At 34.9% G+C, this 72,089-nt stretch overlaps 1 protein-coding gene across 1 annotated transcript; it reads left to right on the top strand.

Moving 5' to 3' along the window:
* The first annotated feature begins 28,742 nt into the window (after positions 1-28,742).
* Positions 28,743-37,697, top strand: LOC148950945 (uncharacterized). Its single transcript, XM_089090963.1, has 3 exons — positions 28,743-28,799; positions 30,089-30,658; positions 37,677-37,697. Exons 1-3 carry the CDS (start codon positions 28,743-28,745, stop codon positions 37,695-37,697), a joined length of 648 nt encoding a protein of 215 aa, XP_088947089.1.
* The last annotated feature ends 34,392 nt before the right edge of the window (positions 37,698-72,089 follow it).

Raw genomic sequence — 72,089 nt, 5'->3', positions numbered from 1 at the left:
AGCACACACCTATGAAAGGCTAAGAAACCTAGCTGAGAAAAGTCAATAATAACAAATTAACCATCCCAAATCATAGGTTTCAGACAACACACACCTATGAAAGGCTAAGAAATTCTGCTCAGAAAATTATGGTAACAAGTTTTCTGTTTGAACTAGCAAGTTTTCTGCGAAAGATGCTAAATTTTTTCTTAGATGTAACAATTTTTTTTTATTGTGATAAAAATTTTCTGTCAGAAGTAGCAAACTATCCCTAATACTAACAAATCTTCGCGTTGAAGATCGTTCATTTTTAAAGAAAAATGCATTAATTTCACGGGAACCGTCTTTTAGCGTATTTTTGTCCATTAAAGCTTATACAAATTCCATATATTTTAAAGCTTTTAATTTTCATGTATAGATCGAGAACCAAAGATCACTGACTTCCACTATATCACTTGTGACGAATTTTACGAGGTGTGAAGACCAAGTGGAATATGTAACATCTATTGGATATTAAGACGTCAATTGAAACTCAGTGAATAGGAGGCATGAGAGGCATGGGTGCATGATCAGAAGAAGAAGAAGAATACGGAGGATTAATAGTTTTTTTGTTCACCATTATAGATGAATAAACTGATTTAGCCAATGGAATGAAGTACTATTCCTACAAGTTAAGTTAGAATAAAAGAATCAGGTAACAATCCCCCCCCATGTAACTGAACCCTTGCATAACTGAACCCCCGTGCTACTGAACCTTCGTGCTACTGAACCCCTCATGCAACTCGATCCCCATTTAACTAAACCTCCATGTAACTGTACCCCCCCTTTAACTGAACTCTCGTGCAACTCAACCTTCCATGCAGTCCATCTCCCTCGAAACACTTTTCAGTACTTTCGTGTTATTTATTTTATTTCTAAACTATTTTAAATTGTCAATGCACTCCAAAACATCACTTGTGTATTATACAGTACACTATCACCCCATCTCCTCCAAATCGCAAATCCCCCCCCCCGTTCAACTGAATCCCCCCATGTAACTGAACCCTGTATAACCAAACCCTGTATAACCGAACCCCCGTGCTACTGAAATTTCGTTTTAATGCGCCTTATAGCAACTCCACACAATTTAAATATCACCCCGGGGAACGAGAGATCATATTTAAAGTGTCAAGAATCTCCAAAACATCCATTGCGTATTTTACAGTGCACAACCGTCACATCTCTTCCAATTCGCACATCCCATTACCCCTTTTTTTGAAAATGTTAATCAAACATTTCTGATTCGTCGTAAGGCATTTTTCAAATTTATAACAAATTACCTGAGTTAACAACTCCTTCGGGCCTCCGAAATTGACTCCTCCCCTCCCTGCCCTCAAAAATGGGGGGGGCGAAGAGGACGTTAGATCCTATTTTAAATTGACAATACTTATCAAACATCATTTGTGTATTATACAGATCATATATCTCATTACCCCCTTTTTAAATGTTAATCAAATAATTCTGATTATAATGTCTGATTTTTTGTCTGCTTTTCAAAATGTTCGTATTTGGGAGTCTGTCAGTTAACACTAAGCTGTAAATTGGGATAACTCTCTCGCAATAACAATAGGCTTAGCAGTGATTAAATTTCATTGTCGGCGACAATTCAATCAGATCAGAGTTATTCAAATGGAATACCTTTTTGCAAATTGAGTTAGCTTCTATTTCATAGACAAAATATTTGAATTCCTTTTATTCAAATCACCTATCAAGTTATCAAAAAATATATGAAGTAGAAATCTGGTCTGTAAATTGTGTCAGAAAAACTTGTTTAAATTGACAATAGAAATCTGGTAAATTGCGTAAATCTCTTTGAAAAGGTGTAATGCCCTGTAGAAATGTTTACCTATAGGACCGGTAGAATGCTATACCTACCAGAAACCTGTTTGGTACAGGGGCGTTGGCAAATTCCATATTAGCATTCTACTTTTATCTTTTAATTTCAATAGTTACTTTAGTCACTTTTAGCATTTACAAAATTTAAATTGTAATTCCACAATTTTATTAAACCTGAAAGCGAATGTATTTCTTCTCAAACGTGACCCCCCCACCTTAATGCAGCTTAGAAAACTGTTATTAACAGTTATTAACAACAACAAAAAATCTTAAAGAAGTAGAGTTAAATTGAAACTTTAGACAAACATTTATAATTTCTCGTCAAATCGCAATTATGACATCTGTTAGCAGAACAATGCAAATGTTACAAAGTTGCAATATTTTAGCTTTTAGTTAAATTGCTGGCATATTCAAACCCAATTTAATTTTTAACCCAATCTAATATTGGGTGGTCGTCTATCCTTGGTGTAAACATGTTTGAGATATTCATTTTTGAATACATTTTTGAAAACATTTATCAATTAAAACAAAATTCTGAATGAAATAAAGAGCGACATTTAAACTTTAAACTAACATTCATAATTTCTATCCTCAGTGAAAAAATATATGAGAAAATCGCATTATTGCAACAGAATAACAGTTTTTCATTACGTCCAATTTATTACAATATTTAATTACAATTTAATAATCTTGATTTCTCTAATACAAAAATTCACAAATATGTATATAAGTTAGGGTATCACTGATTTATGTTTTTTTTTTATAAAAGAAAACAAGTTTTTTTTCAACTGAAAGTAAGGAGCAACATTAAAAATTAAAACGAACAGAAATTATTACGTATATGATGGGTATTGCCCTTCCTCAACGCCTTGCTCCTTCCGCTAAAGTTTTTTAGTACTTTAAAAAGAGCTTCTTATTCTTCTAATTAAGCTACTGTTGTGTTTCAGGAGTCGCTCTTACAGAATCGGAACAAAATTCAAACTTTAGCGTAAAGAGCGAGGTGTTGAAGAGGGATAATACCACTCAAATACGTAATAATTTCTGTTTGTTTTAATTTTTGATGTTGCTCCTTACTTTCAGTTGAAAAAACTTTCTTTTTTTTCTGATTGTTTTTCAAATAATACCCGGAAATAGAGCTCCACCTCCACGGAAAAATTCACCCTCCCCACGGAAATATCCTCTGAACAATTCCATCCTGGTGAAAATTTACCCTGTAAAATTAAGCTTAACACCTCCACGCGTAAAATTGAGTCAGTAAAGAGAAAGTAAGACATAAAGAAATTTCGTATATGAATTCTGGCAAATTTCCACTGAAAATTTCATCCTCTGCCAAATTCCTTCTCGATAGAAAATTCTCCCCGCGCTAAGTCCCGCCAGGAAAAAATTCGTTCTCCCCGCCTCACCCAAAAATGTATTCATACTTTACAAAAGAGTAATACTATACAAATATTATGCGTAAACAATGGGCTAATTTTATTACTTAAGGACCTTATCTTAGGGACTGTGGGGGGGGGGTCAAGTTATCTCCAAAAACATAATTATGAGGCCTTTCAACTATGCATCATTGGGAGAAGGTTCGTAACTCATGGGACTTATGGACAAACCAGTAGGCCATTTTGAGTGTACATTTAATGAGCCTTCTTCCTCCTCCACCTGTATTTATGACCCCGGTTGAGTGTCCCGGTTTCTATTGTGGACCCCTAGGGACAAGGTGTCCCCTGGTCTTTGCCTCCTATGAGGGGTGCACTATATATATGTAAGACAGTCCCCTATCGCCACCTGAGGACGCGCTGAATGGCCTGGGGGAGGCCATGAACATAGGTTAAGACAATAAAGTCAAAACTGTAAAATGAAAGCAGATTTCCAAAATGATGATAGAGCTTATGGTGCTTAGGCTACATGTTATACCAATTTCACGAAAGAACTGGAGTTAGTTCATTATGTGAATACAAAATTAATAGTCAACTAAGTGCACTGACAGTAAAATTTAATTATTCTGGGATACATCTATTACTAAAACATTGGACGTAGATGCTTTGGCTTTTAAATGGCTCGTATACCTTTTATACATACCTTTTATACAAAGATACCTTTTATACGATGGGGATCTACGGTCTCGTAAAAATTTAAGGTACTTGTGTTTTATATAATAATCATTCGAGAAGTGGTGAATGTTAATGGAAAAAAAACATAGAAGGTTCTTCTATACGTAAAATCTTACCCCCGAGATAATGTCCCAAGAGAATTTTATTCTTACTGCGAATTCTCCCAAGACGATTTCTTGCAGGTGATTCCACCTTGAAAAATACTCCTCAGCACATTTTCATTTGAGAAAAGACTTTTTTTATTATTTAATTTCAAATCATTTTTAAGGTCATGGCTGACTCTCCCCAGTGCAGAGTGTTTCCTGGACGGAAACATCCCCTCGCAACGGAAAGCTTCTCCTGCATAAAATTTCTCTTTGTGAGAAATTCTCCAAGGAAAATTTCTCCAAGGAGAAATACCCACCCTCCACGTAAAAATTTCCCAGAGAATTCCTACTCCACTGAAAATTTTCCACGGGAAATTTCACTGAAGCATCTCCACATGTAAAACGGGGTAAGGAAAGAAGGGACACTGCTATGAAGGGGGCACCGAATTCCCCAGCATTATTAAAAAATGATCAGAAATTAAATTTAAAATAACACGTTTTAAAATTGAAAGCAAGGAGCAACATCAAAACTCAAAACGAATAAAAACCATAGAGCATATGATTGGGTTTGCCCCCTATTCAATACCTCGCTCTTTGCGCTAAAGTTTTTTAATACTTTCGTAAGAGCTATTTATTCTAATTAATGGCATTTGTGATTAAGGGGTCGTTTTTAAAGAATTGGAAGAAAATTCGAAATCTAGCAGAAAGAGCTAGGGATTGACTAGGGGGGCAAACCTCCCGAATATACGTAATAAACATATACGAATATGGAAGTTTTTTACGTAACTGAATTCGTAAGTTACTAATACTTATTACTAATAAAAACATTCGTAAATAAAATTAGCCAACTTTCGAGAAACCCATTTAGCAAAAAAAAGTAAAATAAATATACAAATTTCATTTTAATTATACAGGTATTAATTTAAATTAAAAACATTATATTAAATAATTAAATAAATTCACAGTAATTATACATGTACTTTGAGCCAAAATCATTAATTTAAAAATGTTCAAAAATTAAATAAAATAAGAATTTTTAACTGAAACTAGGGAGCGACATTAAAACTTAAAAATAACAGAAATTATTCCGTATATGAAAGGGGCTATCCCCTCCTCAACACCTCGCTCTTTACGCTAAACTTTGACTCTTTCTCGCGACTCTATTATTTAAAACGATAAAAACTCTATCGTAAAGATTGAGGCATTGAGGAAGGGACAGCCCCTTTTATATACGGAATAATTTCTGTTCGTTTTAAGTTTTAATGTCACTTCTTACTCTCAGTTAAAAAAAACTTCTATTTTTTATTAAATGTCCAACAGAATCCATTGCTTGATGTAAAAAGAGAACAGTTCTATGGACAATTGGGACTTTGCAATATAGCAAAAAAGTATTTCTAACAATAGTAAATGATATTATTGGAAAACTCGAAGCGTTGATGTTGAAAATTGTTTATGCATTTGAGTTTAAACCTAAAATTTGCAAAAAAAATAATAAAACTTACAAATTTAGTAACTTTAGAAATAATTAAGGTTGACTGGCTTTCGTTTCAACTACACCTCAACCTACACCTCACCTGACAGCACTGTCAAAGGTTACAATGCAGACATAGTTCCTGAATAAAAAGCTATTCTACAAAATTAATTACCAAAGGCGCCAAATGCTGTTGAATATCTATATATTGTGCATATATGAACCATAACAAGTAAAAAACATATAGTAATAAAACTAGTTGAACCATATAAAACAATAAAAAAACTCACTAAAAATTAAAAGGAGTAAATTAGTTGGATGTTTTATTAACTTAGGTTTTTTCATTTTTATAATTTTTTTTCCGTAATTTAAGGAATAAAATCTCTTTCTTATAGAAGTCGATAACACACTTTGTTTCCAGAAAGGACTCACCTTGACTTTTTTGAGGTATGATGGTTTTTCTGTTGCTTTTTTGCATTTCTTCTACTTCCTCCGTCAAAAAAATTCGAACACGGGTGTTTCTTGATCGATTTGGATTCCTGAAGTAGTATAAAATGTCATCATCCCCGGTTTTTTTACTCACTATTTTGTGTTTTTCAGCGACGTCGCCTTTCATCAAGTTAGTATTTTCTGTCTGTGACGAACTAGCAACTCCATGCGTCATCTAGGAATGGGTTTGTGAACAACCAGATGGATTGCCTATTCTGCTTTAAAAAGTTGAATCATGGAATGATCATACGGCTGAAAGAGTTGATATAGTAGTTCTGCTGAAAATGACTGAAGTAACTCTATTACTACTTCTAACAACTCACCACAGCATCAAGCCACCTGTGGCCAACACAGGTACGCACGCTCCTCCTCCATCCCAATATATTCAAAGCCTCCCTTTTTACACCCGCCCACGAAGTTCTCATATTTCTCATATCTTCATCTACTTTTCTGAGCGCCCATGCTTCAGAGCCATATTTAACTACTGTGGTCGCTGTAGCTTCTAAGTTTCTAATCTTGGTTTGAAGACTTATCTTCCTATTTTTCTAAACTTATTTAAGTGTGAAAAAACACTCTGAGCCTTGGCTAATTTATTTTTAACATCTTCACTACTCTCACCATCTTTACTAATAATACTGCCTAGGTAAGTGAAGATGCCCACCTGATAAATCGTTTCATTGCCCAACGTCACCTTTTCATCTTCACTTATTCTTAGCCTTAGTAACTTAGTGTTCTTAACGTAGTACCCTGAACTCGCAAAACCTCTAAAAAATCATTCATTTTGCTCACACTTTCATCTAGGATGCTTAAATCATAAAAATAATATAAGTCCAGGAGACTTTTTCCTACCTATTTGATTCCGTGGTCTCTCATTGCCTTGCCTTACTTAGGCAGCGCAATCACGATGCCTAGGTAAAGAACGATGTTGGCACAATGTATTATTTTTTTTATCCATACCTGGGCACTTCGCATGGGCGCCCATATGGGGGGGGGCAGGGGGGGGGGGGGCCTCTTGCCCCCCCCTGGCTGAATGATGCTGCCTTATTTTTATATTTTTGTTATGAGATTTATATTAAATAGCATTAAAATTAGCAATTAGATGAAGTTTGCCCCCTCCCCTGGAATTCAGCTTATGGGCGTCCATGGCACTTCGTATCGGAGACGTTGTCCTAGAAACTTTGAAAAGGGCTCATTTGATTGGAAATTGGAGTGGCTAGTGCCTTTTTAATAGTTGAAAGGAATTGGAAGGCAACTAAAACCCCTTCAACGCCCACCATTTCCCCAAACACATTCAATCAAAATTTTGAGATAGCCATTTTGTTGATTTTCAGATCGAAAACATGTTTTTGAGGGGGGACGCTCTCCCACAACCCTCAAGGCAAGGGTTTCTATGTTATGCCCTGGGGGAAATAAGAACGATGTCAGGGGCTGTACAGTCAGCAACGTCCAGAATTAGGGACTTAGGGACCTTCCTAGAACCAAAATGGGGACCAATTAGGGACCAGATCGGGACGGTATTTTAGTAACCAGGATAGCAAACCAAAGAACAATACTGGTCGCGACCTTCCGGTTAACATTAAAGGAACCATAAGTCAACAAGCCGTGGAAGCTCATGGAAAAAGGTAAACACCGCTTTACAGACTAACTTGTTTAGTCAAGCAGCTGATAAAGACTGCCTTGTCACTGCTGTCCTAACAGTCTGCTGTAGTGTATTCCTTTTACCATAGCAGCTGCTCGAGCAGTCCCATTCTCTTTACCATAACAGCTTCTCGAGCAGTCCAATAGTGACCAAGTCTTTAAGCTTTTGAAAAATCTGGGTTTGGTGTTACCTGTAGTGGATACAGTTTCATGTATCTCTAAAGTAAATATCTATACCTGTAGTTCTGTTTCCCACAATTTACTACCCCTCTCACAATTTCAAACCCCCTGGTCGAATATTCAGATTCTCTTCTAATGGGGGTGGGGGGTTCAATAAAAAAGTTTTGTTGTTATCTTTTCAGTTGATTCCGTATATAGGAATTTTCAATTAATTGTTTCAATGGAGATTTTCAGTTAAACTCTTAGTTGACGGCTTGCAAGTAGCATACCTGAGTGGAGGCGGAACATTGTGTGTGGGGAGCTTAAATTAGAGGCTCAAATGGGAAGCGTTTAATAATGGCAATACTGAGTCGAAATCAGATTGAAGGGATTCAGGTTCCCTTGAGAGCGATCGGAGCCACAAGGACTAACTATCCTGTGAAATACCAACATAAAGAGAATAAAATAAGAAATTAATGCATTTATTTTTACTCACATGATCGGTACAGAGCTCGATTGGAATATCAAAAACACTTTGCAGTTAATGACATTAAAATAAAGTTGTTGGCTGGGGCAATACAAATAACATTCAACAAGACTGTTTCAAGATTCATATAAAATTCATAATAAACTCATAACAGGCTGACAATCGACTCCAAAAGCCTTTCGCAAGACTGGCGCAAAAATGGCTAGGTCCTAACTATCTACTCTCTCCCATTTCGCCAGAGGTTACGTTTAGGCGTTACTAAAAAGTGTGTTACATTGATCCTATTGGTTCGTGGTATCTCCTGTATCACTATTGGACAGGGATACACCAATTAGCTATTTTAAATTTAACGAGATTAATAGTTGTAAGATTGATACATCAGAATTTTTCCTGTCATACAAAGTTTTTGTTGCACATTATTAATGTTCTACTTTGTATACTTCTAATTGAAATAATCATGCTAAAAGTGCATTGTCTTTTGAATAATAGGAATTGTTCAAAATGAACAATAGAAGATTTCGTGACCAATACAATTTTTCCTGTCAACTAAGCATAACTCACATTTCAATAAATTGCTAAAAGATTCAATTCTCTTTGTCGGCACTGAGAGGAATGCACGAATTCTTTCTTTGATTATAAAGAAACATGAAACTTTTTGATAACAATGTAATATTTAGTTTCATTAATAAGCTGATAAGCGACATTTCGAAGATTCAATTCTCTTTATCGGCACTGATAAGAATTCACGAATTCTTTCTTTCATTGTGAAGAAACATGCAACTTTTTGATAACTATGTAATACTTAGTTTCATTAATAAATTGATAAGTGACAGCTCAAAGAATCAATTCTCTTTGTCGGTAGTGAAAGAAGTCACGACTTCCTTTGATTTCTTATTGAAACTAATCTTGTTAAAAAGTATTGTCTATTTGAACAATAGGAATTGTTTAAGATGAACAATAGAAAATTTCGTGACACATTGGTCACGATTCCCGTGTTGTCCTTAATTGTCTCATAGCTGTAAAGATCCGAGATTTAATTTTGTTTGAAATACAATGAATATTTCCTTAGCCAGAAGGAAAGGGGGTTTGAATTTTTATTACGTTACATATTACCCTTCCCATTGTTAACGATGCGTTCATCATTGTGTTTACTACTTCTTCTTTTTTTTGAATTTTGATCGTGTTTTATTATTGCTTAGAAAATTATTGTTTTTTTAAATTGTGCCTTATTATTTGAAATAGCCTATATTTAATAAGAAATAATTTTTTTTTCATATTCCTGATTTCTTTATGTAAATACTTATATGAAAACATTACTTAAAAGTCCCTCACCTATTCACTCTATTTGGCGAAAGGTCCAAAGAGTTTCTACTGACTAACACATTTGGGTATATGATTATGTATACAATTATTACTTTCCTCCACCTGATACTAAAATTACCTTCACCTGACATGATAATAATTTTACATGTTCTTAATTAATTAAGTTCTGCCTTTGCAATTATTCTACTACCTGATATGGTACACGTTCAATACTTCTAATACTAGATTATACTTCCACCTGAAGCTATACTGATACGATAAGTAACTGAATTCTAAGAGTATCCTATTACATCTAAATTTTAACACACTGATACGTATGCATAAAAATAATTTTGCAAGAAAAAGGAAATTTGACACATTTATAGTTTTCAAGTTAATATTTGATTTCAACACTGGGATAATGTAGCTTGCACTTGTTTTCATCTGTTTCATGAAAAGTTTCTCAATATTCATAAAAGTTACAAGTTAGATACATAAGATTTTCACACTTACTTCATCATTCTACGTGTCTATAATACTCACATACGCCATTCTTACTTTGGGCTTCCATTCAATTAATTACTGGGTTGGCTAATTGTTTGTGGTTTGTTTTCGTGGTGTTTCGCTTTTTGACACTTGTTCCTTGGGATAAGCGTTTATGTTGTTCATACATATGACTTTTTTTGCAAAAAATTTTCCGTGCGTGTTTTTTCACATCATATACGAGGGGTTGATGTTATAGAGTCGTTGATACGTTTATTAGGTATATATCCCTTGGGGAATTAATCAAGAAATGGGTATCTTGATCGTTGGGCTGGGTATCTCATCTTGGGCACTTGTATCCTCGGGACAATCTAATGCTCGTACAGTCTGTGATTCCCGTAAATTGTTCACGTTTAGTCCTTCTTTTATGTTATTCCATGTAAGGGTAACTATGGTTAGATCAGAACTATATCTCAGGTTCTATGTTTGACCCATTGTCTTTGATTCTTGTTTTAATTATACACAATCATTGAGGGCTTAGACATTGGGATTTTGGCTAAGATAACATGGTTTGTCCTCTTCTCTAACACCTTATTTTGGGAAAGTTTGCGCGTACAGTTTATATTTCCCGCAAAATTGATTATGATGGGTTCTTCTTCTCATGGAGGATAGTTTGGTTTCGTGACATCTAATAATGATTGGATAGGGTCAAACTTAAGCTTGGGATCTTGGTTCAACATATTGTCTCTGATTTGGGGCTTAAGATATATAATCTTTGAGGGATTGACTCCAGGGTTATTCTTGGTCCTTAGGATTTAATGTTTGGGACCTTGCCGTCTAAGGATAGTCATCGACGGATTTTATGCAGTTTTGCGACATGCTTAGGTCGGGGTGGTTCTCTAGGTAGTCATTAATTCAGGTATATACCTATGTATGGGGTTCTTGGTTTCTCGATATTGTTTGGGGGTAGTGGTACCTGGTACTAGGCTTGGGTGACTTGGATTGTCATCAGGTTGTTGTCTTCAGGGGTTCCCTTGGTGAGTACTTGTCGGTGGTTGACGAATGATGAGAGTAGATGCTACTGGGTTGTATTCGTATTGCGTGCTGGTACACCAATAATTAATTTGCATTGATTACTCTGTTTCCTGGAATATAAATATCTAGGCAGAATCATATGCTCCTTATAATTACGTAAGTTAAAACACATACGGCAATAATACACAATTTATACAATATTATACGGGGACTATAGTTTGAAATAATAGTCGTGATTAGTCGTACTAATAATATCAATTTAATATGGGTACCGTTAAACTCAAAGATAAAACAAATAAGAGCAATTTTCATGCTTTTACATGCATATTGCAGCAACACTAGATTACTATGAAATAAGCTAGGCAATCACAAGAAAAATGATTGTGTCTACGAAAAATAACACAATATGTGATTTTCAAGATTTGGTGATTATATATATACTTATATATATGTGCATTTGGCACATGTTTAATATTCAATACATTTTTAAATGTTATTCAACACTCATCTACTTTAGCATTTACCTTTCTATTATATAACTACATGCGATGTAGGTTACATGGTTTTATGAGAGGTCTCAATTTACTATAAATTTTCAAGTCTTTACTGTTTACACACGTCCATGCCGCTTAAGAAATACATCTTTGCGGTTGCATGGGTTTACATAACAATAAGTAGAGATTTGGGACGGGACATGGCACGAATGAGGACCTCTACTCCCATTCGCTCGATCATGTCCTCCCTTATTTTTTTTGCTTAAGGGTTATCAGGGAGTTCCGGGTTTAGGTTTTGCATCATGCTCGACTCGATGTGATCTGACCTTGCCCTTTTTCTACGTGTTATCATAATTCTTCTGTAATTCAGGGTCAATAGCATTCTTATAGTCAGAGAGATCATGAATACAAATCCTACCGTCAGGAGGATACTCCACCAAAAATTTGTTGAGAATAGTCGGTATCTACTTTCTACATACGTCAATCTTTGTATCTTTGTCTTCATCAGTAAATAGGGGAATCTGGGAGTCTAAGGCTTCTCTTATTTTTGTTAATGGTAAGGTTCCTTTGACGTTCTCTATTTTTGACCATATTTTGGCTTTTATTTCTTCGTTTTCAATATTAGGAATTGTATGCAATAAATTGACTGGTTTGAAATTGGTCACCTTGGGGCTTATTATATTCGTGCTTGTAGTTATCACTGGTGTTTGCACCGTGGCTTCTTTGGTTACTAATCGACACCCTTGTTTTATGGTTATTGTTCCCACGTCTTGTAATAGTAGTTCAGTTCTGTAGCTTGGGTCGATTCTTTCTGTGTTATTACAACAAGACTGTCCCGACAGTTTCTTTTGGAACAGAAAATATCCACAGATCATTTCTGAGATGAATAAATATTTCCCGTTTTGTACTACCTACTAGCGCTTCGCATGAATTGGGAATTTCTTCTTGTTGAGTCTATTTTAAAAATATATCTAACATACAGGATCCAGGTTTTACGTTATATATAGGCAGGGTTTGTTGACATACTCGGTTTTTGAATGCTACACATTCCTTAAGGTCCTGTGGATTTGCTAATGCGTTTTTCCTCCTATCTTGATCAACTAGCAAGTATTGCGCTTTGGGGGAGATAGTCATGAACGAATTAGTTTTACCTATATTGGCTGGAAACGAAGAAATTTTACACAAGTCATATATGGATTGTTGATTTATTAATGGAATTGTTACTACTGCAAATAGTTGTTTGTTTATTTCCGTGATGTGAATCTTTAGCTTGGTGTAATAGTGGAATAGGTTTGCTACCTCTGGTTCTGTTGGTAGGTGTAGACCGAACGTTAGTTGTGTTTTTATTTCATCTAGGATACTTTGTAGGTTCGAAGGGTCCACCAGTTCATATGACAGGGTTCCTCCAGTAAGGGCGAATAATGCACATTCGAATTTACTCACGACGGTTGCCAAGTTAAGTACTCACATTGTAACTATGTCTGGTGATACCATGGTGAGACTTGAATTAAAAATCACACGATCTACTTCATTCTTTAAATAATTCATTATACTTACTGTCTTTGATATTTTCTTTGAAATTGCCTCAATTTTGCCTCTCTGATAATTGGCTATACTGGCTTAAATTTTTTGGACGTGTAAGGTAACGTTCATGGTGTTATTTAGTTTTCTTACGTTTTTCCTTAGGATATTCAGGCCTTCTTCAGTCGATAGCCCAAATAAGCGTGAAGCTAATTCTTCTACGATTGGTATTAGACTAGCTGATCTGCGGTATTTGCTTTTTCGAAAGAATACTTCGAAGATTCTTGTGGTACTTTGCTTTAACTTTCGTTTTTCTGTATTGAATAATTCAAATAGTGCTTGCAGTCTCTATCTATACAATATTGAGAAGGATTGGTGATTAAGAAGGGCATTTTTCTCATTTAGCTCATGTAACGATTCGACGTAGTTTTTGGCTGGTTCGTCGGCCATGGCCAGTCTGGCACATGTATATTTGCCGTCAATTGTCCAGCATTTTTCGGGTACATATTTTTCTTTCTTTTAACTTTCAGTAAATTTCCTTTTTTTATCCGAACGGTATCCTTGAACTAATACAGTTTGGGTTTCGGTATGCAATACTGGGAGTCTTGCCCTTAATTTTATATACATGTTGCCGAAGGAGTTGGTCTTTGTAAATGTTGGTCCTGTGGACCGTGACCATTTTGTGAACGTCGTTGGTTTCAAATGCGGTATCGTAATTAATTTTTCTTGGGACAGTTAATGGGGTTTGATTAACTCTGGGCTTGCATTGGTTGTGACATCCGTTAGTGAGGGCTGTATTTCCTCTGTTCTCGTCTTGAGTTTGGGCGTGATTGTCCTGGTATTTTTCTTTCTTTGTGGCATGTCTATATTTTTCTTTATTTCTTTTGGTGATACTTTCTTAGTAACGTTGCTCGCAGTATGGTCTTGCCATAGTTGTTTGAGGTATGTCCATATGCTTGGTAATTCATTTAGCATGGCGTAATTTCCATCATAGATTTTATTTTTCTCGGAAGTTGTCAAAAAGGAACTTGTGGTATATTTTGTCGTAGTATGTTCGCTTTGGAACCGTTCATATTACTTAATGCTCTTTTCCTTCTGTTTTCTCTGTTGTTGTTTCCAAGAGCTTTAACAATCTCTGCCATTTTCTTGTCAAAATCATCTATTAGGAATTTCGATTTTAGTTTAGGAATAATGGGGGGTAGATCTCCTGTATTTTCTTTGTTGTCAAAGTCATCTATTAGGAATTTCGATTTTAGTTTAGGAATAATGGGGGGTAGATCTCCTTTATTTTCCTTGTGGTGCATGTGTTTTGTTGTCTGCAGGCTCTTGTCCGATTTTAAGAATTGGAATATAGAGTCTTTCAATTCATTACTATTCTTTTCTAGTCTGATGAATTGCTGAAATAGGGTTTCAAACAGTTTGGGATCCAGTTTCATAAATATCTTCCAGGCATTGTGACTAGCAAGTAACGAATTCTCATGTTTGAAGATTATTCTATGCTTTACGATATCTTGGGCTATAGTTTGGGCAACGAAGATTATCATGGAATTGGTTAGCCACATCCTTTTTTTGCTGTTTCCGGAATTAATATTTCATTAAACATAATATAGGAAGATTTCTTATGATTGATAAACGAATGAGAATTTTGATTCCTATTATATGGGATTTTCTTTTCTTTTTTTTTGCGGGGAAGGAAACAAGGTGAGATTAAAATTCGTGGTAATAGAATTCGTTGATTGCTTATGGTAGACATACGGCTCATTCTTAGGCTGGGGGGATGGTTATTTTAATTGATTTCATTCAAGAATTTCTCTTTTAACGTAGGGGGTGCGTGGGTTGTCTTTGATTTACGTCATACCAATTTATTTCAATAGAGACGGTTTTCTTGATTTTTTGGTTGCTTTTGATTTTGATTCATAAGTTTTTATTCTTTTAAATATAATTTCTTTTCTTTTCTCTCTATATATTACGCTTTTTGGATTATATAGATATTGTTTGTAGTATTTTATTTCTTGGAGGGGGTCATGTTGACCTTGGTATTTTACGCAGTTTGAATTTCCCTCAATTTTATAAACTAATTTTTGTTTTCTACATTTGTCAAGAAGCAATGAATTTGTCTGACATGGTCCTTTAACGTACCAGTACCGAACTTTATATTGTTTTTGCAATTTTCTTATCTCATGTTGAATATAATGGAGGTACTTGGCCTTTACTCCCAATTTCCCTCTCGCGGGTCGATATTTGGGTGTGTTTGCTAAACCTAGACCAAATTTATAGGTTTCAACGTCATATTTCCTTAAGTCATACTTGACGTTCCATTTTTTCGCGAAGACTTCTTCCCCTGATTTACTCACAATGATCATTGCCGCTGAGTATATGACATTTTCTTTTGCGTGCTTTATAGTTTTGAACTCTGTATCGATAATTGCTTTGGCCATTGTTCTGAAATGAAAGGTAGTTTCTATTGACTTTTGTCCAGTTAACTTTTCAAGATTAGTTATAATCATGGTACACTCTAGGTTGAGGTCAAACTACCTTTTCACCGGTATTTCCTCATACATTGGGTACTTATTCGTTCGACGTAATTCGAGTCATCTAAAGCTCCATATTAACCAATAATGAATGTATACTTTGAATGTAAAACAAGGTAACTTCAGGTTGAAGTTGAACTACTTTTTCACCGGTGCCACTTTGCACCTAGCTATTTGTGTATTCGGACGTAATTTGATTCCCTAAAGTTCCTTACTCTAGTTTAACGAGTTTGCGCTCGATTTATAATGAGTTCCATATAGGCTTAAAGTGTTGAGATTTTCGAGAAACTACCTTTTTTGTCAATATACTAACAATGTATTTAGACCCCGTGATATTCACTCTAATTCATAGTTTTATAAATATTAATACACTACTGGTTTATTCATATAACGCACTTTTTTTTAAATAACAATAATAATCTACACAGACATAACACTTCAGGTAAAATTAGAAGGTTCTTTTATTATTCGTTTCAACGAGATTATTTATATATACAGTTTCTTCCACTAACATTGGGTTTTAATTTCAATATAGGTGCATCATCCGGCAGTGCCGCCTTTGAACTTGGAGATGCAAGCATATCGAGATGTCGATAGTTTTCCCATGACGAAACATTTGAGCTGAGAAACCTGAGTTCAAATATTATATTATTTTTTGCCCTTTCAGGTTTATTTAAGTACATTAAATACACTAATAACTGGTTTGGGAGGTGCAAGCCCTCCAGTGTGGCCATTATGTCATTCCTTCGCATATTTTGTCGAATGACTTTCCGGCACAGCTGAGATAAAGACAATTGGTCATTTATTATTTTTACTACGGAAAAACTTAAGTTTACGTGTGATTGGCAACAGCATAGTTTCTCACGCACGATTACGTCAAACCAGGGAATATTTTTCTTCCAAAATTTTCGTCTTCTGGAAGAAATTCAAGATTATTTTCTTTATGTCTTTATAGTCTCTTGGGGTAACTTGAAAAATAGCGGATCCCATTGAAGGGTTTATTGGGTTTAGATACGTGTTATTTACACAGTTGACGCATAAGGTCTTAAGAAAGCTTTCACCTTTTAAATTATGTCCTTGGTCTATTAGTATGGAGACAAATTTAATGGGACAAATTGTAGTTATATTGTTATCATCTTGATCGTACCAAATATTGTCGGCGATAAAATCCGACAATATGCTATATTTTGTTGTTGGGACTCTTTGTGTTAAAATTCGGAAACCCAGATTGGAACTTAGTCTGGTGTGTTCGAGTTTTCTCGTCATTGCACGCGCACTAAAGTTATAATGAACCAATCTTGCCATTAATCTTAGGATCATCTTATGTTCCAAGATTGTCCTTCGAGATCTTAGAAGATAATGTAGTGTTGGACAGTCAAGATTTTCTACTGTTCTAATAAGCTCCCATTCTTTTAATGAATCATCAATAAGTCCCCATTCTTTTAATAATCATTAATGTTATCTGCACTATGTCTTTTCTCAAGTTTCCATGAGGTTACGTTTTCTAGTCTACGATTACTTAATTGTTGCTGGCTTGGGTATCTTATCATGTTCCCTTTTTTTCTTAGTGATTTGCAGGGTTTCTTTAAATAATTGAATTTATTTCAAGCCTCAAAAGAACCTTTTTATTTCGCTGATAAAAGATGGCTTTCTTTTGATAATTTAATCTTCACATCATCACACATCTTACATGCGGATTAAATATCCACTGTCACCAAGAAAAAGATACGATTTTACTTATAACTACTTTCAATTAGTGAATTTTTGCCAAAATCTTCAGTTCATATTTGACTTGAATGTTTTGGAACAGATTTTTTTTTCTTTTAGTAGGCTTACATGGACAATTTTGAGAGATTAGTCAGGCCTGCATCTGTTATTTAGATTGACAGAAACCCTATATTTATTATTTGGTTGATTATTATATCCCTACATGCAGGCAAATCATGTCTCACATCTTTACTACCCTTATATATATATATATATATATATATATATATATATATATATATATATATATATATATATATATATATATATATATATATATATATATATATATATATATATATATATATATATATATATATATATATATATATATATATATATATATATATATATATATATATATATATATATATATATATATATATATATATATATATATATATATATATATATATATATATATATATATATATATATATATATATATATATATATATATATATATATATATATATATATATATATATATATATATATATATATATATATATATATATATATATATATATATATATATATATATATATATATATATATATATATATATATATATATATATATATTAATGCTTGATCCTTACATTACCGCCAATTACCCAACTGAGAAACCTTGGTTATAATTAATGCAATAACAACTCGCACATATTTTTTGCCGAATGAATGTTTTAGGTTGTCTAGTATTTTGTAAATTTTAGAGAAAGTTAGGGTGGTGGTTATTTCCGGTCATCTTTTCTTGTGATTAACTTCGGACTACTTTAGTATAATTTTTGAAAGAATATTATTTTTGTTGATCTTAGGGTTAAAGTTTTTTGTTGTTGAGTTCTGCTGTGAGAAGCAGTTATTAAGTATTTAAGTAGCAAATACTGCGTTTTATATGTTTTCTATCGTGCTAATAATAATTATAATATAATATTTCTAGAATAGGGTTATACTTTGACCTATCGTCTACACGTGTAATCAAGATTTCTAATGCCGTATTATTAAAGATACCAAATATGTCTTATGATGGAGGTAAATCTCATCATTGTTATGATAAACCTCCATCATACAACACAGTTAGTACATTCTGGAATTCCGTGTTTGACTATGTTGTTGGCATGACGTTTTTTGAATAAAATATCCCATAAAATTGATTTCAGAAGAGGTAAAATCTATCCTGAAGGAACTCTCAGTTTATCAAACATCCAAATAATCAAGCCTTCCGAGGTTCAATACATCGAAAGCTCCTCAGATCGGCATTTGAATTCTCCATTAAGATTAAAAGTAAGTTTTGAATTATCGTGGTTTGGGGTTATGCATTGATACACGATTGAACTTTGCATATGGAGGTGATCCTCATGCTTGTCTACTCCGGGGGCTGCCCGGGACAGACGAAGTTAGGAGGGCTGTCTACCTCACTTTCTCCTTATGACTGAATTTGTAATATGTATATATTTTTTATAATTAGGGAAATACTATATTCTGGCTAGCAGGAATATAGTTAGTCTAGTTTAACGAGTTTGCGCTCGATTTATTAGTTTTTTCGTTATATCTTATCGCTAAACGCTATATCAAACAGTTCGTGGTAACGAACTGTAAGTAGGGAGCGACCCGGCTCAATGGTAACCGAAACTCTAAAAAACGGGATTTTAATACCAATAGATACATCAAAAGAATCAAATTTTAATTCTGATTTCAAATATATAAGTTTCATCAAGTTTAATTTTACCCATCAAAAGTTACGTGCCTGAGAAAATTTGGCTGATTTTCGAAAAAAGGGGAAAAGACCCCCTAAAAGTTATAGAACCTTAATGAAAATCACACCATCATATTCAGCGTATCAGAGAACCCTACTGTAGAGGTTTCAAGAAACAAAAAACACTTAATGGTTTATTCAGTATGAAGAAAAATTATGTGCCAGTATTTTCTGGTAAAAAATAAAAAACTCACCCGTTTTAAATACAATTAAATGAAGTAATATGCAGACTGAAGTAGCTTCAGGAAGATGTTGAGATTTTCATCCTAGTTCGTCGCTTTTAATCCAAGCAAAATGTTAGGACACTTAGTATCAGTTATTAAGTTTAAGCTTTGATTTCCAAATGCTCACAAAAATTACCAAATTTAAGAAAGTCGCAACAATAAGTCACCCTCTTCCGATTTTGAATAATAGTTATCCCACTGCTCTCAATATAGTTGCAGATGTTGGGTGTGTAGAATGTGTAGGGTAGACCAAGAGGATCAAAATATTCAATAGTCTTCATTGTTTGAAAGCTGCACAGCCAATGACCCGTCAACACAGTCGACGGACTGCTATTAACAATAATCAAGGTATTGTTGACGCTTTGGATTTTTCAAAGAAAGTCCGAGGGTAGACAATAGAATTTGCACTGGGACGTATAGGGATTCATATTAAATACATTGATTATTAGAATGGTGTTCATGGCGCCAAGTCTAATAGAACACTGCCTTCAGGAGTGATTTCCCAATAGGTTTCATATTGATTTAGTGAGATTAGTGCAATACTCTCAGCCAATGGGTCGGCAAATGTACACTCTAAACGCACACTCTCCGTACGCACTATACTCATATCCTGTGTGCCAGACAAATTCAGAACGATGATACCATGTGTTTTAGAAAACATATCTTCGGTTATACCATTTTCAAATAGTTGCGAATCATGATCTAGGGTTTGCATGGTCAACTCATACAATGTTCTATAGGATTTATCTAAAGATAGATTGTAGAGTGGGATGCCGTTTACTTTGCACGCAAGATATGAAAGTTCAAACATCTCGAATTTATGTGGGCATCCAGTCCATGATCCTATTGCACTAGCGCTTTTTACAAATGCTAAAGCGAGTTTTGACGGAATTTCAACCATTTATAAAGGATGAACCGGTGAAGGTGCGTGACCCCATGGCAATATGACGTTGATTGGTGATTGTATGAGGAACAAGTAGTTTAATATTATTTCCATTGGCTCTCAGTTTTTCCACTGCCACCAAAGCAACAGAACTCATAACCTGTTGTTTGTGTACATGAAGTATTGCCGAGGTGAGGGAGAGACTTACATCACGATTGGCAGCAAGTTCTTTTCTCAATATTAAATTGGAGGGTGCAAGCGTCAGTTTTATATCCACTTTAACATTGGGCGGCAGCCATTGGGGTATATTAAATATTTCATGATATATTTTTCCAACTAGATGTAATTCACTAGTTATAGCATTTTTAAGTGCATCTGTACTATCAGTATTAGTAAAATATTCATATCCATTGGAGGTGCCTCTCAATTCCTTGCATGACTTGGGTGTCATCAGCATGAATTGCATATAGCTTGTATAATTTGAGAGATTGTTGCTTGTGCTCACCAGCGTGCCATTGATGAAGACACTAATTTGACGAAATAAATTATGCAATATACAATTTTCATAGGATATTCCATAGGCCCGAATTGGCATTGTATTATCGGATTTCCGGACTTTCATTTGTAAATCTATAAATGTTGAAGACATGTCCATAAAGTAGTCTTCATTGGAATAAATTTGAAAGTGGATATTATCAGAGAGGGGTTGATGAGGATAAAATTGTGTATAGTATCCATGCTTGACACTCACATCAAAATTTTCAGCATTGAATAGAGTCAATGAAGAGTTGATTGATAGTAGATAATTCTTATGCGGTAAGTAGGACATCTTAGGAAATGGAAACTAGTTTCGATCTAACAATTCTCTTCTTGGGGCTTCTTCTTCTGTTTACACTACGTTTCGGCTTTTTCCTTCTTTTCTTTGACAAGAGTGGAGATGTCTTTCGTTTCCGACCTGAGTAGAGACTGATGAGTGATGCATTGTTTCTCGACCTTTTTAAACCTTTACCATTTTGTTTTAATCACTTGCCAAGGGTTCGCGCACTGGACCTAAGGTTTTCCGTAGCACTTTTTTTAAAATCCTTGCAAGAGCCCCAATCGTATAGTGTAGAGGAGGCAAAATCTGTCGCAGCCAGTACAAGATATTTTGTAGCCAGTGGTAGTGAAGAGCGAAACAGCTTAGCAAACCAACTGCCAAGACCATAGCCAGACATTAACTAGCGACCCTTGTAATATTCCATGCCATTGCCCTGTTGTCTTGGTACAAGAGTATTAACATAACAGTCAATATAAGAACAAGTGAATACCACTTTTTTATCAGACATCTTGTTGAACGGTGGGACGAAAATGGCATGTAATCACTTCCAAACCCTTTGAAATTGCTATGGAATCACCCAATTCAGTTCTTAGTGTTAACTAACAGAGTTCCAAATAGGAAGTGTTTACGGGAATATACTGAAGATGCTTTATATTGTAGTGGTGAATATGCTCTTGATTGGTTTTTCATTCAAGGACACGTAGAAGGGGAACATTTGAATTACCGAATCAATATGTTTCCAAAAAGGAAGCGTATAGAAATATGCAGGTGATTGTGGAGAATGCAGGAGGGTAGTCAGCGAAAATGAAATTATCGTTTTTCGCACTTTTACCGTTGATTATATTGAGCTTAAAGCCAAGAACATCCTTTAGGTTATCATTGATAATAAACTTCTCGCTGGCAATAGGTGAACTAATGTAGATCTTGTCCTCTTCCTTTGAATAATTGAAATGAAAAGCTCATTTTTTACGAGCAGAAAGTTCTTTTATTAATAGAACGACGTAAATAATTCATACAGGTGAGTTACTCGTAGGGTACTTCAATATATGGATAATTCATCCAATTGATTTTTATAATTTGTTCTTGATCACCTGAGGATATTGGTGGCCAATCATAGGGCCTAATTTTTATTTCATATTTACAATCTTTTCTCTGGATGTCGTAGGTATTTTTGAGAATACAGTCGACAAGAGCCACTTCATACTTTCCATTGTCGTCGAATTTGATGGTGGGGGAGAGTTTCGTCCAAAAATCACTTGTTCTATTCAGATCATTGTAGAGAGAATCAGAAACATTGGACATGAAAGTCACATAGAAATCATTGGGTATTGTTAATATCTTCAGCAGTGACCCAAGAATCAAAATCTGACGACTTTCGAGCTGAAAATATCCTCTCAGACCTATACAGTATTGATTTCAGTGCCCTAAGAGTAAAGTGCTTAAAAAATGTTTGTGAATTTGTTTATTAATAAAATACATATATATATATAACAATGTCTTTAAGTCTTCACTTTAGATTTTTTCTTCTTCGGTGTATAGGCAACTGTCGTGAACCACTAATGCTGGTAAATCATTTGGATTCACTGCATATTCATCTTGATTGACTGCAAAGTCAGGGTCATATTTTCTACAGTATAATGTAACTTCACTAATGTCATATCTCTTTGTATAGTCAATGATACTATTTGCATTCATATTATGAAATTTACGAGTTTCAATCTGTCTATTTGAAGCAATATCGCATACAGTGTTTCAAATGGTGAATCACATTCGGTAACTGCGAAATAAAAATTACTTGGTTTATAGTCATAGTAGTTAGTGTCATCACAACAATGACGTAGAAACCAAATTGTCTTGTTACCCTAACAGTTGAATCGTAGACCTGACTCCTCCTCCCAGAATAATTTAAATCCACGACGATACCCATCTCGTAGAGATAAACTAAAATCACGTGTGGGATTCTTTCCAATCATAGCGGGGTAAGTATTCTCCCACTGATCACATTTATCATAGTGACAATTGGAGCACATGTGCCCTCTAGGGTGAGAGTCACAGATCTCCTCAAGACATGAACTACATCCTTTAATTTGTACTGCATAGTCTCTATGTAATTTACAATAATTACACAATTTACACTTTTCACTATAGTCATCAATAATTGTGCAATTCTCACATTGAGTCCAACTGCCAAGAGTGTACATGCATAGTGCACATGTATAGAACATTTTTTGGTTTCCGATGTCAACTCTCTCACAGCTAAAACGAAACTGATCCTCGTTCGATAAACTCAGTGAGGGGAATGGGGAGAGGAGTAACTGTGACGTTACCTCTTTCGAATGGTGGAGCCATCTACACTGAATCCATTGGCAATGTTTTCAAAAGTATATCCACGGTATTATTCTGCTTTGTTCAAATTAATATATAAATAAAATGAGTATAAGCATTTGAATCACATCTTAAAAGTTTCATACAATAGTCCAATGGGAGAGAATCAGTTTTCATTATATTGTCAAGTGTTCCTCGAGAGAATATCCTATGTTTAAGAGATAACTCGAGAAAATTGTCATCCAAAATCAAATGTTTTTCCATAAACACCAGATTTGATCTATTTCTCTCTTTCTCAAATTTATTCATTTTTCAATCCTTTCACTCTGACTGATGACTGTAGACTTACCCTGATTCGTTAGCCCTAACCTAACCTAACCAGAAAAGAAAGGGAACATTTCCGATTTCAAAACAATTTTATGGAATAATTACAACAACAATAATACTAAGCATGTACAATTAGCGATACAGTTTATTGCCTTCGATATGTTTCACTAATGCACTTAAAGCACATTGAAGTCTATTCTCATGTGCTATATCAACTTTTGCAGCGAAACATAATTGATCCTCCAGTTTAAATTTGCTCAAGGATATCACATATCTTGCATATACTTCATCCCATTCCAGACAAAGCCGTGATTTTCTCGTGATTTCCACCGCAATGTTTGGTGCTCTTGTATTATTGCCATCAACTCCACTATCAACTTCTAATAGGGTAAACATTCCACTCGCCATCAACACACAAATGACCCCAACGCCACCGGTTTTCCTTCATCGGCCCGGCGTCAGGGTCTATGTAATTCACACCGGAAGCAAATGATAGCCCACTTATATCCCGCTACACTTATATGATTTACAAATAATTTGCACAAACCCTATTGAGTAACTTTAGACCTAGGGGCGGATCCAGCATTTTTTTAGGGGGGGGGGCAAAAGAGGGGGACCCGTGCGATTAACTTGCTTTAGGAGAAAATTTAATTAACGCAGGCTTGAGTTAATTAAGTAAATTACACTACTTTAGACTAAGCTAGAGCGGCACGCTTCCTGGATCCGCCACTGTTCAGACCACAAAGGAAGAGATAAAGAAAAGTCACGAGGCATCAGCATTTTTTCAACTATGAGCAATAAGGTCTAATAATGACAATAGTAAAAAATACTGAATTTTAGAGTAAATGTACTGACTTGCTGACTTAAAGAAAAAGTTTCACTGATACATATACGTCAGAGAAAAAATGTACTGAATCTTTCACTATTATGCAACCCAACTATCACAACACTGCATGATGGTAAAACGACCCAAGTTATAGATTATGTTATGGTAAGTAGAAGACTTGCAGAACCGATACAATATACCAGAATATATAGGAGTGCTGTTACTGATGTTTAAGTACAGGGTTAGCCTGAAACTGATATCTAGCAGGGTAAATTCATTCCGAGAAGTTATGACGTTGGTATACTCCAGAATAAGGGCTTGTGAGGAACCTTCCTCGAACAGTTGAATATTAAACCAAGAGTCTAAAATTAGACTGTGTACAAGATAGATAGAATTATTTTAGGAAAATAGTTGGTAATGTAGCAGATGTAGTCTCGGGGAGAAAAGTTAGAAGCACAGCTAGCAGTATTAGTTATACCGTATTACAAACAGTAAGCTGTAAGAAAAATGTGGTTTTATCTCACTATCTAGGCCTACAATGAGAGTAAGGCTGAGATAGTTAGGACACGTTCTGCAGACGAAAGATGACATATTTCCAAAGATTCTCCTTTTTGGCCAACCATGAAAAGGGGTGATAAGGAAGTTTTCATAGAAATTTAAACTTCTTAAGAGGTCTTAAAAAGGGAGGATTTCAGCAGAATAAATAAACTTGAGTTAGGATGGAGAAGCAGCGTGCATAGCTATGTTCGTCTTGAGCATTTCCACGCTGCAATGAGTTACTACTAGTAGTAATAGTAGCTATATTTTTTTATTTAATAGTTTTAAGGTATAGTCATTCGGGGATCCAAAAATATGGTATTACCGAGACACTGATAGTTCTTCTAACACACTGATAAAAACTTTCTTCAAGATATGGAGCTGCCCATTATAATGTTTTTTGATTCGCATCTTTTCAATTCAACTTACGAGGATTCCTCCAGATATTCATTCTGAGCAGGATAGACTCCTGTTAAGCTCACGGAGTTATTTCACTTACCCCCAACCATCAATATCTGTGGTACTGTTAAAATCTACATATAATTCTTGTCTGGTATTAAAAAGTTGATTTCGTTAGGATATGAGGGACCAAGTGAGTAGATTAGTTATAAGGATTCTACAGAGCCAGAACATTCAGGCTCAGCAGGCACAGCTTCTGCTTTTGGCTTCTCTGAGTCTTTATTGTTGGTCGAAGGAGATTTAGAGTAATCTTACATTAGTTTTTTTATTGCAGGTTTAAATAAAATGAAATAAAGTTATTAATTGAAGTGAGAGCTTATAGTTTACTACTGGGTCAAAAATACAGTTTATTGGGAGGAAAAGGTCAAAGGAGTGCCCGTATTTTATCATGTGGATGGAGACTTGAATGAAATTGTTTATCACTTTACCTGAGAATCGAATAATTCGTGATAATGAACTTCAAGTAAGGAGCGACCCGGCTTAATAGTGACCGAAACTCTAAAAACTAAATTTTGATTCCAATAGATATATCAAAAGAATTGGCTTATGTTGCTAAGAAAATTTGCCTGATTTTTCAAAAAAAGGGGGAAACACCCCCTATAAGTTATATAATCTTAATGAATCTTAATGGGTATTGCTCCTTCTCAACATCTCCATTATTATGATTAAATTTTAATTGTTTTCAAATTCTTTAAGAACGACTCTTGAAACAAAAGGTTCGTTTAATTAGAATAATAAGAACCTTTATTTAAAAGTATTAAGAACATTAGCGTAAAGAGCGAAGTTTTGAGAAGGAGCAACCCCCCTCATACACAAAATATTTTCTGTTGGTTTTAAGTTTTAATGTTGCTCATTAATTTCAGTTGAAAAAAACTTCTTTGTTTTTTTTTTATTTAATATGAAGAACAGAACGATCGGAGAATACAAGAATAGTGTACGGAGGGTTTTGATTTTGAGTGTGTGCGGAAGTAGTAATTACATATTGAATTTGCCCACTTTACGTTCCCTGGCAGTACGCCCCCGTACAAACAGGTTTTTTCTAGTAGTTACAGGTCAACACACTCTTTGCCAGGGGAATGACGCGATTTCAAAGTTCACTGCCTTTTTGGTGATAAGCCCAGCGATTTCAAAGTTCACTGCCTTTTTGGTGATAAGCCCAAAAAACCAGCACGTCTTGTTTCATAGTTATGCAATTATTTTTGTATATAATCAGGTTCCATATTTGATTCTCCATCAGTTTCGAGTCGTTTATATTAGAGATAGCATTTTTTGTAATTACATAGAAAAAATGGATAATTCTAAACTTTTTCTGGTGAGTAAAAAATATTCGCATTATTAAAAAGAAATTGTCATTAAGTTAAGGAAGAAATTCTTTCCTTACACTAGAACTAAGGGATACTTATACACTTAGAAGCCTGTTGTTTTTAGGAGGTGAAAAAAACCTCTAATTCTCTTATAGGTTGAAATTTACGGTGTGATTTTTTTATCGGGATCAATGGGTCTTTTAGATGTTTTTTTGAAAAAAAAAGTGATTATCTTTTAGATCGGTAATTTGTGATTATAATAAAATGTTGATTTTTTAATTTTTACAAAAGTTTCCTTTTTATAAATATAAGTGGTTTTTTTTTTCTATTTATTTTTTTTAAAATTATTACTGGCAATTATGCATTTTAGGTGTGATTTTTTTTTTTTATAGTTATAAATTTTTCTTTTTGATGTTTTTTTGAAAAAAAGTTATTATATTTTAGATAGGTAATTTTAGATTATAATAAAATTTTTATTTTTTATTTTATTAATTTTTAAAAAATATTCCTTTTTTATCAATATCAGTGGCTTTTTTTATAAATATAAGTGTTTTTTTTTTAGTGATGTTTTTTAAAATAATTACATGCCAGTCTGCATTTATGGTGTGATTTTTTATCAATATAATTAGCCTTTTTAAGGATGTTTTTGAAAAAAAGTGCTTAGCTTTCGATCGGTAAATTGGGATTAGAATAAAATGTTGATTCTTTTAATGTATTAATTGTTACAAAAGCTTCCTTTTTATTACAGTGTGATTTTTTTTATCGTGATCAATGGGTCTTTTAGATGTTTTTTTGAAAAAAAGTGCTTAGATTTTCGATCGGTAATTTGGGATTAGAATAAAATGTTGATTTTTTAATGTATTAATTGTTACAAAAGCTTCCTTTTTTATCAAGATCAGTGGCTTTTTTTTTATAACTATAAGTGTTTTTTTAGGGATGTTTTTGAAAATACTTACAGGCCAGTCTGCATTTATTGTGTGATTTTTTATAATGATAAGTGACCTTTTTAAGGATGTTTTTGAAAAAAAAGTGCTTAGCTTTCGATCGGTAATTTGGGATTAGAATAAAATGTTGATTCTTTTAATGTATTAATTGTTAAAAAAGCTTAATTTTTTTTAAAGTGTGATTTTTTTTTATCACGATCAGTGGTTTTTTTTAGGGATGTTTTTTTTTTAAAATATTTCCTGGACATTCTGCGTTGAATAATCTCTTCCTGAAATTTAATGAGTTCACAACCCTCACCCCCCCAGTTCCTCAAAAATAAAATTTGTTACCTTATAACCCTATTTAATAAATAACATTGTTAGATATCCTTTTTATTTAACGGACCTAATTATCTAAAAAGAGGGATTGACTGAGCCGTGCTAATTAACTTTTCCACTTCTTAAATTTATATTTATGTCTACATTTGATTGAAATCTGATAGTTTTACTTGACTGTCATATGCAATTCTTCTCCATATTGTTTAATAAGGAACGCAAATACTGCTTTTTAAGTTTGAATTTACAAATACAGTCACGGAAGCATGGACATAGGAGGGGGCCGGAGCAGTTTATAAAATGGCCTCCATCTCAAAAAAAAAACCACTTATTTTTAAAAAAATATTTAAAAAAAAAAAAAAATTATTTTCAAAAAACCCGAAATTCATTTTTTATAAATGCTAAATTTTTTTTTTTTTTTTTTTTTAAGGTCTTATTTAATTTAAAAAGAACTAAAGCCTATAAGAAAGAAAAAAATGGAGAACATGCATGAAAAAAGCCCCAAAGAGCAGATGTTATAAAATTCGATGGAAAAGTTACTCGCGATCATGCATCGAGCACTCAGCTTATAGCGACAGAACCCTCTGACTCCTGCGTTGGCTCCATGGCAACTGGAAGGAAGTTGAAAAGGAGTTCAGATATAGAAGACCAGTTAGAATTTGTAAGCATATACATAATTTTTTTTCTATTACTATTTTCAAAAAATAATAAAAAATTTTCTCAGGCGCATAGCTTTTTAAAAACTTAAAATTTGTTTCTAAGCTATTTAATTTTCTTTCATTAACCAAATTAATTATATTTATGTACTGCTTATATTGAATTTCTATAACAAAAAAAAACCTTAAAGCTTAAATTAAAAATAATATGCGTTATAATGAAATATTACTTTTAGACAAAAAAAAAACTAAATATTTGAAAAAAAAACGAAAAGCGAAAAAACAATTGTCACTATAAATTTAACGCACGCTGTGAGACTAATATTTTCGTCCCTAATGCATCTGAATAAATCTGCTTTACTTATCGGATCTATCATCGCTTTTAATCTGATTTTGAATTCTAAGTAGAGTCGCATGCAAATCGGACTTTAAATAGCAAGATGTATATCTTCAATAAGCAATTTACACAGGGAAAAAGGTTTTTTGATAATTTCCAAAATATGTCTTCGCGGCAATTTTAAGAAACATTATTTGGATGAAAGCCGTTTTTGGCCATTTCATTGAAACACTTAGGTGTTTTCAAGAAAAAAATTTGAGACTATTTGAACAGTGTTGTGAAATCCGATACCCCTCCAACTCGGAAAGGGTATCGATCCACCTACCTCGACGGAAGCCCCCGGTTCCCAAGGGTTCCCCCGGGGAGGGGTTTGGGGGGGGGGGGCCATCCAACATTTTAATTGTTGATATGGATGGAGAAAAAAGTTCTTCTCTCTTACCAGTATTTATTTAGCCCAGGTCGAAAAAAGACAGAGGAAGATACGGATTATTGAGAAAGTAACAACAACACCACCGAGCTCCGACATATGGAGTTCGTTTCCTTTAACTGAAGCCGAGGAGCAACTGCTCGTACAACATACTGCATCAGTCGAACAATGGTCAAATTTCATTAACAGTTACAATGAAGAGGCTCAAAGAATTGAATTGGACTCATATTTTGCGTTTTTATTTTAAAAAAAAATTTGGAATAAAACCATTAATTTTTTCTATCATTCTCTTGTTCGAACTTACCCTTCTAATAAGACTACATTTTCCCGACAAAAAAAAAAATATTTTTTTTTTAACATGTTCAGTTGACATTATGAAAGACATAAGGCAATGTAACTTTTTTTTTCTTCTTCTTTTAATTGTTCAGGTGGTGGTGGGACAATGACTATGAGAAATTGACAAAGTTTATTAACTATAAAAAAAATAATGATTATTTTACATAAAAATAAAAAACTTTTTTTTTCTACAGATTAAAAATATAGCACCCCCAGCGGCAGCACCATTGAGTGATGATGCAAGTATATTTACAGAACCAATTCTGTCACCACCAGCAGAGTTCAGGGATGAACCTACACTGGTTCTAGAGAACATGGAGTGGCATGAGGGGTTCCTTAATGATGTTTTTGGGGAAATGGCCAGCCTGGAGGACTTAACTTGTGATATTGACATGGTTGAGGACCCAGAGTGGGCAGATAGTTTCATGCGCGAATATTTAGATGATGATGCTACAAGTAAATCTGAACTGGGTCCTCATAATGAAGTTCCATCAGAGGACAATACAGGCTGGCTTGACCAATTGTCCCAAAACACCTTAGAATATGTACTAGGGGACCTCATGTCACATCCATCCAATGTGATTGAACAAACAGGGTCAGGACATGAAAACAGTACTACGTCCCCGGAATTGCCTGATTTTTATCTGTTAGAATCTGCTCTAAGCCATTTGCAAACGTACAGGGTAGATTTTAGCCTTCACGATGAAAACGCTGGCAATATTTTAACTGACCCCTTGAAAAATCTACATAGCTTTATCGACAAAGTTCGATATCTTATTGATATTCAGATCCAGAAATGGGGGGGTCAGGGGGGACTTAAAGCATCGGTGAACCAAAAAGTTTTTTTACAAAGGGGACATCTGGGGACATTTTTTATTTTCATTTTTCGACAGGCAACCAGACTTTCTACCCAGGTCTAAACGAATTTGAAGACTACTTTTTCAACTGGGTGAATAAAGTCATTTCAACTTTGGATACATTTAATGAGAGGAAGAGTGGGTCCACCATTTTATACATTGAACGAATGGATCTGAATCTCAGTAGATTTAAAAAAAACTTTATTTTAAGGGGAGCAGGAAATCTAACAAATAAAATGCCACCCGGATTTTTCAGCTACAGGAGGGGTTCAGAGTTTCAATTTTGACTCTGGACTGCAATGCTTTAAGTATGCATTTTTAGCGGCGGCTCATAAGACATTAAAAAATGAGTCAACAATGAAAAATCTTTACAAACTTGCACGTAACGGTGGGAAGAATTTCCCTAAAGTAAATTTTGATTGTTTAGAGGGAAAATCGCCGTTGTACTTTAAATACAGAATCCGAGTCGAGACCTCTACTTTACAGCTTGGGGTGGGGGTATTGCGTATCCAGTCTTAAACATCATGGGGAGCGGGCGTGGCCAACATAAATTACCCAGTGGTTTTGTACTCCGTGAGGATGTCGAGGGTGGACCATCGAAGACACTTGGTCTGGGTTATTTACCAACCTCCCACAGATATAAATTCTTCTGGCCATTTTTTTAATGTTACGGCGATAAGTCGACTCCTATGTCAAGGCAAGACCACAGGAGGAGAATGTTTTTATTGCCCCATGTGCCTTTCCCCATTTAGATCTGAGCGAACTTTTTCAGATCACATGGGACATTGCAAAATTCACGGACATCAAAGAATTGAACTGTCGGTAGAAGGCAAAGACATTTTACAATTTAAAAATTTTCAAAATTCTCTTTTACAATCTGATAAAATGTTTTTGGATTGTGAAACAAGACTGGTTGAGGTATCAGACCCATCAAGGCCAAATATAGTCAAGGAACACAAACTAGTTGCGTGTTCCTACGCACATGCCCGTCGCGACGCCAACAATAAAATGCTATTGGAAGAATTTTTTTGACTATGGACGAGGAGGGTAGTATGGAAAAGCTTTTGGTTTCCTTAATCAGAACGGCAAACAGAGCAATTTCACGATTACGTCATGCTACTTATCCGATGATATTGTTGGATAAAGAGCGACTGGCGTTTGAAAAGGAACCAATTTGCTGGGTGCGTAGGGATGCCCTTGTCCCACAAGACATGGTGCAGGACCACGATCACCTTATTGACCCCAATTCAGTGGGGAAAAGTAACTTTCGGGGGTGGGCTCACAATTCGTGTAATTTAAAAATTAAACAACAACTTTTTCTTCCGGTTTTTATACATAACTCTAACTATGATCTGAAGTTTGTGCTACCTGCATTGGCACATCTTTAAAGAAATTGAACAGTGGATGATGATGCATGGGTGATAGACAGCTTTACGTACAAAATCATACCTAAGTCATCGGAAAAGTTGCTTGTTTTGGAATTTATGTGGAAATTTGTTGAAGCCGGTGTTGAGTACACGAATAAAATTCGCTTTTTAGATTCCTACAGTTTTTGTCCCAAATCATTGAGAGAATTAATTCAAGTGCAGAAAAACGATGACGTCAGAAACGATTTCACCCTTCTCAAGCAACAATTTCCAAATGATTTATATGATTTGTTAACGGTCAAGGGCGTATATCCTTATGAATTTTATTGTACAATGTCGAGATTTGTCGAGGAGGCTCTTCCTACACTTGAAACGTTTTACGACAGTCTTCACGATCGTAAGTGCATCCCCGAGGAAAACAGTTTTGCTAAAAAAGTTTGGGCAGCGGGAGGGTGTAAAAATGGATTTGACTACTGCAAGCTGTATTTTTCGAGTGACGTGTTAACTTTTTTAGATATTATGTGTAAAAATACGGATAAAATCTATGAGGAGTTTAATCTTGATTTGGGATATTATTTTTCTTCGCCTCATCTAGTGATGGACCTCATCCTGAAAATTAGTGGGGAAAAAATCGGGCTGATCACTGACATTGATCAGCACCTGTTCATCGAGAGGTCAATGAGGGGGGTTTTGTTTTTCACGGAGACCGTATCTTGGAAACTGCTCCAACGGGGGAGAAGACGGGGACAAAATCAAATTCAGTTTTCCTCGATATGAAGTCTCTCTACCCCTCGGCCATGTCCCATTATGCACTACCTTGCGGCGACTATAAATGGCTCAGTGACCCTCAAGCTCACCAATTCCCCAACATTGGCGACAACAGTGTGGAGGAGACTGGACCGGGTGGATGGTTTTTTGAAATTGAAGGAGAGATACAAGTCGAGCTTCACGATTCAGTTAAGGATTTTGTTTTCCCGTGCATCAATATACCTGTGACTAAAGACTCTTTGAGCCCTCTCAATAGTCGTTTAGTCGAGGTGGACGGACTGCAGTGGGTGCTTTCAAAACAAAAACTTATTGCTGACCTACTGCCGAAAAAAAACATAGTTGTACATAAAGTATAGTTCAAATTTATGTTTAACAACGGTTTCAACGTCACAAAGGTTCACCGAGCGCTCGAATTTAGTCAAAAGCCCTATTTGAAAACGTTTGCTGACACTTTTGTCAGCAAACGTTCTGCAGCAAAGACGAAAACCCAACAATAAATTTATAAACTCAGTTTGAATTCGGTTTTCGGTAAAATGTATGAGAGTGTTCATAATAGGAATCGTTGCGACATTGTGACCGATCCAGAACAATATGCTCGAATTATTGCCGATCCCAATTACACTTCCTTTACAATCATTCATCCGGACATGGTACTTTTGAATAGGAAAAAAAGACGCATTGTCCTAAATAAAAATATTGCTGCAGGCAGTGCTCTCTTGGGGATCTAAAAAAAGCTCATGTTGGAGTTCTACTACAATGTGGCTTGGGTACAGTGGCCGGACAAGGGGCAAGTAAGGGTCTGCTACGGTGACACGGATTCTCTACTGCTCAAAGTAAAAACATCAACTCTAATTGATGATTTGGCGCACGGTGAAATTATCAGCTCACGGATGGACTACACCAATTGGAGTGTTGGTCTTTACCCTGAGCTAGTAAAACGTCGGGCGCCCAATCAACTTTTATTTTTAAAATCTGAAACGGGTAGCGACTTGATTTCCCGTGGTATGTTTGTAGGTCCGAAGGCGTACTTTATACAGACACACGACGAGGAAATCAAGAAACGTTGCAAAGGAGTACCCACGCGCTATGTGGACAAGAATTTCAATATGGACATTTATATGAATTGTATTACTCAAAATACAATTCCACGAGCCAAATTGTTGGCAATTCGTTCGTTGAAGTACAAGAACTATACTGTAAATGTAGAAAAAATAGCCATGAGTACCATTTCCGACAAGGTCTATGTTTGTCAAGATGGTGTGACCACCCTCCCCCTTGGTCACTATTTAACTTCAGACCGGACCGAATGTATTGCCCACCGGGAAAGTCTCGGTTTAAATAAAGTCCTGTAACTAATTTCCTAAAAACCTTTGGGGGGGGGGGGGCCTCGCGGCCCGGGGGGGGGGGGGCCTCGCGGCCCGGGGGGGGGGGGGGCGGCCGCCGCCAGCGCGGGAGGCGCACCGACACCAAAGTTATCTTTTTTTTTTTTGGACTTGGAGCAGATTTTTTTTTCAAGTGTCATCTCTAATTTAATGTTTTATTTTCTCTGTAAAAAAAAAAAAAATGTTTTTCTCTCTCTATGTGCATCCAATGTAAATGTTTTTGTTGTATTTTTATTATAAATAAATTAAAAAAAAAAATTTATTTTTTCAAGTTCTCTCTCTCTAATTTAACGTTTTTTTTTTCTCTGTAAACAAAGTGTTTTTTTATCTGTGTGTACCTATGTAAATGTTGTTGTTGTTGTTGTATTTTTTTTTTATGAATAAATTTAAAAAAAAAAGTGTATTTTTTCAATGTATTTTTACATTTTTATCTGCATATAATAAAAGAAAAAAATATGATTCTTTGTCTTTGGTCTTATGGAATAACAGAGTAGTAGGGAAAAAAAAATTATTTAGTCATTAGACAATTGGGGTCTACAGTTAGTTGTTGTTAAGGTTAACTGTTGAAAGGAACATGTATCAATTTAAAACACCGGTTAGATAGTTTCTGTGTGGTCCTCCACTGTCAGGCAAAACAACGCTCTTAACTAAAATAATTAAAAATTGTGATAAAATGTTTGCAGAAAAGCCGAAAAAAATATACTATTGCTATAGTATTTGGCAGGAGTCGTACAATAAAATAAAAGCAATTGCTGCCATGGGATCGATGATGCAAATACAGTTCATACAGGGACTTGATGTTTTCAACATTATTGAACAAAACTCTTGGCTGATCATTGACGATCTGGCTGAATCTATTGAACAATGGTCCCAGCAAATGTTGCAATTGTTCACTGTTCGCTCTCATCATGAACAGATTTCCGTTACTCTGGTTCTACATAATCTCTTTCATCAGAGCAAATGTATGCGAACACTTGCTTTGAACTCTACCTACTAGATCATCTACAGAGTTGTTCGCGATTCTATCTCGCTAATAACTCTCAATATACAAATCTATCCAGGTGCCCCTAAAGTCCTGCTCTCAGCATACAATCAGTCAACTAAAAAAACCCACTGTTATATCCTGCTGGATCTTAATCAAAATACACCCGAGGATCTGCGTGTAGTCACAGATATTTTCGACAATGAAATTACAGTATATCTCCCGGTGAACACTAAAAAGACCTATTAGTCGCTATCATGACACTGAAGAAACTACATGAAAATAGGCATTTGTTTTCAGTTCTAAGCACCTCAAAACCTCAGCTTAGAAAAGCAATACTCAAACATGGTATTGACAATGATTTCATTAATCTAATATCTGAACTTTGTTTAAATTTTACCGAGGGTAATGTTCAACTACCAGAAGTAGTTAAGCAACAGGCAAAGCAACATCGTTCCATTGTACGTACATGGGCCTCTAAAAACAAAGGAAATAATTTTAAAAAGACGCAACTGCTTTAGATAGGTAGTAGCTTTTTCAAACTGTGGAAGCCAATAATTGCAGGACTGGTAAATAGTTTTCTCTAGTGAAACTGATACAAACCTCTAAATTAACTCTAAAAGACCTCACTCTCTCCCCCGTGGAACACTTTGAGGACAATCTGAGTAAATTCCTCGACAATGAAACTATTGATGATGATAAAAAACTGATTTTACTTCAAGATGCACTTCGCCGAGTGGACAAACACTATCGATCAAAGCCCACTGCTGCTGATCCTAAAAAAGAATCATCTTCTCAAGAGTCTCCTGCTGCTGCTGCTGGGAAGAATTTAAAGAAGTTGTAATTGTATAAATTTTTTTTTAAATTTGTAATTCTGTGCCCCATAAATTTTGTTGAAAAAATAACACGACTCCTAATCTATCTCTGGGAAAGAGGTAAAATTCAAGTTGAGATCAATGGGGAAAGGATTATAATTCAGGGCAAGAGCTATAATCTAATTGATTTAATCTATGACATGGTTACACATCGTAAAGGACTATTATCATTTGACACTCTTCTATACAAATTTCTAAATACATTAAACTTCACCATGAGTCTTATTGGCAATAGACAAATTCTAAAAAAATTAAATTAACGTGCATCATCATCATCATCAACATTAAAAGATGAACTTGAAGAAGATTTTAAATCAATTTTGGAAAATACTAGCACAACACTGATAGCTAGACAAAAGCGAAGACGTATCATGTCAATGTCTCCGCCACCAGCAGCAGTCCGTATACAAAAGGGTAGCGGACATTACACAACGTGTTTACGTTCGAAATGGCTGAAGTTCTGAAAGGTGTTTATGAAAATATTGGCGAGGCGGGGAGTTTAAGTTCCCCCACAACTCTTTCCAAAGTCACGGGTGTTCGCACTAAAAGAGTACAAGACTATCTACAAAATGAACCAAGTTACACTCTGCATAGAAATCATAGACTTCGTGCCAATCAATATCGAAAAACTAAAGCCTTTTACCCATTGGATATAATTCAAGCAGATCTTCTGACTCTAGATGAGCTTCAAAGACGTTACAATACACCGTACAAGTACATTCTACTTGCAATCAGTGTTTTTAGTCGCTATGCATATGCAATTCCATTGCGATCAAAGAGAGGTGTTGAAGTTGCTCAGGCCATTGAAAGTATTCTCGAAAAGGATTCATATAAAAAAATTCAAACGGATCGCGGTAGTGAATCTGTTAATCCCCATGTTGCAAAAGTACTAGTGAAATATAGTACACTGCTCTATCATCGTCATAGTCCTATAAAGGCTGCGTTGGCCAAACGATTGATAAGAACTATTCGACTTTTAATTTCAAGATATTGTACATTGAAAAATACACCGGCTTTTATTCATGATTTAGATAAAATCATGTTGATTTATAATCAACGATCTCATCGCTCATTGTCCAACTCTACACCAATGGAAGTTCATCATTCTGATCATGATACAATTGACATCTTTATTGAACAATGTTCAACTTAATAAACGTTCAAGAAGAAGAAGAAAAATAAATTACCGTTTTTCAATAATTTTCGTTTGGAGCGAAATCCTACTGATATTGAATAGAGAAACAACTTGTGGTCCGCCGGACTTCATTAATGGGCGAAAATCCTCGAAACTACACCCATAACTTCTCGTCTTCGTGATATCAAGTATTTGAAGATACTCGGTATTCCCTATAACAAATACCTAAAAAAAGTATAATTTGCTCTTGTAATATACCAAAGTGACAATTTAATCTCTAGACGCAGCCGCAGGGGGATGACTCAGATTGGAATATCGTGCCGATTATAAAGCTATGATTGTTATTCTTGTAGCAGTGTTGAAGATATTGACACTTATAACTTATATTTATGTAAATGTTATTTCCATCGTTTCAGGCCATCTTTACAACGACTTGAATAGTACAAGGGATTTTTGGACAAAACTCTCACCCGCCATCAAATTTGACGGTGCATATGAAGTGGCCCTTGTCGACTGTCTCCTCAAAAATACCTATGACATCCTGAGAAAGGATCGCGTGTATGATATAAAAGTTATACCATTCGATTGGACTATGAATGGGTTGGGCTATGTCGACTATGAATTGGTTGAAGCACTTAAATCTAGTGACTATCCACATGTCAGATTGAAATATATTGAATATGATAATATGGGGGATTTGTGTCGTACAATCAATAGAAAAATCTCATATAGTCGGAATGGTACATTACATTTTAATTATTCAATGGAACATGATAGGATTTAAATTAGCTCACCTTTTGACACTGAAACAATTATTCTCAATGACAATTTGAGAGATGTTCTTGGCTTTAAACAGAATATGATCCATGGGAAAAATGCTGGCGCTGTTTACGGGATGGATCAAGTTATTTTTGCTGATTATCCACCTGTTTTTGCCTCGGACTCTTGCATATTTCTCTACGAATCCTTTGTGGAAACGTCGAGAGTCGGTAATTCAAATGTACCTCTCATACGTGTTCTTGAAATAAAAACAACTCATGAACTTGTTCATCACTATAATATAAAGCATCTTCAGTATGTTCCTGTAAACACTTCATATTTGGAACTCTGTCAGTTAACTCTAAGAAGTGAATTGGGTGATCCTCTAGCAATAACAAAAGGCTGAGAAGTGATTAAATCTCATTTCCGAAACAATGTCAACGACGACGGTACATTCACCTAAAAAAATGAACAATAGAAGAATTCCATTTGTTTGTCCCGATATCGATTGTTATCTCGGTGCTTTGAGTCCACGTCAAATAGGCAATGGATTGGACTACTACAAGGGGCGTACTACAATGTCTGGCTATGGTCTTGGTAGCTGGTTTGCTAGGATATTTCGTTCTGCACTACCACTTGCCAGAAAATATCTTGTACCTGCTGCATCAAATTTTGCAGCCTCGACACTACAGGACTGGGGGTCGGGCAAGAATTTCAAGGAGAGTGTTAAAGAAAATATTAGATCTTCAGCAAGAGCCGTTGGCGAACAATTAAAATCGCGACAAAATGGGGAGGGATTGCAAAGGATGCGTTCGCGTCATTCACTCATCAGTCTCCACCCAGGCAGGAAGCAAAGGACATCAACAAGGACTTTGAGAAATAAAACGACAAAGACCAATAAGCAACAGAAGAAGAAAAAGAAGAAGAGTGTTAGATCAAAGAAGGATTTCTTCTCTTAAGATGACTTATCTCCCTCACAAGGAATCATATCCATCAATCAGTTCCTCATTGAATCTATTCAATGCTGAAAATATTGATGTCAGTGTCAAGTATGGCTACTATGAACAATTTCATCCCCAACAACCCCTCTCGGAAAATATACACTTTCAGATATTTTCCAATGAAGATTATTTCATTGATTTGTCATCAACATTTATTGATTTAAATGTTGTGGTGAAGAAAAAGTCAGATAATACAATTCCAAATGCCGGCGAGGGTCTCTCCTATGAGAACTGTATTCTACACAAACTATTCAAACAAATTAATGTATTTATTAATGGAACATTGGTGAGCACTAGCAATAATTTATCCAACTATGCAAGCTACATACAATTTATGATGATGACGCCGAAGGTGTACAAGGAGATGAGAGGACAATCATTGGGCTTTGAATATCGAACAGGTGTTGATACTGACGGTGAGTTGACTACTGCAGTGACCCGGGAGTATTATCTAGTTGGAAAATTAAATCATGAGATAGTCAATATATCCCAATGGCTACCCCCCAATGTTAAGATTGACATAAAGTTACAGATGGCACCATCGACTTTCATTCTGAGAAAAACACTTCCTGCAGCATCCGATGCAAATGTTATTATCACATCGGCAATTCTCCATGTCCGAAAACAACAAGTTATGAGCTCTGTTGCATTGGCAGTGGAAAAGCTAAGAGCCAATGGTAACAACATTAAACTTCTTGTCCCCCATACAATCACCAATCAACGTCATATTGCCACTGGTTCTCGTAGCTATCGCGATTCATCGTTTATCAATGGAGAAATCCCTTCAAAATTAGCTTTGGCCGTTGTGAAGAGTGGCAGCGCCGTTGGATCCTGGACTGAATCCCCCCATGATTTTAATTTTTTCGGTCTATCTAGTCTTGTGTGTAAAGTGAATGGTATTCCACTGTACACTCTATCATTTGATAAAAAATCCTATAGAACTCTGTATGAGTTGACTATGCAATCCCTAGATCATGGCTCTCAACTATTTGAAAATGGAATAACTGATTCAATGTTTTCAAAAAATCATGGCGTTATTGTTTTGGACCTGTCAGGCACACAGGATATGAGCATAGTGCGAACTGGGAATGTACGTTTAGAGTGTAAATTTGCCGATGCTCTGACTGAGAGTATCACGCTAATATCACTGAGTCAATTTGAAACCTATTGGGAAATCACACCTGACGGCGGTGTTCTACTAGACCTTGCACAATGAACACAAATCAAATAATCACTGTATTCAGTATGGATCCATACGTGTCACAGTACAATCACTATTGCAAACCTTCGGACTTCATTCAAAAAATTACAAGTTTTAACAATGCCCTAATCCTTGTTTATCGATGTCCATCTACTTTGAAAATTGTTCATTGGCGATGAATCTTTCTAACTTTGAAGACCATTGAGTTTTTTGATAATCTTGGCATATTATATAAATTCTATGTTCCATACATCAGCAACTTTATTGAAAGCAGTGGGAAAACCATTATTCAAAATCAACGAAGAGTACAGGATTTAACAACTAAGACATGTGGCTTTCATGCACTACTCTTTTTCATGTTCAGATGTCGTGGCTACACCTACAAGCAGTTTCTCAACATCTACATTGACTTACCTCAATTGAGCGACTTTCTAGTGGAGAATATACTTACAAGTGTATTTAATATTGATTTTAGTGCCCTAATAATAAAATGTTCTAAAGATGTATGTGAAATTGTTTATTAATAAAAAAAAAATTATATACATGATAAAACGACTTTTCTACTCTTTAGATTTCATCCACTACTAGGTATTTGTCAACAACAACTAGTGCAGGTAGATTATTTGAATTCACAGTGTACTGATTCTGATGTACTGAAATGTCAGGGTCACATTTTATACAGTAGAGTGTGACTTCACTCTTGTCATATCTCTTTGTATAGTCAATGATACTATTCGCATTCATTCTATAGAATTCACGTGTTTCAATTTGCCTATTTGAAGCAATTTCATAAACAGTGTCCTCAAGTGTCGAATCATATTCCGTCACAGCCAAATAAAAATCAGTGGGCTTATAATCAAAACACCCATTGTCTTCACAACAATGACGTAGAAACCATCTTCTCTTGTTGTTCCAACAGTTGAATCGTTGACCTGGTTCCTCCTCCCAGAACAATCTAAGACCACGACGATACCAATCTCGTAGCAATAAACTAAAATCCCGGTTAGGATTCTTTCCAATCATACCGTGATATGTACTCTCCCACTGCTTGCATTTATCATAATGACAATTGGAGCATAGGTGACATCTAGGATGAGAGTCACACACCTCGTCAAGACAGGAATTACAACCTTGAATTTGTACAGCTGATCCTCTATGAAATTGACCCGGTGTGCATAATCTACTCTTGTCATCAGTCTCCTCACTCAGCGTGCAAGTTTCGCATGATGACCAACTACCTAGTGAGTACATACAAAGTGGGAATGTATGAAACATTTTGTCTAGTGTTGACACTCTCACTACCACAATGAAACTGAGCTAGCAACATCAAACAATTGCCTGAGATAGAGAGAGAGAGAGAGGAGTAAATCATCCTTGAGCACCATCTTTCTTATGAAAAAAAGTCCTAAATTTCTAAAAACTAATGTTTAAAAGCATATTCACAATATCCTTTTGCTGCGTCGTGATCAATATATCAATAAATTGTGTAAATGCATTTGGACCACGATGTAGAAGTTTCATAAACTAGTATACGTATAGAGAATCATATGCAAGTATATTAACAATCAGCTACCTATAACACATCTTCCTTTGAATAGAAAACTAGCTAATATAAACATCGAGACTTACTCGCAGTTCAAGAAGACCAGGTTTACTAATGATTCTTTCGGTCCAAAACAGCGCCATTTTTTATGTTCCTCACTCTCTCACAAAAACCTTAAGACACCAAAGAATCTCTTTTTTGTACTCAAAATATACGCTAGTCTACTATAGAAAAAAAGAAAAAATACCATTGATTTAGAAACATTTTTATTGAACATAATTACAATAATAATATTAACTGATGAAGTTTGTTATCATCAATATATTTCTATAGGACATCTAATGCTGACAGAAGTTTATTTATATTGAGAATATTTACTTTTCCAGCAAAACACAGCTGCTCCTCCTGCTTTAATTTGCTTAATGATATCACATATCTAGCATACTTAATGTCCCATTCAAGACACAGTATCCAACCAGCGTTTATGTACACAGCTCCATTATGCACTATGCTATCTGTGCTACTGCTGCTGTCATGTCCCTCGTTAATCTAAAATAATTTAAATTCAACACTCTTTTTCTATCCACTAATATACTTTCAAATAAAAACTATTATCTTTGAATCCAATTCTATTAATAATATGAATTGTAGTGAAAATTGTTCCTTTTATTCAAATCCTAATCACCAATCAAGTTATACACGTTCCTCTTGGCAAAGAGCGTGTTGCCCTGCAACTACTAGAAAAACCTGTTTGTACGCGGGCCTTCTGCCAGGGAACGTAAAGTGGGCAAATTCAATATGTAATTACTACGTGCGGATGAATATTTTATGAATGCAAGAAATTTGGCATGACTTGCCCGTCTCCTAATGAATCCTAGAGCTACGTTTCTGTAGGTCTATTTTGGATTTTTGTAATTTCAGTGTAATTGCTACTTGTTTTAGATATTTTGCCATAGCCTATGGGCTTAAGTACAAATCAATTCATTCATTCGTTCTATTTGCCCTACGAGATGTTACGCCATGACTTGATTATATACAATAGCCTTGCTTTATTCAGGGGTAACTCTAACAGTAATGGGGTATTGCCTATTTTTTATGTTCTAGTTTACAGCAGCATTCGGTAACTTAATAAAAAGACTAGAGTTACAATCCACTGACTCACTTAAATCATTGTTTTTGTCGGTAAATGAGAATTAAACTTTTTATTTGGGTAAATCTCCCGATTAACCTACTAATGAGACGGCTAAAAAAATAAATATACATTTAGAGCTAGAATTTCATCCTGAAATTCTAGAATCCATAGAGCTAGAATCCATCAGAGATAAGTTTTACCCCTCTCCCCTCCATTGTGAATATACATACCCTGAGTTGTATATTTACACTGAATTTGCTGTGTGTCACTTTTTTCTTTATTTCTATATTCGTCTCCCATTTATTCAATAAATGAAGAAAAATACTATCCACACATGCCAGCCAGCCATTGCCAACACTGCCATGCCAGCCACTAAAATCGCATTCTTAGTTGGTAAACATGAAAATTCTACCGACTCATTTTCTAAGTTAAGTAAATAAGATGAAATAAAATAAACGAAATGATCGATTAAAAATTTGCAAATACTAACAGAATATCTACTACTATTGTCATAATGTTTATAGGGGTTTTGGCATATGATTTTTGTGTAATTCCAAATAGCCTTGAACTGTGTTACTACTAATTCAATATTACTAAAAATAAAATTGACATTGGGTCAAGTTTTGATTACGGACATTAAATTACTGTAATTGAGAAAAAATGTGTCCGAAAATTTGCAAATAGAACATGGTCTGGCAAAAAAAAAGCATGAAAAGTTTCTCCTCTAATGAATAAACAAGTGGGTTAATCATAAATCTAAAATTTTGAAGTAATAATTTTTGTATCTCATGAACGTTTATTTATTTATTTATTAATACCGACAGCGGTAAGCTATACAAAAAGCTTGTTGCACTAAGTAATAACATAATAAGGCAACGATAGATCTTACTTTAAAAAATATACACACAATAGAAATTCCATATAAATATAAATTAAAACACATTTAAAATGGATCTTGAAAGGACCGACTGTGAAAATTCGTAGAAGCTAGTTTTGTTTTGAAAGTGTGGATTGTGAGAGTATCAACGGTCTCTGACGGAAGTGCATCCCAAGGTGTGCACACACGGCTGGACAGTGAGTTCTGACTTAATCTTGTACGTGGCCGTGGTGGGTGAATTTTGTGCTGATGTTGACAGGTGGTGTTGTATCCTGAGAAGGCGAGGAAGTGAGATGGGGTGATATTGTCAATTTTCTTAACGATTCTGAATGTATTTATTAGGTCACCTCTATCACGCCTGAACTGAAGACTGGGTAACTGTAGTCTCTGCATTCTCTGCTGGTATGGCAAATGTCTCAGATATGGTACGAGTTTAGTTGCCCTACGTTGAACATTTTCAATCCTTGCTCGGTCTCTCTTGTTAAGGGGAAACCATACTGACGAGCAATACTCAAGTATTGGGCAGACAGTTGAAACATAAAGTGATATGAGTGAACGGAGGTTAAATCTGGAGAACGTGCGCTTTAAGCGGAACAGTTGGTAGTTTGCCCGATGGGTAATCTCCGACACAGGTTTATCAAATTTCAGGCATGAATCGAAGCAAACCCCAAGATCTCTAATGTACTCAACGGCTGGAATTCGTTTTCCATCAAGGAGGTAAGGGTAATGTTGAGAAGGTCTACGAAGATAATGAACAGTACTGCACTTAGTCTCGTTAATGAACATACAGTTTGCTATGCACCACTGACGCGGAGCATCCAAGTCACTTTGGAGCAGTGAAAACTCTTGTTCATACAGTACTGATCTGTACAGTTTCACATCATCCGCAAACATTTTTACAGTCGAGTTATTAACAACAAAAGGTAGATCGTTAATAAAAATGCAGAAAAGTACAGGCCCTAGGCAACTGCCTTGCGGAACTCCACTGATCACAGGTGTGGAATCTGATAGGGCTTCTCCTACAATCACCTGTTGGGTTCTGTGTGTTAGAGAATCTGTTATCCATGCAGCAGTCCGAGAGCCAATCCCATATCGTTGACACTTCTTAATCAGAAGTGAGATAGAAATTTTGTCGAACGCCTTAGAAAAGTCAATATTAATGCAATCAAACAAAACCCCCCTATCCGCCATTAGTGAAAGTCATCTATGACTTCCAGAAACTGTGTATTACAAGATCGCCACTTACAAACCCCGTGTTGGGGTGGATGCCTCAGATTATTTTCTTTAAAGTATGACTGTATTCTACGGACCAGGATTTTTTCCATAATTCGGAAAAAATGGACGTATTCGAAATCGGTCTGTAGTTATAAAATTGGGATTTGGAACCATTCTGATAAAGTGGCGTAATGACCGCCTTTTTCCAGGCTGAGGGACAGACTTCAGACGAAAGACACAGATTAAATAGCTACGTGAGTGGGTCTGCCAGAACTGGCGCAAGTTCACGCAGCATCTTGTTAGAAAAGCCGTCGATGTCGGGCGCCTTTCCTGTATCTAGTTTCTGAAGTGTCTGCTAAACCTGCTGAAAGGTAAAATCCGAGTCTTCAAATTCTTTTATTAAATTTGGAGGAGCGAATTGAGGGTCTGTTACTGCCTGTGTTTGTGTGAAAACTGAAGCAAATAGTTTGTTGAATTGTTGTGATTTTAAATGATTACTGTCTATGTGTGCAAGAGTGTCAGGGTCTACGAATGAAATGCATGATGGAGACTGTGTGTTTTGGTTCCTTCTGACATACTTCAGAATTTTTTTGGGTAAGTGTGGACCGATGCAATCACATCGGCCTCCACCTCACGGCGGTTCATTCTCAGGAAGTTGGTCGCGTTATTTATAGCGTTCTTTTATTATAAACACCATTCTGCAGTTTTTATTTTTAAGTTTTAAAGCCAAGTATCAGCTTTTTACTTGAGCATTTTGATAATATAACGAGGAAGAGTTTTTCTTTTATTTTTGTACTGCCTACTAGTAAACACTGGTACATATCGATCTCGACCTTCTTTCAGCGCCTGCCTAATATATTCAAAAGACACATCAGCGGTAGCATTGAACTATTTTAACTCATCCGGGATAGAGAGAGAAGAAATAAAATCACGAAACGCAGCGGAATTTGCCCTACCATAATCATATTTAGGTGAACCTTTAGGAGTTTCAGCAAAACTTGAAGAACAATTCAAAGAAATCGACAAGACTACATGATCACTTTTTCCTAGTGGCGGTAAAAATTCAATACTATTGACATCCTCGGGAGATTCCATGATTACAAGATGAAGCAATGAAGGTTTTGAATCAGCTGATAAACGAGTGGGGTCTTGAATATGTTGGTGCAAGTAGTGGTCATGTAAAATTTGAACGAACCGATTCTCAAAGGACTGATCTGAAATCTGTGTTGTGTTAGTCGTCCAATCAATATAAGGCAAATTAAAATAACCAACTACTAACAACTTATAACTAAAAGATGAAACAGAATACAAGAACTGCAAAATATTTTCATTATTACATGTCGACATTTCATTAAAATTAGGACTACGATAAACTGCGAAAATTCGAACAGCGCTTTTGGAGCCGGGCAATTTCATATAGATAACTAAGCATTCACTAATATTTGATGCAACTGGTTCATTAACTTCCAAATACTTCAGTGAGGTATGAACATACACGAAAATACCACGCTTATAATTACTATTTACAACAAGGTTATACTCGAGCACTTGCAGAAAATACACCTCCGGCTGTGAGCAGTTTTTAGGCAAAGATTCCGTAACAATGATGACATGAGGCTTATGGACTGATATGAGAGCCAGAAATTCATCAAATTTTGAAGATAAGCAATCCGCATTCGTATAAAGTACAGAAAGTTCACTACATGTTTCCACCACAAAAAGGATTTATCTTCACAAGCTCCAATCCTGATTAGCCGTTTCGAATCTTCCACCCAGATTCACCTGCGACTTCCTTTTCGTGGAGTTGTTGCTTCAGAGCGTCATATTTTTTCTTCTGTGCAAGCTCAGTGTTTGTACGATCCTGGGAGAAACCAAAGCCCGGGACCGCAACTTTTATATTCACTATATTTTTTGACAAGAAGAACCATGCCGTGTCTCTCTCAATGGGGCTGCGGAAAATTAGTTTGATTGGACAACACTTTCCAGGTTCCGGCTTTCCAACGCGAACAGAAAACGAACACTTCGAAGGACATTTTTGAAGAAGAAGTTCATTTATTATTCCTAAATCTTTTTCATTCTGCAGTTTTCTTGTAACGCAACTAGGATCTTCGGCAAGTCCAAATGCGATAAGATTTTTCTGCTTCGTAACAAAATAGTTGAAGTTACTCTTGGCTGCTAATTTCCCACTGATATCTTGTTTGAGTTTCTTGCTCAACGTTTCAAACTCAGTCTTCACATGGATTACAGCATGTATTTTTGCATCACTTATTGAACACTTTTCAGCCAAATCTTTTTCAACGTTTGCAATTCTATCGCTCAGGGGCTTGATCAGCCTGTCAAATTTTTCCTGAATCTTTTCCTCGATGCTCGTGAACGATGATCGGATTTCATTCTTGATAATTTCTTTTATTTCTGTGGCAGTGAGATTATTTTGAGTAACTCTAGTCTGTTTACAAACGGGAAAGCACCAAACCAAACCAAGACGACGCGTCATCTTTGTAAATAAGTGGTACTCCGTATCGGTCATATCTAAGCATTCAATGCAAAGCCAGGCTTCACACGAGTCACACAAAAGAGCGCAACTATCGTCTTTCAGTCCTATATCACCTGCCTTGCATTTATCTGTACCCTTGGTTGGTGACTGTTTTGGCGTTTTGTAGCCATTTTCACTTTTTTGTTAAAAATCTGGTAGCTGTTTTGGATGAGTTGACAACACTGCTTTCCGCCAAAATTCAAAATTTATTCCAAGCGTGTTTCCGGTGAGATAAATCTGAATCTACAGTCTATTGGATGGTGATATATTTTCGAGAAATGGATTGTCTTTAATACGACAGGTATATCTTTCACCCTCTTGACCAAAAAACGTAAGTCGGGTGTTTCTAATACCAGGTAAATCAGGAAATTATTGATTACTCACAGACAAATAAACCTCTGCCAGCGTTGCCATCAATTTTATCTAGCGATTTGATTGGTCGAAGCAGCAAACATTTGGGTTAACTCTGAACTAATTTGAAGATGCAATCTCATTAGTATTGGCGTTGCTGTAGATACCTTTCCACTTCAGCAAATTCATTGCAAGTGTTATTAAGATCAGAGTAGACTTACGGATAACAAATTTTCGGTGCTATTTATGCGAATAGGTAAACGTGCATCACTGTAGGCTATTCTTATGATCTAATTTGTTTTATCTTCACACTTTTTTTTATTATTGGTCCAGAGGAATTAACTCACAAAAATGGATCTGGTGTGGGAGGGGGGGAATGTATTTTCAAATTCTAGGGGAGGGATTTCGTTGTGTTTTTTTTTCAAGAAAACACCCAAAAAGGTAATTAAGAGTACTAATTTGACCTAGGTGAATGAATTCGTCATGAATGCATTCAGTGAATTAATCTATTTAATCTCACCTGAATATAGCTTCCTATAGCTAATATTTCTGAAAATGGTTACTGTATCAATACCCATTCGTGTCTTTGCGAAAATATAGGCTATGGGGCTATGTATTTCAAAAGCTTGGGGGAGAATTTTGTTGTTTATTTCAATGAAATATTAAAAAAGACATATTTAAGGAAACTACCCCAAGTAACGTAAACTCCAAAATCTGAGGAGGGGTGCAGGCAATCTGAATTGGGCTTACTGTGAGAACATCCCATGTAAAATAAGTGAAAAATAGTTGGCTATGGGGTGTTTTAAAAATAAAAAAGAAACTTTAAAAAAATGCGCCAAAAATGTGTTTATATGCATTTTTTTATGTTTAACGAGTCGGACAAGCATTTCAGATGGAGGAGGGTCAAAAAACCAACCCCCCTCCATCTGGATACGGCCTTGATGTACAGGGAATGCACAACAGAGAAGTTTACGAAATAAAATGTTGAAACTTCGAAAAATCGTGGCAACGGCAGATTGGCAGTGTAGTGTGGTAGATTGCACTGTGGCAACAGAAATTCAAAATATATTACGTTGCAATGTCAAGCTTAAAATGAATATCGAGCTTAAAATGAAAAAAAAATGTTTTACTATTAAAGTATAAATGAAACTTAAAACGAACAGAAATTAAATAAACAATCAATGCAAACAAATATTCAATAGATATTAATGTAAATTAATAAATAAATGGTAAAACGAGTGAAACTTACATTGAATTTGCAAATCAAGCCTGAAACGAACAAAAATCACCACAAACAAGAGTTTGGGTATGACCTCCTTCTCTCACTGTCAAAGTCTAAAACCTACTGCGTCATTGGCGCTTTACTGAAAACGAATTTTATAACAATGTTTTTTTTTAGTAGAAATGCATCTATTGATGCAGGGGGCACCCCTACTGCCATCTATAACCAGTCTAACTGTACAAGATCACGTATCTCTTTCTAGGCCAATCAGGGACTTGGAATACTGACGGAAATTTACAGCATTACCAGATAAGAGCGAGTCTAACGGGACAAGATTATTGATCTCTGAAGGGGACAAGATCAGACTAGATTTCTGTGAAATTGATTTGCATAATCGCCTATGATGGAAACCTGACGGGGAGCTCTAATGTATCATGAGGGGAATTAAGAAACTTAAAGGCTTCATTTTCTTTGGTCTAAGAGATAAATCCTGGAATTATTTCGAAGCCTTAATGGTGTAACTATGACAAATTAGATAAATTATTTGGGCGAAACAGATTGCGACATTTAGATAAATTATTTGGACGAAACAAATTGAGACATTTTAATAGATTTTTTTGGCGAAACAGATTGAGACATTCTAGGGGATAAATTTGGAAGAAGTAGAAACGAAAAAGGTAAGGCATCACAGGGAATTCTAACTCTATAAGAGATACATATTATTTTCTATTTGGGTGGTTCTCGATGGTGTTCTGTATAATACACAAGTAGCATTTGAAGTGTTTTAAGGTCCCCTACGCCAACGTCGAAGGCCCCCCCCCAACTTTTAGGCACCCTATTTTTTAATACTTTTATAAATTTTTTTAAAGTTTTTTTTTGTAATTTTTTTAAAGATAATATTTTTTCCACTTTTTATTAAACGTCTTCAAATGAGATAAAACATACTTAAAAAATAAAAAATCACATTGAATATTTGCACAATTTGCTAGAATGATAACAATTTATCTGTTAGAAGTAACAAGTTTTCTGGCAATGATACCAAATTTTTTTTTTGAGGTAACGATTTTTTCATTTATGATAACAAGTTTTCAGACAGAAATCGCAAGTTTTCTTTATCACTAACAAATGTTTCTCTTCAAAGTATCAACCCTTTTCCATAATACTAACAAGATTTTAATTAATACACTCAAATTTCTCTTCGAATTGAAAACATTTTCCATTAATACTAACAAACTTTTACTTAACACACTCAAATTTCTCTTAGAACTAATAAGTATTTTCTTTACAGTAACATATTTTTTCTAATAGCACCAACCTTTCCGTCAGTAACAATAAATTTCTCTTAAAAGTAACAATTTTTCATAATTGATAACTAGTTATCAGTTAGAAGTAACAAGTTTTCTGGCAATAATACAATTTTTTCGTTATGATAACAAGTTTTCTGCCAGAAGCAGCAAGATTTTCTAAACACTAACAAATTTTTTCTTCTAAGTATCAACATTTTCCACTAATATTAACAAAATTTTACTTAACACACTCAAATTTCTCTGAGAAGTAACAGATATTTTCTTAACAGTAACAAATTTCGTTTAATAGCACCAAGTTTTTCATCAAATATAACAAATTTCTCATAGAAGTATTAATTTTTTGGCACCGATGATAAGTTATCTGCTAGAAGTAACAAGTATTCTGTCAATGATACCAAATTGTTCTTAGAAGTAACAGTTTTTTCGTTATGATAACAAGTTTTCTTTCTGAAGTAGCAAATTTTCCTTATCACTAACAAATTTCCTCCGTCGAAGTAACAACTTATTCCGTAATACTAATAAACTTTTACTTAACACACTTAAATTTCTCTTAGAAGTAACGGTTTTTTCTTAGCAGTAAAAAAATTCCTATAATAACACCAAGTTTTCAATCAAAGATAAAAAATTTCTCTTAAAATTGACAAGTTTTTGTAAACGATACCAAATTTTTCATAGAAGTAACAATTTTTTCATTTATGATAACAAGTTTTCTGTCAGAAGTAGCAAGTTTTCATTAACACTAACAAATTTTCTCATAAGAGTGACAACTTTTTCCTTAATACTAACATACTTATACTTAACACACTCAAATTTCTCTTATAACTAATAGGTATTTTATTAACAGTAACATATTTTTTCTAATAGCACCAACCTTTCCTTCAATTATAGTAAATTTCTATCAAAATTAACAATTTTTCATAATTGATAACTAGATATCAGTTAGAAGTAACAATTTTTCTGGCACTAATACAATTTTCTCGTTATGATAACAAGTTTTCGGCCAGAAGTAGCAAGATTTCCTTAACACTAACAAATTTTCTTTTCCAAGTATCAAGCTTTTCCATTAATACTAACAAACTTTTACTTAACACACTCAAATTTCTCTTAGAAGTAACAGATATTTTCTTAATAGTAATAAATTTCTTCTAATAGCACCAAGTTTTTCATCAAATATAAAAAATTTCTCATAGAAGTATCAATTTTTTGTCACTGATGATAAGTTATCTGCTAGAAGTAACAAGTATTCTGTCAATGATACCAAATTTTTGTTAGAAGTAACAGTTTCTTCGTTATGATAACAAGTTTTCTTTCAGAAGTAGCAAGTTTTCCTTATCACTAACAAATTTTCTCTGGCAAAGTAACAACTTATTCCTTAATACTAATAAACTTTTACTTAACACACTTAAATTTATCTTAGAAGTAACGGTTTTTTTCTTAGCAGTAACAAATTTCTTCTAATAGCACCAAGTTTTCCATCAAAGATAAAAAAATTCTCTTAAATTTCACAAGTTTTTGTAAACGATACCAAATTTTTCATAGAAGTAACAATTGTTTCATTTATGATAACAAGTTTTCTGTCAGAATTAGCAAGTTTTCCTTATCACTAACAAATTTCCTCATCAGAGTAACAAATTTTTCCTTAATATTAATTAAAAAAAAACTTTTTCCACAAAATATGTTTTTAAAAGAAAAATAAAGAACTCCATTAAACAAAAAATGAGCAAAAATAAAATCAAATAATCTACCAAGCGTGAAACTACCCCAAATCAGCATCGATAAATAAATAAAACCCAAAACGAACGAAATTATAATAAATAACCGAGTCAAACTCAAAACGAGCAGAAATTAACATAAGTAGGGCTCAAAACCCCTATGCCTTCCAAGGCCAGAACATAATTTGCACTTTACTGAAAAAATATAAGTGTTTTTACTTTTATAACTTTAATAAATCAAATAATATTAACATTTCGATTACTAAATATCAGTATGTGTATATTAACCTGACAATACACATTCATTTGTATTTTTTTCACTTTTCTTTGAAAAACTTATTTTGTGGAAAAAGTTTTCTTAATTAATTTATGTTTGTTTTATATTGACATTGTCTTTTCAGAGAAACAGAAAATAATACTTTAAATCTTCGTTTTTTTAAGATTTATAGTTTGGCCTGCTATTTGTATGCTGGAGAAAAAATTTCCGCAATTTTTAACAATATACACCCTCTTAAAAATCTGGACGCAAATAGAAGTGTTTAATTTGGTTTCATAACTCGTCTAGTTGACCTGAAATGGAAAACTTGATACCATTCGCAAAAAAATATGTTTACTTTCTTTGATAGGTTGGATAAACTTACGCTATTTTGATTTGGTCAAATTTTAAGAGCAGAGGCAGCCCCAAAAGTTTGAACATAAAACCCTCAGTCATTCTTGGGATATTGCTGAGATGCCTTGTTGGGAATTAGCATTAACACAGTGCATTTTGATTTATTATTATGGAAAAATTTATTTTTTAAAAAAAAAGCCAATGGGGTGGGTGGGGGGGGGAGGGGGATTAGTTTCCTTCCAATCACTTTCGACTATTAAAAAGGGCATCAGCCCTTTCTATTTTCAGTCGAATGAGCCCTTTTTGAAGTTCTTACGACAACTCCTTCTATACAAAGTGCCCTGGTCTAAACAACAACAACAACAACAAAAATTATACATTATACCCACATCGATCTTTACTATAAAAATGTCAAGCCTTCCGATCAATTTCGACTATTAAAAAGGGCACTAGGCCTTTAGATTTCCAATCAAATGAGCCCCTTTTGAGTTTATACGACAACACTTCCTAAAACACCTTATATGCCCCAGGGCATAAATTACAACTCTTACTCTAAGGGCTGTTAGGGCGGTTGTCATCCTCTAAGACCTAATTTCCAGAACTTTCAACTATGTTAAACAAAACGGCTGTCTCAAGATTTTGATTGGATGTAGCTGGGAAAATGGTGGGCGTAAGAGGGGCGTTAGTCTTTCTTCAATCACTTTCAACTATAAAAAAGGCACTAGCCCTTTCAATTTCCAATCAAATGAGCCCTTTTGAAGTTTCTACGACAACGCTTCTAATAAAAACCTTATATGCCCCCAGGGGATAACTTATAACCCTTTCCCTGAAGACTGGGGGGAGTGTCCTGGTCAAAGGTATAATTTCCTGAACTTTAAACTGCGTGGAACAAAATGACTATCTAAAAATTTTGATTGGATATGTTTGGGGAAATGGTGGATGTGGAAGAGGTGTTAGTTACCTTCAGATCACTTTCGACTATTGAAAAGGGCACTAGCCATTTCAATTTCCAATCGAATGAGCCCTTTTTGAATGTTACGACGACGCGTTCTGTAAAAACCTTTCATGCCCCCAGGGCATAACTTACAACCCTTGCCCTGAGGGTTGTGGAGGAGTGTCCTCCTCATAAACATAACTTCTATCTGGAAATCCACAACACTGAACAAAATGGGTATCTAAAATTTTGATTGGATGTGTTTGAGGAAAAGGTGGGCGAGAGAGGGGGGCTAGTTGGCCTCAAATGACTGTCGACTACAAAAAAGGGCACTAGACCTTTTAATTTTCAATCGAATGAGCCCTATTTCAAGTTTCTGAAACAAAGATTTCAATAAAAACTTATATTCCCCCAGGGCATTACTTATAAACCTTGCTCTGAAGACTGTGTGCGGAGTGTCCTGCTCAAAGGTATAATTTCCTGAAGTTTAATTGCGTTGAACAAAATGACTATCTCAAAATAGTGATTGAATTTGTTTGGGGAAATGGCGGGTGTGGAAGGGGTATTAGTTGCCTTCCAATTACTTTCGTCTATTAAAAATGGCACTAGCAATTTCAATATCTAATCGAATGAGCCCTTCTTGAAGTTTCTACGAACACGCTTTCTATAAAAAAAAAAAAAACTTTATATGCCCTTGGGCATAACTTACAATCCTTGTCCTGAGGGCTCTGAGGGGGTTGTCATCCTCAAAGACCTAATTTCCCGAACTTTAAACTACGTTCAACAAAATGGCTATCTCAAAATTTTAGTTGGATGTGTTTGGGAAAGGTGGGCGTGAGAGGGGGGGGGGGGTACCTACCGTCCTATCACTTTCAACTATTAAAAAGGACACTAGCCCTTTGAATTTCCAATCAAATGAACCCTTTTCAAGTTTCTACGACAAAGATTTCAATAAAATATGTTTTCTATCTGGAAATCTACTACCCTGAACAAAATGGCTATCTCAAAATTTTTATTGGATGTGTTTAGAGGAATGATGGGTGTGGGGGGGGGCTATTTGCCCTCCAATCACTTTCGAGTATTAAAAAGGGCCCTAGCCCTTCTAATTTCCAGTTGAATGAGCTTTTACTGAAGTTTCTACGACAACGCCTTCTTTAAAAATCTTATATACCCCCAGGGCATAACTTAAAACCCTTTTCCTGAGGGATGTGGGGGAGTGTCCTCCTCAAAAACACATTTTCTATCTGGAAATCAACTACGCTGAACAAAATGGCTATCTCAAAATTTTAATTGGATGTGTTTGGGGAATGAAGGGCGTGGGGCGGGGCTAGTTGCCCACCAGTCACTTTCGACTTTTAAAAAGGCTACTAGCCCTTTGAATTTCCCTTCGAATGAGCCTGTTTTGAAGTTTCCTCGACAACGCCTTCTATAAAATCTTATATGCCCCCAGGGCATAACTTAAAACCCTTGCCCTGAGGGATGTGGGGGAGTGTCCTCCTCAAAAACATATTTTCTATCTAGAAATTAACTACGCTGAACAAAATGGTTACCTCAAAATTTTGATTGGATGTGTTTGGGGGAATGATGGGCGTGGGGGGGCTAGTTGCCCTCCAATTACTTTCGACTATTAAAAATGGTACTAGCCCTTCGAAGTTCCAAACTAATTAGCCTGTTTTGAATTTTCTACGACAAAGCCTTCTTTAAAAATCTTATCTGCCCCCAGGGCAAAACTTAAAACCTTTCCCTGAGGGTTGTGGGGGAGTGTCTATCTCAAACACACATTTCTATCTGAAATTGGACTATGTTGAACAAAATGGCTATCTCAAAAGTTTGATTGGATGTGTTCGGGGGAATGATAGGCTTGGGGGGGGTAGTTGCCCTTCACTCACTTTCGACTATAAAAAAGGGTACTAGCCCTTTGAATTTCCAATCGAATGAGCCTGTTTTAAAGTTTCTATGACAACGCCTTCTATAAAAACCTTATATGCCCCCAGGGCATATCTTAAAACCGTTGCCCTGAGGGCTCTGGGGGAGTGTCCTCCTCAAAAACATATTGTCTATGTGGAAATCAACTACATTGAACAAAATGGATATCTTAAAACTTCGTTTTAATGTGTTTGGGGGAATAATGGGCGTGGGGGGGCTAGTTGCCCTCCAATCACTTTCGACTATTAAAAAGGGCACTAGCCACTCCAATTTCCAATCGAATGAGCCCTTTTTGAAGTTTTTACGACAGCTCCTTCGATACAAAGTGCCCGGGGGAGAAAAAACACAGTGTGCCCACATCGTTCTTTTGTTAGGCAGCGCTAGCGTGCTGCCTATTACTAACAAACATTTACTTAACACACTCACATTTCTCTTAGAAGTCATAGGTATATTCTTAACAGTAACATATGTTTTCTAATAGCACCAACCTTTCCGTCAACGATAATAAATTTCTCTTAAAAGTTACAATTTTTCGTCATTTATAACCAGTTAATTGTTAGAAGTAACAAGTTTTCTGGCAATGATACTAAATTTTTTTTAAAGTAACAATATTTTGTTATGATAACAAGTTTTCTGTCAGAAGTAGCAAGTTTTCCTTATCACTAACAAATTTTCTCCATCGAAGTAACGACAGTCCACGACCCGTGTCACTGCTCGCCACAGCGGCTGTCACCGCCGCAACGGTCCACTCCGCTAATACTTGGGTATATGTTCGCATATTTTTTTTAATAAAGTTGGATTTTATTAATTTTTAATGTTAATTTTTTGCATATTTTTTATAATAAAGTTGGTTTTTTTCATTTTTAAGGTTAATTTACTCTACATTACGTGCCCGCGCATAACCTAGTACATGCAAAAATGCACCAAATTATTAGCGGAGTGGACCTTTGCGGCAGTCACGGCAGATGTGGCCAGCAGCGACAAGGGTCAAGGAATGTTGTCATTCGATGGAGAAAATTTGTTATTGATAAGGAAAACTTGCTACTGCTGACAGAAAACTTGTTATCATAACAAAAAATTGTTACTTCTAAAAAAAATTTGGTATCATTGCCAGAAAACTTATTACTTCTAACTGATAACTAGTTATCAATGATGAAAAATTTTTAGTTATAAGAAAAATTTATTATAATTGACGGAAAGGTTGGTGTTATTAGAAAAAATATGTTACTGTTAAGAAAATACCTATTACTTCTAAGAAAAATTTGAGTGTGTTAAGTAAAAGTTTGTTAGTATTAAGTAAACAATTGTTACTCTGATGAGAAAATTTTTAGGGTTTATGAAAACTTGCTACTTCTGAGAGAAAACTTGTTATCATAAAGAAAAACTTGATACTTATATTAAAAATTTTTCATCTTTGACGGAAAACTTGGTGGAAGGAGAAAAAAATTATTACTATTAAGAAAAAATCTGTTACTTTTTTGAAAAATTTGAGCGTGTTAGGTAAAAATTCATTAGCATTAATGGAAAATATTGATACTTCGAAGAGAAGGTTTGTTAGTGTTAAGGAAATATTGCTACTTCTGGCAGAAAACTTGTTATCATAACGAAAATTGTTACTTCTAAGAGAAAAAACTGTTACTTCTAAGAGAAATTTGAGTGTGTTACGTAAAAGTTTATTAGTATTAAGGAGTAGCTTGTTACTTCTAGGAGAAAGTTTGTTTGATAAAGAAAACTTCCTACTTCTGACGGAAAACTTGTAATCATAACGAAAAAATTGTTACTTCTAAGAAAACTTTGGTATCTTTGACATAAAACTTGTTACTTCTAGCAGATTAATTAAAAAAAACTTTCCGCAAAATAAGTCTTTCCAAGAAAAGTAAAGACAATTTTAAATTTGAGCTCAGGAGATACAATTACCTGTTAAAATTCAAACTCAAAACGACCAGAAATTACTATTAAAGAATAAATGAAACCCAAAACTAACAGAAATTAAATAAACAATCATAGCAAGTAACACACAATAAGTAATAATATAAATAAATAAATAGATCTGAAAGCGAGTAATGATTAGATTGAATATGAAAATCAAGCTTAAAACGAAAAAAAATAGTTTGCAATTAAAGTATAAATGAAACTTAGAACGAACAAAAGTTAAATAAACATTCAATGTGAACAAACATACAATATATATTAATGTAAATGAATAAATAAATCTTAAAACAAGTGAAACTTAAATTGAATATGCAAATCCAGTTTGAATCGAATAGAAATAACTACAAACAAGAGTTTGGGTATCACCTCACTACAGAGGCCTAAAACCTACTGCGTCATTGGCTCCTTACCGAAAACTATATGAGTCTTGAATAGTCTTGGAAAGTATAAACAAAATCAAATTCAATATTATATATGTAATGATATTAATTGTTGAAAGATCCATCAGTTTAAGATTTTCTTTTTTTCACTGTAATTTTTATTTTCATTTTCAATTCTGTGAGAACTGGAAAATAATAAATTTGTAATATACGAGTAATTCTTTTTCAGGGAAGCGCCAATGACGCAGAAAGCTTTAGGTTTTTACAGTTAAAGAAGGGGGCAGTATCCAAAGTTTGTTTGTAGTGAAACTATATTTGTCTTGACCATTCTTGGAAAGAACTAATAAATTCAACTGAATGTTTTATGTATAATGATATTATTTGCTGAAAGCTCATCAGTTCAAAATTTTACGGTAATTTTAAGATTTATCTTCAATATTAAGTACAAAAGAAAACATTTGTAATATAATTCGTTTTCAGTACAGCGCCAATGACTCAGTATGATTTAGGCTTCTGCAGTGAGGCGATACCCAAACTCTTGTTTGTAGTTATTTTTATTCGATTCAAACTTGATTTGCATATTCAATTTAAGTTTCACTCCTTTTAAGATTAATTTATTCATTTACATTAATATATATTGTATGTTTGTTCGCATTGATTGTTTATTTAATTTCTGTTCGTTTTAAGTTTCATTTATACTTTAATAGCAAAATATTTGTTTTCGTTTTAAGCTTGATATTCATATTCAATCTACACGCTTGAAGACCTATTAATTCAATTATAATGTTAATTGTTGATTGTTTTTTGCTGTGATTTCTTATTTAATTTCTGTTCGTTTTTGTTTTTATCTGTTCCTTAATAGTAATTTCTGGTCGTTTTGATTTTTAATTTGAAAAGGTATTTTTATCTGCTGAGCTTAAGTTTAAAATTACCTTTAATTTTATTTTAAAAAATTATTTTTAGGAAAGTTTTTTTTTATTAATTTTTTTTCGTTTTTATTTCAAAAATTTTAAATTTTTTATGGCATGGGGGTTGATTACCTTCCGATTATTCTTGACTTTAAAAAACGGATCTAGAACCTTGAATTGAAATCGAATGAGGCTTTTTTCAAAGTCTATAAGATTACCTCTTTGATAAAAACCTTATATATGAACAATAGACAGCTTGCATAACTTGTGAACAGCGCTTGACAACAATGAATGGATTGAAAAAATAGCAAGTTTAATTAACACAATCTTGCGTTAATTAAGTTAATTACATTTCTTTAGACTACGTTAGGGGGGCACCCCGTCGTCCCTCCCCTGGTTCCGCCACTGCCTTACACTCTCTGTTTCTTTCCTTGCTAGGGAGGAGAGCAGATGCCTAAAAGGTGTGTGTTAATACCAAAACTTTCTAACTCTCATTGGGCCTTCAGGTTTAAACAGAATTAATTCAAAAGAAGGGTTGAGGAAAACGAGCGTGGGGGCTTATTTGCCCTTAGATCAATTTTGACTCTTAAGAGCTGGACTAGAACTTCCCATTTCTAATCAAATGAGCCATATCTGAGGTTTGTACGAGAATCTCGTCATGCCCCTGGGACCTGGAGGATTTTGTCGACACCAGAGTTTTGTTACTTAACCTTTCAACTATTTTTAACAAAAAGTTTTTTTTAACCCTTGCATATAAAGCACCTCTGGGGGAAAAATGATAAAAAAATATTGAAGTTTTATAAGATTTTTTCACTTATTTACGTTTGCACCGGTTATCTTTAAGTTTGTAAGATAGTTAATTTTAATTTATGTTCGTTCGGGATTTTAGGTTTCTGCAGTGAGGCGATACCCTAACTCTTGTTTGTAGTTATTTTATTTGATTCAAACTATGTTTATAAAATGGGTGTCTCAAAATTTTGATTGGATGTGTTTGGGGAAAAGATGGGCGTGAGAGGGGAGTTAGTTGCCCTCAAGTCACTTTTGACTGTTAAAAGGGTATTAGCCCTTTAAATTTCTGATCAAATGGACCTTTTTTGAAGTGTCTACGACACCTCCTTATATATACACTTTATATGCCCCCAGGGGATAACTTAAAACCCTTGCCTTGAGGGTTGTTGGGGAGTGTCCTCCTCAAAAAAATATTTTCTATCTAAGAATCAACTACAAGGAACAAAATGGCTTTCTCAAAATTTTGATTGGATGTGTTTGGGGGAACGTTGAGAGGGGGAGGGGGTTAGTTGCCCTCAAATCACTTTCGACTATTAAAAAGGACAATAGCCCTTTGAACTTCCAATCGAATGAGCCTTTCTTGAAGTTTCTACGACAACACCTTCTATAAAAACCTTATATGCCCCCAGAGCATAACTTAAAACCCTTGCCTTTAGAGTTCTGGGGGAGTGTCCTCCTCAAAAATAAATTTTCTATCTGGAAATCAGCTCCGCGGAACAAAATGGCTCTCTCAAACTTTTGATTGGAGGTGTGGGGGGGACTGATCGGTTTGGGGGGCGATGTCACCTCCACTCGCTTTCGACTCGTAAACTGTTTATCTTCAAATTTTTATCTGCGGGGTTTTGGGTGTGGAGGGGGGATGGGGCTAGTTGCCCTCCGATCTCATTTGACTCTTAAAAAGTGAACAAAAACATTCAATTTCCAATCAAATGAGCACTCTCTCAAGTGTATACGAGCAACCCGTCCAGAAGAATATGAAGGAGGAGGATTCGGATAATAATATGAAGGATTCAGAGAATCCTTAAGTTGCCACTCGTGCCCTGAGGGCTGTGGGGGAGTTGTCCTCCTCAAAGACCTAGTTTCCAGAATTAAAAACTAGGTTTAATAAAATGGTTGTCTCAAAATTTTGATTGGGTGTGTTTGGGGAAAAGGTGGGCGTGAGAGGAGGGTTAGTTGGCCTCAAATCACTTTCGACTGTTAAAAGGGCACCAGCCCTTTGAATTGCCAATCCAGTGAAACTTTTTTTAATTTTATAAGACTACGCATTCTATCAAATCATTATATGCCCCCAGGGTCTACCTTAAAACCCTTGCATAGAAGAGTGTGGGGGAATATCCCCCTCAAAATCATATGTTCTAACAAAGAATCAAATACGCGGAACAAACTGGAGATCGCACAATTTTGATGGCCGGTGTGTGGGGAACGGACGGGCGTGGGGGGCTAGTTGCCCTACAATCACTTTGGACTATTAAAAAGGACACTAGCCCCTTGAATGTCCAATCGACTGAGCCTTTTTTTTAATTTCTACGACAATGCCTTATATAAAAACCTTGTATTCCCCGGTTATATTGAGTTGTTGATTTTATTTTGATTTATACTTGTATCGCATTGCGTTCATTTCTAATGAGTGAGATAATAACTGAAAACTTGGCGGAGACAGTGGTGGGGGTTCTTCTCCCACCTAACGTGCATAATTGAGCAGCCACAGAGAAAGTAATAAAAATGAAATTAATCAGTCTTGAAAATGTCTTGTTTCAAAAGACACGAACAAAATCGTCTAAAGGAACCTGAAGTGCTACCTCTGACATTTACATTGATTATTTATTCCCGTTACATTCAGACGTAAAATTTTTAATGGTATTTAATGGGTTTAGTTGTCTCCTCCCTGAATAATTCAGATTTGTAAAAATCGACCCTAGGAAATTCATATCCCCTCGCAAAACATTTTCTTTTCCTGCTGATAAGTCCGTCGCGTTAAAGTTAACCATGCATAAACTTCTCAGCCGTGGAATATGCTCCCCCAATAAAATGGCTGCCGCAAAATTGTGATTGGATGTGTGTGGGGACCAGTTGGGCGTGAGAGGGAGGTTAGTTGCCCTCAAAGGGAGGAGTGGGGAAAAAGGGCGTGGGGGAGGGGAAGGGTTTAGTTGCCCTTCGATCTATTTTGACCCATAAGAGCTGGACTAGAACTTCCAAATTCCAATCAACAGAGCCCTCTCTGAAGTTTATACGAGTATCCTGGCCTGCCCCGGGCCCGGGGGGGTTTTGTCGACGCCAGAGTTTTATTAATTAACCTTTCAACTATTTTTAACAAAAATTTTATCTGATACATTTAAGGCGGGGGCTAGGTGCCTTCCAATCTCTTTTGACTCTTAACAAGTGAACAAGAACTTTCAATTTCCAATCTAATGAGCCCTTTCTAAAGTTTATACGAGTATCCCTTCCATAAAAATAATATGAAGGATTCGGAGAATCCTTAAGTTACAACCCTTGCCCTGACGGCTGTGGGAGAGTTGTCATCCTCAAAGACCTAATTTCCAGACCATAAAACTACGTTTAATAAAATGGTTGTCTCAAAATTTTGATTGGATGTGTTTGGGGAAAAGGTGGGCGTGAGAGGGGGGTTAGTTGCCCTCAAATCACTTTCGACTATTGAAAAGGGCACTAGCCCTTTATACTTCCAATCGAACGGGCCTTTTTTGAAATTTTTACGACAACACCTGCTGTGAAAACCTTATATGCCCCCAGGGTACAACTTAAAACCCTTGCCTTGAGGATTGTGGGGGAGTTTCCTCCTCAGAAACATATTTTCCATCTGAAAATAAACTATGCTGAACAAAATGGCTATCCCAAAATTTTGATTGGATGTTTTTGGGGGAAAAAAAGGCGTGATGGGGCTAGTTTCCCTCCAATCACTTTCGACTATTAAAAAGTGCACTAGCCCTTTGAATTTCCAATCGAATGAGCCTTTTTTGAAGTTTCTACGACAACGCCTTCTACAAAAACTTTATATGCCCCAAGTTCATAACTTAAAACCCTTGCCCTAAGGGTTGTTGGGGATTGTCCTCCTCAAAAATATATTTTCTATCTGAAAATCAACTACACTGAACAAAATGCCTATCTCAAAATTTTGATTGGATGGGATTGGGGAAATGATGGGCGGGGGGGGGGGGGCTAGTTGCCCTACAATCATTTTCGACTATTAAAAAGGGCACTAGCTTTTTGAATTTCCAATCGAATGAGCCTTTTTAGAAGTTTCTACGACAATGCCTTCTACAAAAACATTATATGCCCCCAGGGCATAACTTAAAACCCTTGCCCTGAGGGTTGTGGGGAAGTTTCCTCCTAAAATACATATTTTCTTTTATTAAATCAACTACGCTGAACAAAATGGTTCTCTCACAATGTAGAGTGGATGTGTTTGGGGGACTGATGGGCATGGGGGTTGCTAGTTGCCCTCCAATCACTTTCGACTATTAAAAAGGGCACTATCCCTTTGAATTTCCAATCGAATGAGCCTTTTTTGAAGTTTCTACGACGACTCCTTCTATAAAACCTTATATGCCCCCAGGGCATAACTTAAACCCCGTGCCCTGAGGGTTCTTGGGGATTTTCCTCCTCAAAAACATATTTTCTATTTGTGAATCAACTACGCTGAACAAAATGGATATTTCAAAATTTCGATTGGATATGTTTTGGGGAATGATGGGCGTGGGGGGCTCGTTGCCCTCTAATTACTTTCGAATAGTTAAAAGGGCACTAACCCTTTGAAGTTCCAATCGAATGAGCCCTTTTTGAAGTTTATATGACAACACCTTCTATAAAAACCTTATATGTCCCCAGGGCATAACTTAACACACGTGCCCTGAGGGTTGTGGGGGATTTTCCTCCTCAAAAAAAAATTTTCTATCTGAAAATCAACTACGCTGAACAAAATGGCTATTTCAAAATTTGTATTGGATAGTTTTGGGAGAATGATGGGCGTGGGGGGGCTAGTTGCCCTCTAATCACTTTTGACTATTAAAATTGGTACTATCCCTTTGAATTTTCAATCGAATGAGCCTTTTTTGAAGTTTCTATGACAACGCCTTCTATAAAACCTTATATGCCCCCAGGGCATCTTTTAAATCCCTTGTCCTGAAGGTCGTCGGGGAGTGTCCTCCTCAAAAACATATTTTCTATCTGGAAATCAACAACGCTGAACAAAATGACTCTCTCAACATTTTGATTGGATGGGGTTGGGGAAATGATGAGCGTGGGGGGGGCTTGTTTCACTCCAATCCCTTTCGACTATTAAAAAGGGCACTAGCCCTTTAGTTTCCCATCGAATGAGCCTGTTTTGAAATTTCTACGACAACACCTTCTATAAAAACCTTATATGCCCCCAGGGCATAACTTAGAACCCTTGCCCTGAGGTTTGCGGTGGAGTGTCCTCCTCAAAAATATTTTTTCTATCTGGAAATCAACTACGCTGAACAAAATGGCTATCTCAAAATTTTGCTTGGATGTGTTTGGGGAAATGATGGGCGTGGGGGGGCTAGTTGCACTCCAATCACTTTCGACTAATAAAAAGAGCATTAGCCTTCTAATTTCCAATCCAATAAGCCTATTTTTAAGTTTCTACGACAACGCCTTCTATAAAAACCTTATATGCCCCTATGGATTAACTTAATAACCCTTGCCCTAAGGGTTTTGGGGGAGTGTCCTCCTCAAAAATATATTTTCTATCTGAAAATCAACTACGCTGAACAAAATGGCTATCTCAAAATTTTGATTGGATGTGTTTGGGGGAATGATGGGCGTGGGGGGCTAGTTGCCATCCAATCATTTTTTAATCATAAAAAGGGTACTAGAACTCTCGATTTCCTTTGAAGTTTCTTAGACGACCCCTTCAATATAAAGTGCCTCTGGGAAAAAAATAATAATAATAATAATAATAAACCATTGGAGCCGTATGGACTTTACTATAGGCAACGCTACAGCGTTGCCTCTGATAATTCATTATCAGTGACAAAAAATTGATACTTATATGAGAAATTTGTTATGTTTGACGGAATACTTGGTGCTATTAAAAGAAATTTGTTACTGTTAAGAAAATACCTGTTACTTCTAAGAGAAATAAGAGTGTGTTAAGTAAAAGTTTGTTAGTATTAATGGAAAAGGTTGATACTTCGAAGAGAAAATTTGTTAGTGTTAAGGAAATCTTGCTACTTCTGGCCGAAAACTTGTTATCATAACGAGAAAATTGTATCATTGCCAGAAAACTTGTTACTTCTAACTGATAACTAGTTATCAATGACGAAAAATCGTTACTTTAAAGAAAAATTTATTATCGTTGACGGAAAGGTTGGTGCTATTAGAAAAAATATGTTACTGTTAAGAATATACCTATTACTTCTAAGAGAAATGTGAGTGTGTTAAGTAAATGTTTGTTAGTATTAAGGAAAAAGTTGTTACTCTTATGAGAAAATTTTTTAGTGTTAAGGAAAACTACTTCTACTTCTGACAGAAAACTTGTTATCATAAACGAAAAAAATTATAAAATTTTATGAAAAATTTGGTATCTTTGACAGAAAACATTCTACTTCTAACCTAAAAGTTGTTATCATTGTCAAAAATTGTCACTTTTAAGAGAAATTTTATATCTTTGTTGGAAAACTTTGTGATAATAGAAGAAATTTGTTACTGCTAAGAAAAAAACTGTTACTTCTAAAAGAAATTCAAGTGTTTTAAATAAAAGTTTATTAGTATTACGGAATAAGTTGTTACTGCGATGGAGAAAATTTGTTAGTGATAATGAAAACTTGCTACTTCTGACAAAAAAGTTGTTATCAAAACAAAAAAACTAATAATTTTAAGAAAAAATTTCGTATCATTGACAGAATACTTGTTACTTCTAGATGATAACTTGTTATCAGTGAAAAAAAAATGATACTTCTATGAGAAATTTTTTATCTTTGAGGGAAAAGTTGGTGCTATTAGAAGAAATTTTTTACTGTTAAGAAAATACCTGTTACTTCTAAGAGAAATTTGAGTATGTTAAGTAAAAGTTTGTAACTTTAAATGGACAATGTTGGTACTTCGAAGAGAATATTTGTTAGTGTTGAGAAAATCTTTCTACTTCTGGCAGAAAATTTGTTATCAAAAATGAAAAATTGTTACTTCTAAAAAATTCTGGTATCATTGCCAGAAAACTTGTTACTTCTAACTGATAACTAGCTAACAATGATGAAAATTTGTTACCTTTAAGAGAAATTTATTATCATTGACGGAAAGGTTGGTGTTATTTGAAAAAATATGTTACTATTAAGAAAATATCTGTTACTTCTAAGAGAAATTTGAGTTTTTTAAGTAAAAGTTTCTAAGTATTAATGGAAAATGTTGATACTTCGAAGAGAATAATTTTTAGTGTTAAAAAAATTTTGCTACTTCTGACAGAAAACTTGTTATCATAAACGAAAAAATTGTTACTTGTAAAAAAAATTGGTATCATTGACAGAAAACTTGTCACTTTTAGGAGAAATTTGTTATCTTGATGGAAAACTTGGGTCTATTAGAAGAAATTTGTTACCGCCAAGAAAAAAAACTGTTACTTCTAAGAGAAATTTAATTGTTTTAAGTAAAAGTTTATTAGTATTAAGGAATAAGTTGTTACTTCGATGGTGAAAATTTGTTAGTGATAAGGAAAACTTGCTACTTCCGACAGAAAAATTGTTATCATAACTAAAAAATCGTTACTTCTAAAAAAAATGGTATCATTGACAGAAATCTTGTTACTTCTAACTGATAACTAGTTATCATTGACGTAAAATTGTTTCTTTTAAGAGAAATTTATTATCATTGACGGAAAGGTTGGTTCTTTTAGAAAAATATGTTACTGTTAAGAAACTACCTATTACTTCTAAGAGAAATTTGAGTGTGTTAAGTAGAAGTTTGTTAGTATTAAGGAGAACTTGATACTTCTGACAGAAAATGTGTTAGTGATAAAGAAAACTTGCTACTTCTGACAGAAAACTTGTTATCATGGACAGAAAACTTGTTACTTCTATAAGAATTTCGTATCAGTGAAATAAATTGATACTTCTATGAGAAATGTGTTATCTTTGATGGAAAACTCGGTGTTTCTAGCATATAGCTTGTTATCAGTGAAAAAATTGATACATCTAGGAGGAATTCGTCACATTTGACGGAAAACTTGGTGCTATTAGAAGAAATTTGTTACAGTTAGGAAAATAGGTGTTACTTATAAGATAAATTTGAGTGTGTTATGTAAAAATTTGTTTGTATTAAGGAAAAAGTTGTTACTCTGATGAGAAAATTTGATATTGATAAGGAAAACTTGTTAGTTCTGACAGAAAAATTGTTATCATAAATGCAAAAAATTCTTACTTCTAAAAAAAATTGGTATCATTAGCAGAAAACTTGTTACTTCTAACTGATAACTAGTTATCAATGATGAAAAATTGTGACTTTTAAGAGAAATTTATTATCATTGCCGGAAAGGTTGGTGTTATTAGAAAAAATATGTTACTGTTAAGAAAGTACCTATTACTTCTAAGAGAAATTTGAGTGTGTTAAGTAAAAGTTTGTTAGTTGTAATGAAAATGTTGTTACTCTGATGATAAAATTTGTTAGTGTTAATGAAAACTTGCTACTTCTGACAGAAAACTTGTTATCATAACAAAAAAATTGTTACTTCTGCGAGAAATTCGTTATCTTTAACGGAAAACTTGGTGCTATTAGATGAAATTTATTACTGTTAAGAAAATACCTGTTACTTCTAAGAGAAATTTGAGCGTGTTAAGTAAAAGTTTGTTAGTATTAATGGAAAATATTGATGCTTCGAAGAGAAAGTTTGTTAGTGTTAAGGAAATATTGCTACTTCTGGCAGAAAACTTGTTATCATAACGAAAAATTGTTACTTCTAAAAAAAAATTAGGTATCATTGACAGGAAACTTGTTACTTCTAACTGATAACTACTTATCATTGACGAAAAATTGTTTCTTTTAAGAGAAAGTTATTATCATTGACGGAAAGGTTGTTGCTTTTAGGAAAAATAGGTTACTATTAAGAAAATACCTATTACTTCTAAGAGAAATTTGAGTGTGTTAAGTAAAAGTTTGTTAGTTTTAAGGGAAAATGCTGATACTTCGAAGAGAAATTTGAGTGTGTTAAGTAAAAGTTTGTTAGTACTATGGAAAAATGTTGATACTTCTAAGAGAAATATTTGTTAGTGATAAGGAAAACTTGCTATTTTTGTCTGAAAACTTAATATCGTAAATGAAAAAAATCGTTACTTCAAAAAAAAAATTTGGTATCATTGCCAGAAAACTTGTTACTAATAACAGATAAATTGTTATCATTCTAACAAATTGTGCAAATATTCAATGTGATTTTTTTATTTTTTAAGTATGTTTTATCTCATTCGAAGACGTTTCATGAAAAGTTGAAAAATATCATCTTACGAAAAGTTACAAAAAAAATAAAAAAAAAACTTATGAAAGTATTAAAAAAATGGGGGGTGGGGGCTAAAATTTGGGGGGGCCTTCGAGGTTGGGATAGGTGAACTTACAACACTTCAAATGTTACTTGTGTATTAAACAGATTACCATCGAGAACCTCCCGAATAAAAAATAATATGTATCTCCTAATAGAGTTAGCATTCCCTGAGATGCCTTACCTTTTTCTTTTCTACTTCTTCCAAATGTATACCCTAGAATATCTCAATCTGTTTCGCCCAAATAATCCACTAAAATGTCTCAATTTGTTTCGTCCAAGTAATTTATCTAATTGACTCAATCTGTTTCTCCCAAGTAATTGATATTATTTGTCCTAGTTAAACCATTAAGGCTTCGAAATAATTCCAGAATTTATCTCTCAGACCAAAGAAAATTAAGCCTTTTAGTTTCTTAATTCCCCTCATGATACATTAGAAATCCCCGTCAGATTTCCATCATTGGCGATTATGCAAATCAGTTCCACAAAAATCTAGTCTGATCTTGTCCCCTTCGGAGATCAATAATTTTGTTTCGTTAGACTCGCTCTTATTTGGCAATTTTGTAAACTTCCGTCAGTATTCCAAGTCCCTGATTGGCCTAGAAGGAGATACGTGATCTTGTACAGTTAGACCGGTTATAGATGGCAGCAGTGGTGCCCCCCTGTGTCAATAGATGCATTCCTACTTTCTTTTGTACTTAATATTGAAAATAAACATTAAAATTATTGAAAAATTTTGAACTGGTGAGCTTTCAATAATTAAAATCATTATACATAAAATATTCAGTTTAATTTATTAGCTCTGTTTAAAGTTGTTAAAGACGAATATAGTTTCCCTACAGACAATTGTTTGGATACTGCCTCCTTTCCTAACTGTAAATAAAACCAAAAGCCTGCTGAGTCATTGGCTCTTAACTGAAAACGGATTATATTACAAATATTTTCTTTCCCAGTTCTTACAGTATTGAAAATACAAATACAATTATAGTGAAATAAATTCTTTAACCGATGGATCTTTCAACAATTAATATCATTATTCATCAAATATTCAATTTGATTTTGTTTATACTTTCCAATACTGTTCAAGACGCATATAGTTTTCATTAAAGCGCAATGGCGCAGTAGGTTTTAGACATTTACAATGATAGAAGGTGGTCACATCCAAACTCTTGTTTGTGGTGATTTTTCTTCGTTTGAAGCTTGATTTGCATATTCATTGAAATTTTCACTCGTTTTAAGATTTATTTATTAATTTACATTAATATATATTGTATGTTTTTTTGCATTGATTGTTTATTTAATTTTTGTTCGTTTTAAGTTTCATTTATACTTCAATAGGAATTTTTTTTTATTTTAAGCTTGATATTCATATTCAATCTAAGCATTACTCGCTTTGAAATCTATTTATTCATTTATATTATTACTTGTTGAATGTTTTTGCTATTATTGCATATTTAATTTTTGTTCGTTTTGGGTTCCACTTATTATTTAATATTAATTTCTGGTCGTTTTAAATTTTAATTTTAAAATGTATTTTTATATTCTTTGCTTAATTTAAAAATTTTATTTAATTTTATTTTAAAAAATTATTTTTAGTAATTTTTTTTTAATTCATTTTTGTTCATTTTGATTTCAAAAATTTCAAGTTTTTAAAAATTCCTTATTTCAAAATCATACTTTTAAAAAAATCAAATATTCATTAAACTATCAGATCTGATATCAAAGAAACAATATCAAAGTGAAAAAATGGGTTTTTGTCAACCTCGGAGTTTTCATTATTTAATGTTTGAAATATTTTTAACAAAATTTCTATATCAAAGATTTAATAGGATGGGTCTGGGGAAAAAGGGCGTGAGGGAACTCGATTAAGCTTCGGTCTCTTTTGACTCTTTAAAAGTGAACTAGAACTTTCTATTTTTAATCAAAGGAGCCCTCTCTGAAGTTTATACAAGTATCCCTTCTATAAGAACCATTTATATCCCCAGAGCATAACTTACAACACCTATCCCTGGGCCCGGGGGGGTTATGTTGACCCTGGATTTTTAATATCTGATGGTTGAACTATTTTTAACAAAATGTTCACCTGATATTTTCATCGAATGGGTTTGTTCATCCGATACTTCCAAAGTAGTGGAGGGCGGGAGGGGCTACGTTCCCTCTGATCTTTTTTCACTCTGAGAAAATGAACTACAACTTTTAATTTCCATTCAAGTGAACCCTCTCTGAAGTTTATACGAGCATACCTTCCGTAAGAACCATATATTCCCCCAGAGCAATACTTACAACGCCTTTCCCGGGCCTTGGGAGGGAGGGAGATGTATTGACACAAGAGTTTTTCTTATCTGTTCTTTGAACTATTTTTAACAAAATGACCATACGTAAAGGTGTTTTTGTTATATGATCTTTCAACTATTTTTAACAAAATGGCTACCTCAAATTTTTTATCAGATGTACTTGGGGAAAAAGGGCTTTGGGGGCCAGCTGCCCTCTGATCACTTTTGACTCTTAAAAAGGGCACTAGTACTCTCAATTTCCAATCGAATGAGCCCCCTTTGAATTTTATACGACGACCCCTTCTATATGAAGTGCCTCTGGGAAAAAAAATAAATGGGGTGTGAGTGGAGGCTGCTACCCTCTGATCACTCTTAACTCTTAAAAAGTGAATTAAAAATCTCAATTTCCAATCAAATGAGCCCTCTAGGAATTTTATACGAGCATCCCTTCCATAACAACCATATATGTCCCCAGGGCTTAACTTAAAACACCTACCCCCGGGCCCGGGAGGGCTGTGCTGACACCGGAGTTTTTTGTTATCAGAACTTTGAACTATTTTTAACAATATGTCTATCTCAAAATTTTTATCTAATGCATGGCGGGCGTGGAGGAGGGGGGATTGGGCTAGTTGCCCTCCGATCTCATTTGACTCTTAAAAAGTAAATGAGAACTTTCAATTTCAAATCAAATGAGCCCTCTCCAAAATTTATACGAGCATCCCTTCCAAAAAAACTATATAGGCCCCTTGAGCATTACTCATAAAGCCTGCCTCCAGGCCCTGGCGAGTTCCGTTGACACAGGAATTTTTCTTATCTGACCATTGAACTATTTTTACTGAAATCGCTATTATACAAATTTTATCAGATGGGCTTGGGGAAAAACTGGTCTGTGGGGCGGCCTAGTTGCCCTCGGATATCTTTTTACTCTTAAAAATTGAACTAGAACTTTCAATTTCCTATCAAATGAGCCCCCTCTGAAGTTTATACGAGCATCCCTTTCATAAAAACCATATACGCCCCCAGGACAACACTTACAACGCCTATCCCCCGGGCTCTTGGAAGTGTTTATGTTGCCTAATTTTTTGACAACTTCCAAAACACTAGCTATCTCAAAATTTGTAGGGGACGGTTTGGGGTAAAAAACAGCGGGGGGGGCTAGTTTAACTCTCTTGACGCTTAAAAAGTGAACTAGAACTTTCAATTTCCAATCAAAGGAGTCCCCTATGAAGTTTATACGAGTATCCCTTTCATAAGAACCATACATGCCGTTAGAACATAACTTAGAACGCCTTCCCCTATGCCCTGGGGGGTTCCATTGACACCGGATTTTTTCTTATCCGACCTTTGAACTATTTTTACCAAGATGTCTATCTCAAAATTTTCATCAGATGGATTTTGGGATAGCTGCCATCGGATCTCTTTTGACTTTTAAAAAGTGAGCTCGAACTTTCAATATCCAATCAAATGAGCCCTCTCTGAAGTTTATACGAGCATCTATTTCATATGAACAATATGTGCCCCAGAGCATAACTTACACCGTCTGCCCCTCGGCCCGGGGGGCTTGTAGCGACCCCAGTTATTCGGCAATCTGACTTGTTAGAAATTTAGACCATCAGTCATCGCAAAAAATTTTAGGGGAGGTAGGGGGGGGAACATGGGCGTGGGGGGGTAGTTGCACTCCAATCTGTTTTGAGTCAAACAAGCTTAACTAGAACTTTCAATTTCCA

Source organism: Artemia sp. Qi Xiang Cuo, chromosome 6, assembly GCF_049724085.1.
Source record: "Artemia sp. Qi Xiang Cuo chromosome 6, ASM4972408v1, whole genome shotgun sequence".
NCBI lineage: Eukaryota > Metazoa > Arthropoda > Branchiopoda > Anostraca > Artemiidae > Artemia > Artemia sp. Qi Xiang Cuo.
This window is presented reverse-complemented; position numbering and strand designations above follow the sequence as displayed.

Coding starts and splice junctions, on each gene's coding strand:
- LOC148950945 (XM_089090963.1), top strand. CDS start 28,743: ATGGCAACTGGAAGGAAGTTGAAAAGGAGTTCAGATATAGAAGACCAG. Junction 28,800..30,088: donor TAGAAGACCAGTTAGAATTT/GTAAGCATATAC, acceptor TTTTTTCTACAG/ATTAAAAATATAGCACCCCC. Junction 30,659..37,676: donor TACATAGCTTTATCGACAAA/GTTCGATATCTT, acceptor CCATCGTTTCAG/GCCATCTTTACAACGACTTG.